At 44.7% G+C, this 72,089-nt stretch overlaps 3 non-coding genes across 3 annotated transcripts; all 3 read left to right on the forward strand.

Annotated features, from left to right (window-relative positions):
* Positions 1-35,966: 35,966 nt before the first annotated feature.
* On the forward strand, positions 35,967-36,048 carry trnas-uga (transfer RNA serine (anticodon UGA)). The gene has a single exon. It is a non-coding gene; the product is annotated as a tRNA-Ser (tRNA).
* Positions 36,049-45,716: 9,668 nt separating this feature from the next.
* Positions 45,717-45,798, forward strand: trnas-aga (transfer RNA serine (anticodon AGA)). Its single transcript has one exon. It is a non-coding gene; the product is annotated as a tRNA-Ser (tRNA).
* Positions 45,799-49,739: 3,941 nt separating this feature from the next.
* Positions 49,740-49,821, forward strand: trnas-aga (transfer RNA serine (anticodon AGA)). Its single transcript has one exon. It is a non-coding gene; the product is annotated as a tRNA-Ser (tRNA).
* The last annotated feature ends 22,268 nt before the right edge of the window (positions 49,822-72,089 follow it).

Below are 72,089 nucleotides of genomic sequence, written 5' to 3' on the forward strand. Positions count from 1 at the left end.
GTTTCTTCATTGTCTCCATCTACAAGAAACATCTTCAAACCATTTCAAAAAGTTTGTTAACAGTGATTATTCGGGGAGATCCAAGATAGCGGCGATCCGGTAGGTCTGCCCTGCTGAGCTCTGCACCAAAACCCAGACAAAGTGGTGCGTTCATCCTCTATTTCTTCCCTATTGTGGTAAACATCGGTCGCTTTTGATCCCCAGTATTACTCTATGCTATTTTAAGTGAGTAAGGAAAATGTCAAAGGGAAAATGACCACGAGGATCACAACCAGCAGGGCACTGCAGCAATGGATACACTGCAGCTGTGATGTCGGCCTCCGTGAGCACATCAGGGAACTTATTTGTGGAGCAGAGCCTGGTCTCGGAGTAAAGGAGCCTGCGAGAGAATATTGATTCAGCAATGGAGGAGACCTGAACCATGCTGGAACTGATCTCAGCCATGCTGCAGAAGCAATACCAAGAGATCCAGCTTCTCAGGCCACAAGTCGTGGAGGTGGAAGAACAGACCGTGGCTTCAGAAACCATGTCAGGATCCTCAGCGGGTCAGGTCCAAGCCCTGGAATGTTAGGTACAGGCCTTAGTAGAGCAGGTCGAGGATCTCGAAAACCAGAGTCATCAGAAGAACATCAGCTTGGTCGGGCTGCTGGAATGAGAACAAGACGGCCAGCTCGTCGGTTTCTTGGTACAATGGCTCATACAATTTTTGAAGCTGCATGTCAGGGCAGACTGGGTGCGGGTCGAGCGGGCCCACCGGGTTGCAGTGTACAGGCCAGGATAGGACCAACATCCCTGCCTGCTCCTAGTGTAACTCCAACACGATAGAGAAAAACAGGTCCTGGAAGCTTGTTGAGCTCTGCGGAAGGATACATAGTTTCTGATCTACAAAGGATCACAAATTATGTTTTTTTCCAAGACTTTTCTACGGCTGTGATCCTCAAGAGGCAAGCTTTTGATAAGGCAAAAAGGAGGCTGGGGGACATTAATATTCTGTACATTGTAAGATATCCAGCAATATTGCGTTTCAGCCATGGATCATCTGTGTTAAATTTTGCATCACTGGAAAACGCAAAGGAATTCCTGCACACATTAAAACAGACTGGCTGGTTCAAATAATATGGACAAATGTGCTCCCTTTGTTTTCTCTGGGGTTTGCCTGGTTTACCTCGTTTTAGGTTTTTTTTAGTATGTGGAGGTCCCATTTTTCCTTTTACTCTCGCCTCCTTTCTTCCTCCCCTCCCATTATCCTTTGTTTTTTTCTATCATTTGCTTTTCGTTTCTCTCTCTTAGTACGGAATGGGAAAGGGGGTTGGGGAGGTGGGGGTGGTTACATTTTGTTTCACCAGGACTGCCTCGGGTGAAGGTATGAATGGGACGGGGTTGAATGCCCACTTTTAATTTTCTTGTAGGACCCGAGTAACGTTTTTAAACTTTGTTTTGTCTGGGTTGGGAGCGGCTTCAGCTAGGAAGAGCCATGGGAGATTAGTATGAGCGTCCCCTGTGGGCAAGGGGGAAAGTCTCTTCTTACTTGTGTTCTATGTTGGTTCATGGTCGAAGTAGTTGTTAGAAGTTTTGATTTGGTTGTTATTGTAGTTATATTTTCAAGTTTATACAAACTGATTACAGCTTTCCCTCGGCGCGCTATAAATGGGCTTCTTCTATCAGTGGGTCATGGGCTGCTTCGGATGGTTACGGCTAACCGCTCGTTAAAATGGTGCACCTGGAATGTTAAAGGGAGCCACTCACTGATTAAGAGGAAAAGAAATATACGTTCAAGCCTTAAAAATGAAATGGTTGATGAAACACATCTGACAGATTAGAAGCATTTAAAGTTCCAGCAGGGAAGATTCAGCTTGGTGTTTTTTCATCCTTTAATTCAACAAGTAGAGGAGTAGCTATACTCATTCATAAGAACTTTCTACTTCAGTTGTTTGACCAAATTAAGAATGAATGTGAGTTGTCTTTGATCCTTAAATCTTTAAGACATGGAGAGGAATATGGGACCTTGATTAATATTGCTCCCAGCTCACCCCCTCAAATTTCAAATAGATCCGCTCTCCTAGTTGATGATCCTTGAGGCAAGTCATACAATTAAGGGGAGACTTTAACTGACGTATAGACTACGAGGTGGATAGGATGTCGAGGGGTTTTGCGGGCATTTCCCCGCCACTCACAGCTGGTGGACCTGAACAGGTAGCTGGGTTGGTGGATGTGTAAGATGTCTTCACCCTGAAGCAAATTCATTGAGTATTTTTGAGGGAATTTACATTTTTGTGACATTAACTTGAGTACAGTCAGTAATCCGACGGTGCTATGGGAGACTACCAAATCCTATACAAGGGATTTGATTATTTCTTACTCAGCGAGTCAGAAGCAGCAGAAGGGAGAGCAGCAGCGTATGCTTGACGCTGGGCTAAAGAGAGCTGAGACACCATATTATGTCAGACTGTTAGTAACTTCATCACAGGAGATTACACCCCTCCGGACTGCTCTGAATGCTGCACTCGGCCAGACAGCAAAGAGAGAGATTTCCTTTGCGAAGCAGAAGGTATTCGAGCATGGTGATAACCAGCTAGATATTAGGCGCACTTGGCCAGAAAGAAGATTGCTGCTATTGTCACCCACGATCCCAAAATTATTAATGCAGAGTTCAGGAAGTTCTACTCTGGGTTGTTTCAGTCAGCGGGCTGGGAGGACTGATTGGCGACGATGGAGTCCTTTATTAAGATCTTGGACCTTCCAGGTGTAAGTTCAGAGCAGGCGTCTCTTTAGAATGCCCCTCTGACAATCCGAGAGATACAGGAGACAGTGAGGCAGCTCCAGAGTATTAAAGCCCCCGGCCCAGATGGATTTTCAGAAAAAGATTTAGAAGGAGTTCAGAGACATGCTGGCTGGGCCAATGTTGGTTATGTACAATTATTTGTACAGTCAGGACTGCCTCCCATCCTCTCTGCGAGAAGGAAATATTTATCTTATCCTCAAGACAGGGAAAGTCCCAGAGGATTGCACTTTGTATATGCCTATATCATTATTAAACATGGACTTTAAAATTTTGTCGAAAATGCTGGTTTTGAAGGCCCATTGTGAAAGAGGATATTTTTATTAGGGGTCGTGGGTCCTCTGATAATATTAGAAGAGTGCTAAATATTGTTCCAGTCTGCCAGCAAGGTTCGATTCCAGGATCAGTAGCCTCCCTGGTTGCAGAGAAAGCATTTGATCGGATGGAGTAGATGTGCACCTTTTATGTCCTTGAATGGTTTGGACTTGGAGGGGTCTTCGCCAGGTGGTTGGCAGTGTTATATAGTGACCTGAAAGCAGCGGATTTCACTAATGGTATACGGTCTAATAATTATAGTATTGACAGTGGTAGCCAACAAATTTGCCCCCTTTCTCTGTTACCATTTACATTAATGACAGAGCCGTTGGCTGAAGCCATCCGGAGGGAGGCCAATATCACTGCCATGGAGGTAGGATCAGGAAGGCATAAGATCACCCTTTAAACAGATGGAGTTCCTCTCTTTCTAACTAACCCAATGATATCTGTGTCCTGTTTAATACGAATGATTAATTTATTTGGATCTTTCACAGGGTATAAAATCAATTTTATGTAATTGGAGGCCATCCCTGTTGGGGATCTTATTGGAGTACCCGACCTTGGGGTGGACTCTGATTCCCTTCCAGATGGTCACAAGGAGTTTTAGGTATTTTTATCATCCAAGCCTTCGATTAATTATATTAAGCTAACTTCGTGCAGTTGCGAGAGAAGATAAGACAGAATCTTCCAATATCCTGTTTGGGTTAGCTCTGGTTAAAATGAATGTCCTTCCTTGTTTATGATACCTCATGCCAATGTTCCCTTTGACGCTGCCCAGGCAGGCGCTACGGAGGCTTAACAGTTGGCTTTGATCTCTCATCTGGCCTCACAGATGGCCTCTTATTAAGTTGGGCAAATTGCAGCTTCCACAGTGAATTGGGGCGTGTCGATTTTCCAGACTTTAAGAAATACGAACTAAGTTCCTTGCTTTCTAATGTGGCTGATTGGGCTTGTCAGGACCCATGGTCAATTTGGCTCGACATCGAGGTCTTCCATGCAAATTGTCCCCTCATTCATCTGTTGTTCATGGACAAGATGAGGACGGTTATGGAGAATTGCAGAAACCGATTGTCCTTAACACAGTGAAAGCATGGAGAATGATGGGACAAGTTGAGGGCACTTTACAAAACAATAACTTCGGCTTTCATTCCCATTGTAGGATGGGTAGTATTCCAGGCGGGATTTATGGATTCTGGCTTTAGGTTCTGTGAGTCGAAAGGAGTTTCCTGTTTGGGAGAATTTTTTGACGGGGCGGTCATGATGACATTTGAGCAGCTGAGCAAGGAAAATGAGGTATCTGGGAGGGACCTCTTTTGTTACTTACAGCTTCAGGACTTTATACAGAAAAAAGACTGTATTAATGGTTCGTTTCTGTAAATCAGATATGTAGACGAGAGTGCTTCAGAGTACGGGCACTCTCTCGTTCTGTGCCTTCTGACAGTTATTAAAGGTAGTGTCTCGAAGGACATTGACCCTGTTACACCAGAACAGGAAGAGGCTATTCAGCCCCTGGAGCCTGATATACAGTTACGGGAGGAGGCCAGTCAGCTCCTCGAGTCGATAACACTGGGCCCAGAGTAGGTCATGCAGCACCAGTATCCTGTTATGCAGCAATAGGATCAGTCTATTCAGCCTCCTCAAGTCTGTAACATAGGAATTGGAACAGGTCACACAGGGACTGGAGATTGTTGCACTGAGATACCAGGAGGATATTCAGTCCCATCGACCCTGATGCACGGGAATTGGAGAACGATGCAAACTATGAGATTTCTTATGGGAAAGGAGGAAGAAGTTTACCTGTCGTCTCTGGTGTAGGGGAACAGAAAAAGGCCAATCATTCCCTCAGTCCTATATCAGTGATTCAGGAGAGACAGTTCAGTATCTCCAGCCTGTGATGGAGGATTATGAGAAGGTTTCTATCAGCCCCTCAAACTGTTATACAGCAACAGGAACATTGCATAAGCCCTCACGATTCTTACGCATCAACAGGAGGAGGACAGGCAGACCATCAAGACTGTGATGTGGAACACCAGAAAGACATCAGCCAATGGATTTTGTGCACAAGGAAGCGAATGAGTCCATTCAGCGACTCAGACCTCTTACAGAGCAATCAGAGCAGGTCATTTCACGCCATGTGCCAATTATACAGGATTAGGACGAACAAAAAGATTATAGAGAGGTAAGAATTTAGAATTATCACCTTCACGATGAAATATACAGTAGTGAGAATACTGTTCAAATTTAAGCAATATTGTTAAAGTCGATTATTCAGGAATTAATGACAATAAATTTGCAAAGTCAAACCACAACCATCAGAATCAACATGATTTGGATCATGGGGATCTTAGAGATGAAATATTTGGACTTTCAGGAGGCATTGAATAGCTGTGCACAAATGATTAATCTGCAGAATAAGATCGTTTACGATTAAAAGTAATTTTTCAGCTTGGATACGGGCTTAGTGAAGCAACAAAATGCAGTGAGATGGAAAAAATATCAGTCATTTTCTGTTTGGCAAAATTCAACTTTTAGGAAACCATATGTCTTGGTCTCCAGGCCCCAACTATTTACAATCTATAGTCTTACATACTTGAGAGGATAGAACATGTTATAACCAAATTAACATATGACTCTAACTCAGATGAGAAATTGCAATGAAGATGGAAGAAATTACAAAATATATATGGATAGGTTGGGGCAAAGTTTGACAGAAGAAACTCAGCAACAAAAAGTATGGGTGTATCCTTTTGGATCAGTGCAGCAGAAAGGCAAATTATTATCCAAATGGAGAGAGACTTCAGAATGATTAGGTCAGAGGGATGTGGCTGTCCGCGTCCATACTGCAGAATACTCCGATGTAGGTACAGCAGATAATAAGAAAGGCAAGTGCAACTTTGGCATTTATTTCTAAAAAAATGGATTATAAAGGGAGGGAGGTGTGAGATCGCAAACGAGTAATGTGTGCAGTCTTTGTGTCCTGACTGTAGGAGGGATGTATTTGCCATGGATGCAGTTCAGAAGTGGTTTACTCAGTTTACTCCAGAGATGAGGAGATTTTCCTCTGAAGAGAGATTGAGCAGTTCAGGCAAACACTGCCTGGAGTACAGAAAAATGAGAGGAGATGTTGGAGGTCTGGACGATGTTAAAGGTGATTGACAATGTAGATGTGAATTAATATTTCCTCATGTGGGACAATCTCGAACGTTTTAGGATGAGGTGGGGGAGAATTGAAATAGGGGTGAGGAGAACATACTTCTGTCACAGGGTTGGGAATCAGTGTAATTCACTGCTCCAGAGTGCATTAGGTGCTGGGATATTGAGTAAGTGAAGGAATTTGGAGAGCGGACAGGAACGTGGAACTGAAGCCGCAATGACATCAGCTATGATTGTATTCAATGTTGGAAGAGGCCTGAGGGGCTGGATTGCCGAACTGATGCTCCTCGTTCTTATTCAGCGCTTCGAATGTGTTACACGTAAATGGGGGAGGACTGGTTATCAGACTGGAAGCAGGCACTCTGGAAAAATTAACCTTAGTCAGTTTGACAGAACGTCACCAGTGGAGTCAGACAGTGACCAATGCTAGGTCCACAGCTCTTTCCAATCTGTATCAATGATCAGGAGGAGTGGAACAAATGTCCTGAAACTATGTATGCCGATTAAACTAAGATAAACAGGAAACTAAATTATCAAGGGAAGGTGGAGAGTCTGTAATTGGATATGTGGAGCATTTCAGGCAGCATCCAACGAGCAGCGAAATCAACGTTTCGGGCAAAAGCCCTTCATCAGGAATAAATGCTTTATTCCTGATGAAGGGCTTTTGCCCGAAACGTTGATTTCGCTGCTCGTTGGATGCTGCCTGAACTGCTGTGCTCTTCCAGCACCACTAATCCAGTATTTGATTTTCAGCATCTGCAGTTATTGTTTTTACCTTGTAATTGGATATGGACAGGTGAAGTCAATGGATAAAAGTTTAGCAAATGGGATGAAAGATAATATATAATCTGTCATTTTCTTCAGGAAGAATGATAGGTAGTATGTTACTGAAACGGAAAAATACAACAGGACTTAGTGATGCAGTGCGTACTGGAGGGTTCATTCTGACCCGATCAGACACGGAAAGTGTTTCTCCATCTTCCTGATGTTCCCAGGGACCCCACTGTTCTCAACCACCATATATGTATCCTCCGTCTCCAAATGGTGATGTTGATGTCGGCATACTGGGAGATGATGGATCTGTCACCCACTCCTGCCTGGAAAGATCGGGATCATAGAAGCTGAGTGAAACAATGACCCTAACAGCCACTGGCAGCACCATCCTTCCCCTGGTGTGATGCTGCAGGTCGTGGTGAAGGAGGTGACACCGCTCTGTGACCAGCTCCTTCTTCAGTCAGGGTCCTCTCACACTCTGGTCCTGGGTTAAATGTAACTTGGGAAGCTGTTCCTGGAAAACCCGGTGTGGATACAGCAGATCCCTTTCCCCAAGGGCACTCACTCCGTGGTTTCAGATCTTCCTCTCTGTGCAGGCTCTGCTCCATTTGTTGTTCATCTTACAGATGCAGGTGTTGTAACTACAGTCCGTATGGTCCATCCAGAGTTGGGTCACCAATTCCTCAGGTCTCCCTGAATGTCTGAGCACAACCTCTCGCAAACCATTCACTAACTTTTCAACAACACGAATCAGTCAGAAGCCCATCAGCTACAAGTCAGATGCCTGCTCTTTTACAATTATACTCGAGAGGTTTCCTCCTGTTACTGACGACAAAATCATCTGAGAGGGACAAGCACAGGTGTTCAGTGGACACGCACAGTCCAAGGTTCAAAGGCATGTCTAAAGCTGCCAGAACCCCTGTCCATGGATCACCACATGGGGCACACCGGGAAGTGAACAATAGACCAGCACATACACACACCTGTCCATGGATCACCACATGGGGCACACCAGGAAGTGAACAATAGCCCAGCACACACACACACCTGTCCGTGGATCACCACATGGGGCAAACCGGGTAGTGAACAATAACACAGGACACACACCTCCTTGTCCATGGATCACCACCTGGGACACACCAGGAAGTGAACAACAGCCCAGCACACACACGCCCCTGTCCATGGATCACCACATGGGACACACTGGGAAGTGAACAGCAGCCCAGCACACAAACACCCCTGTCCATGGATCACCACATGGGACACATCGGGAAGTGAACAATAACCCAACACACCAACACCCCTGTCCATGGATCACCACAAGGTTCACACCGGGAAGTGACCAATGGCCCAGCACACACGCCCCTATCCATAGATCACCACATGGGACACACCGGGAAGTGAACAATAGCCCAGGACACACATACCTCCCTGTCCATGGATCACCACATGAGTCACACCGGGAAGTGAACAATAGCTCAGCACACAACTTCCTGTCCATGGATCACCACATGGGGCACACTGGGAAGTGAACAGAAGTACACACACACCCCTGTCCATGGATCACCACATGAGCCAGATCGGGAAGTGAACAATAGCCCAGCATACACATACCTCCCTGTCCATGGTTCACCACATGGGGCACACCGGGAAGTGAACAATAGCCCAGCAGACACACGCCTCCCTGTCCATGGATTACCACATGGGGCACACCACGAAGTGAACAACAGCCCAGAACTCACCTCCCTGTCTATGGACTACCACATGGAACACACCTGGAAGTGAACAACAGCCTAGCACACACACCCCTGTCTATGGAGCACCACATGGAACACACTCGGAAGTGATCAGCAGTCTGACACATACCGTTTCATTGTTTCTGAGCTTCGCAATGCCAGCTGTCGATACACTAGGGATCCAAATGGGACCCACAGCCGGGACGTACAGGAGACCACGGGCCATACGTTTTGTGCATTGTTTCTGAGCTTCATAATGGTTTCCCAGGAATTCCAGGGGTATGAGCACCAACGGCCAGGTTAAGGTACAGAAGGACGATTATATTCATGTTATAATTGGATGATTACTTGATCGACAAGTTCAGTAAACGTGGCTCTTCTCAGACAAATGGGATTAACTGGATGAGTAGAACTTTCTCATGTCCAATAACAAAAATAAGAATATAAAGTAAATGTAGTGACAAATCAGCTGAAATACACGTCACAGAATCAGACACCATAATCCATATGATATATCTGTGCAGCATGTAGCAGTGTTCAGACCAGGCTAGTGTACTGCTCAATACAACCCAGCAATCTGTGCAGACCACACCAGTCCATGAACTGCCTCTCCAGCACTGGGAGCTATGCATTGAACAGCAGTGAATTGTTATGTAAACCAGGAGCATTTACCCTCCCAGCATGTAGTGCAGTGTGCGCCACCCCAGGGCATGGATCTGTAACCAGGAGCATTTACCCTCCCAGCATGTAGAGCTGTGTACACCGCCCCAGGGCATGGATCTGTAAATCAGGAGTAGTTAACCTCCCAGCATGTAGTGCAGTGTGCGCCACCCCAGGGCATGGATCTGTAAACCAGGAGCATTTACCCACCCAGCATGTCGAGCAGTGTGCGCCACCCCAGGGCATGAATCTGTAAATCAGGAGTAGTTAACCTCCCAGCATGTAGTGCAGTGTACGCCACCCCAGGGCATGGATCTGTAAACCGGGAGTAATTACCCTCCCAGCATGTAGAGCTGTGTACACCACCCCAGTGCATTGTTCAGTAACACTGTGTTAGATCACTGTCCAGCGTGGGGAAACCTGCAGCCCATGCTGGAAGTGACAGGATGTGCATCTCCAATCCATTTGCAGCTCCATATCTCCATTGTATCAATGGATGCAGAATATCTCAAGAGGAAGGAGGAAAATGACTTAGGGTTAAGTAGGCAAGGATCAGACAAGGCTCTAGAGGGTTACAAGGTAGTCAGGAAGGAAGTGAAGAATAATCTCAGGAGAGCGAGAAGCGGGCATGAAAAAGACTTGGTGAGTAGAATTAAGGTAAAACTTAAGATGTTCTATACATTTGTGAGGAACAAGATGATTGCTTTTGTGAGGGTATGGCTCATCAGGATAGTGGAGGGAACTTGTGCCAGGAGTCAGAGGAGATAGGGGAACATAGAACACTACGGCGCAGTACAGGCCCTTCGGCCCTCGATGTTGCGACAACCTGTCATACCAATCTGAAGCCTATCTAACTTACACTATTCCATGTACGTCCATATGCTTGTCCAATGACGACTTAAATGTGCTTAAAGTTGGCGAATCTACTACTGTTGCAGGCAAAGCATTCCAAAGCTCTATGTTTAGGTCTTTCCTGGATGCCTTGTAACCCTCAAGTGCCCCAACTGAGCCTTCACATCCCATCCGAACATAAGTCACCGTCTTCCTCTTGACCAGAGATTTCACTTCATTCGTAAACCACCGCTTCCGCACTCTACAGCTTCCTCCCTGCCTGACAGGTACATACATATCAAGGACACACAGTAGCTTTTCCTTGAATAAGCTCCACATTTCTAATGTGCCCATCCCCAGCAGTTTCCTTCCCCATCATATGCTTCCTAAATCTTGCCTAATGGCATCGTAATTGCCTTTCCCCCAGCTGTAACTCTTATTCAGTGGTATACACCTATCCCTTTCTATCACTAAAGTAAACTTAACAGAATTGTGATTGCTATCACCAAAGTGCTCATCGACTTCCAATTCTAAAACCTGACCAGGCTCATTACCCAGTATCAAAACTAATGTGGCTTCACCCCTTGTTGGCCTGTCTATATACTGTGTCAGGAAGACCTCCTGCACACACTGGACAAAATCTGACCACTCTATAGTACTCGTACTATAGTGTTCCCGTTCAATATTTCAAAAGTTGAAGTTCCCCATTACATCTACCCTGTCTCTGTCACTCCTATCGAGAATCATCTTTGCTATCCTTTCCACTACATCTCTGGAACTATTCGGAGGCCTATAGAAAACTCCTAACGGGGTGACCTCTCCTTTCCTGTTTCTAACTTCAGTCCATACCACCTCAGTTGACGAGTCCTCAAACATCCTTTCTGCAACTGCAATACTGTCCTTGACCAACAATGTAACACCTCCCCCTCTTTTACCATCTTCTCTGTTCTTACTGAAACATCTAAGTCATGGAACCTGCAACAACAGTTCCTGTCACTGCTCTAACAATGTCTCCAAAATGGCCACAACATTGAAGTCCTAGGTACCAACTCATGCTGCAAGTTCACCCACCTTATTCCGGATGCTCCTGGCATTGACGTAGACACACTTCAAACCAAGCTCTTGCTTGCCGGTGCCATCTTGCGTCCCTGAAACTTGAGTTTAGACCTCCCTATTCTCAACCCTTTCTATACTTGAACTACAATTTTGGTTCCCATCCCCCTGCTGGATTAATTTAAACCCACCCCAATAGCCTTAGTGAATTCCACTAACCCCCCCCCCCCAGGACATTGGTACCCCTCTAGTTCAGATGAAGCCCACCCTGCTTGTAGAGGTCCCACCTACCCCAGAAAGAGCCCCAATTATCCAAGATTCCAAAACCCTCCCTCCTGCACCATCCCTGCAGCCACGTGTTCACCTTCTCTCTCTCCCTATTCCTTGCCTCACTAGCACGTGGCACGGGCAAGAAACCACAGCCAACAACTCTGTTCATCCTAGCTCTAAGCTTCCATCCTAGCTCCCCGAATTTCTGCCTTTCGTCCCCATCTCCCTTCCTACCTATGTTGTTGGTGCCTATGTGGACCACGACTTGGGGCTGCTCCCTCTCCCCCTTAAGGATCCCCAAAACACGATCAGTGATTCACGGACTCTGGCACCAGGGAGGCAACACACTAACCGTGAGTCTCTCTCGTTCCCACAGACCCTCCTATCTGTCCCCCAAATTATGGAGTCCCCAATGACTACTGCTCTGCTCCTCTTCCCCTTTCCCTTCTGAGCAGCAGGCACAGACGCTGTGCCAGATCCCTCTACCACACTGCTTTCCCCTGTTAAATCCCCTCCCATAGTATCCAAAATGATATATTTATTGTTGAGGTGAATGTCCACAGGGAATCCCTGCACTACCTGCCGGTTCCCTTTCTGTCCCCTGATTGTAACACATTTACATTTTTCTACTACCTCCCTGTAACTCCTCTCAATAACCCCCTCTGCCTCCCGAATGATCCGAAGTTCTCGCAGCTCCAGCTTCAATTCCCTAACGTGGTTTTCAAGGAGCTGGATTCAGGTGCACTTACAGCAAATATAGGCAGCAGGGACACTGGTGGTGACCCTTACCTCCCACATCCTGCAGGAGGAACATTCAACTGCCCTAACCTCCATTTCCACTAGTCTAAATTCCCAAAGAGACTGTTGAAAAAAAAAGGAATAAAAAAACTTGTTAACTTTCCAATCTGTGGCACAGGTAATTTGTTTTTGCTTAGAGGAGGAGGGTGGGTGCTTTTACAGATTATAAGGCAAGGTAAGCTTTTCTGGGTGTTTGGTTTAATTCACAAAGGGGTTCATTGCTGTTTCGTAACAGCACACTTAGAACATTGTGTTCAGTTCTGGTCGCCTTGTTATAGGAAAGATGTAGAAGCTATAGTGAGGGTGCAGATGAATCCCAAGGGATCAACAGAAATTTTGGCACACACCACACGATCGAGTGAAATATTGAGGAAGACACCACGCGAAAAATAAATACTGGCAGATTCTGCATGTCTGTGTGTTTGGATGCGTCAATGTGTCAGTGTTTGTGGCTTGTCTCTACTGATGTCGGTATGTCTGCGTGTGCACGTGCATCAGTGTATTGGCATTTCTCTCTGTGTGCTTGAGTATTTGTGTGACTGCACCTATCTCTACGTGTGCCTGTGTAACTATTAGCATATCTTTGTGTATCTGCGTGTCTCTCTGCGTATCTATGTGCACAGCGGATCTGCCAGCCTCTGTGGTGTTTAAAGTTATGCAATGTCCGCCTCTGCTGGCCTTCACACTCTACTGCATTTATGGCAGTGGAGGGAGAAAACCATTAGGGATTCAGTCTCGGAAGTGGGGAGAGGGAGGGAGATCAAAGCACCATCCAAACTGACAGCACCATCTGCACACACACACACACACACACACACACACACACACACACACACACACACACACAGTTGGTTATAGGGAGAATCATAATTGTGCTGAGGACACTCAGAGTGACGAATGCTCCTGAGTAATATCTGTACTCTCTCTGCAATATGAAAGTGATTTGTCTTTGAAGATTATTTATTTACACAGAGTGTACACCTTAAAGAATATTTCCACTGCAAATGCATCCACGCAACTCTGACCAAGTCATCTGTAAGGTGATGCGATGAATTTATTACCTGTTCTTTAAATTGAAATATTTTATAATTGACCCCTACAAGGTGTAAGTGAGAAATGTTTGAAAAGTCCTGAAACTGGCCCAGTGGTGATGTTAATATATCTTGGTATCAGACAAAACTGTTCTGTGCATCCAAAGATATTTGCAAAACCAAACAGCCGTGCAATGTGAGAGATTCACAGTATTTGATGGACTTTGACAGAAAAAAAAACTGACACCTGTGCAGTGGCATGGGGAGACCAGCAGAGGGTGGCATTGTATGACTATAAACTTAACAGGGACAGACGTTGAGGTGGAAGAGGGGAGTAAGTGTTTATCTCAATTTCAATGGATTTACGCCCAAAATCACAGAGCCATCATTTCACAGAGATGTACACAAACATACGTAGGCACATTAAACACACAACACACATACATACCGATATGGACACTTACACACAAACACGTGCACACGCCCGCACACAGACACCATGTTTTCTTTAAGATAGAGATAAGTATGTTTTTCATGAATAAAGGAATCAATGGTTAGTTGGTGAAGGCAAGAGAATGTGGCTGAGAAACATTTTAACTGTGATCAAACGGCACAGCAGATCCAAGGGGCTAAATGGCTTCATTCTGTTCCAATTTCCTATTTTGTGAAGGGATTCATTTAGGAAGTCGAGTTTGAATGCAGATTACTGGGTCAAATGTAGGATTCGTAGCAGTGTGGAGGAACAAACGGATCTTGGAGTCCATGTTTGTAGGCGTCTCAGTTGCCACCTAAGTTGATAGGGTTGTTAAGAAGGCGTATGGTGTGTTGGTTTTCATGAGCAGGTGGACTGAGTTGAAGAGCCGCAAGGTTATGCTACAGTTCCATAAAGCTCTGGTGAGACCACATTTGAAATGTTCTGGTCGCCTCGGTAAAGAAAGGATATGGAAGCTTTAGAGCGGGTGCAGAGGAGATTTACCAGAATGCTGCCTGGACTAGAGGGCTTGTCTTATGAAGAAAGGTTGAGGGAGCTATGGCTTTTCTCATTGGAGTAAAGAGGGACGAGAGGTAACTGGATAGAGCTGAACAAGATAGTGAGAGTTACAGACAGAGTAAATAGCCAAAGACTTCCTCCCGCGAATGATTGTCACGAGGTGAGCCTAATTTTAAGGTGTTTGGAGAAAGGTTTTGGAAGATGACAAAGGCATTGAGACACCAGCCCCCCCTCCCTCTCCCCACAAACCGGGTCCCAGGTACAGTGAGACAGCTGTGCTAACCACTGATATATCATGTCCCTCTCTCCCTCCCCCCCAAACGGGGTCCCTGGTACTGTGAGACAGCCGTGCTAACCACTGAGACACCATGTCCTCCTCCCCCTACCCCAAAAACAGGTCCCTGGGAATGTGACACAGCAGTGCTAACCACTGAGACATCATGCCCCACCCCCCCTCCCCCAAAACGGGTCCTTGGTACTGTGAGACAGCCGTGCTAGACACGGAGACACCAAGCCACCCCTCCCTATCCCCCCCCAAACCGGGTCCCTGGTGCTGTGAGACAGCCATGATAACCACTGAGACAACATGCCCCCCTCCCCATCCCCCCCGATATCGGGTCCCTGGTACTGTGAGACAACCGTACTAACCAATGAGACACCATGCCCCTCTCCCCCTCCCCCCAAACCGGGTCTCTGGGACTGTGAGACAGCCGTACTAACCACTGACACACCATGCACCCCTCCCCCTCCCCCAAACCAGGTCCCTAGTACTGTGAGACAGCCGTGCTAAGCACTGAGACACCAAGGCCCCTTCCCCCTCCCCCCAAACGGGGTCCTTGGTACTGTGGAACAGCCGTACTAACCACTGAGACACCAGCTCCCCCCCTCCAAAACCAGGTCCCTGGTAATGTGAGACAGCCGTGCTCACCACTGAGACACCATGCCCCCCTCCCCTCCCCTCAAACCGGGTTCCTGGTACTGTGAGACAGTCGGGCTCACCACTGAGACACCATGCCCCCCTCCCCTCCCCCCAAACCGATTCCCTTGTACTTTGAGACAGCTGTGTTAACCACTGAGACACCATGTCCCAATTCCCCACCCCCATCCCTCCAACCGGGTCACTGGTACTGTGAGACAGCCGTGCTAGCCACTGAGACACTATGCCCCCTCCCCCTCCCCCCAAACCAGGTCCCTGGTACTATGTGACAGCCGTGCTAACCACTGAGACACCATGCCCCCCTCCCACTCCCCCACAAACCGGGTCCCTGGTACTGTGAGACAGCCGTGCTAACCACTGAGACACCATGCCCCCCCCTCTCCCTCCTCCCAAACCGGGTCCCTGGTATTGAGAGACTGCCGTGCTCACCACTGAGACACCATGCACCCTCCCCCTCCTCCTGTCCCTCAATCCGGGTCCCTGGTACTGTGAAACAACCATGCTAACCACTGAATCACAATTCCCCATGCCCGCCCCCTCCCCCAAAACGGAGTCACTGTGCTCGGTAATACTGGGGAAATGTAAATAAAAGTGATGAGCGTAGAGCTATGATGTTGTGGCCATAACAGAGACATGGGTTTCTCAGGGGCAGGAATGGTTGCTGGATGTTCCACGGTTTAGAACATTTAAAAAGAATAGGGCGGAGGTAAAAAGAGGAAGGGGTGTAGCACTGCTCTTCAGAGAGGGTATCACAGCTACAGAAGTTAACAATATCGAGGAAGATCTGCCTACTGAGTCAGTATGGGTGGAAATTAGGAACAGTAAGGTAGCAATCACCTCACTAGGGGTTAAATACAGGCCCCCCAATAGAAGCAGGGAGATTTAGGAAAGCATAGGTCGGCAGATTTTGGAAAAGTGTGAATGGAATAGGGTAGTTGTAATGGGTGACTAACTTTCCCAATATTGATTGGAACCTCCTGCCAGTAGATGATTTGGAAGGAGCTGTTTTTGTCAGGTGCGTTCAAAAAGATTTCCTAACTCAGTGCGTTGACAGGCCGACGAGGGGAGAGACCATTTTGGATTTGGTGCTCGGCAATGAGCTGGGGCAGGTGTCAGATCTTGCGGTGGGAGAGCATTTTGCTGATAGTGCCCACAACTGCCTCATCTTCTACATAGCCATGGAGAAGGAGAGAAGCAGGCACAATGGGAGGATAATTAGTTGGGGAAAAGGAAACTATGATACTATCATACTGTGTTGCGAAGCATGAACTGGGAGCAATTGTTCCATGGAAAGGGCACTATAGATATGTGGAGACTGTTTAAGGTACAGTTGTTGCGAGTGATGCATAAATGTGTTCCTTTGAGTCAGGCAAGAAAGGGTAAGATAAAGGAACATTGGATGACGAGAGCGGAGGAGCTTCTCGTCAAAAGAAAGAAGGCAATTTACGTAAGGTGGATGAAGCAAGGGTCTTGCTCAGCTCTAGAGGATTACAGGCAGGCGAGGAAGGAGCTCAAAAATGGTCTGAGGGGAGTCAGGAGGGAGCAGGAAAAAGGCTTGTCAGGAATGATTAGCGAGAATCTAAAGACATTTTGCACATATGTGAGGAATAAGAGAATGATCAAAGAAAGAGTATGGCCGATCAGGGATAGCTTAGGGAACTTGTGGATAGAGTCTGAGGAGGTAGGGGAAGGCCTAAATGAGATTTTTGCTTCTCTCTTTATGAAAAAAAAAGACTTTGTAGTGAATGAAACCATTGAGGAGCAGGTAATCCTGCTGCAACAGATAGATTGAGGAAGCTGATGTGTTCAAAATTTTGACAAACATTAATATTAACAAGTCGCCAGGGCCAGACCAGATTTGTCCATTGCTGCTTTGGGAAGCGAGAAATGTGATAGCTTCGCCGCTGGCGAAGTTCTTTGCATCCTCGCTCTCCACCGGATTCGTACCTGAGGACTGGAGAGAGGCAAATGTAATTCCTCTCTTCAAGAAAGGAAATAGGGAAATCCCCGGAAATTACTAACCAGTTAGTCTCACGTCTGTCATTTGCAAGGTGTGAGAAAGGATTCTGCGGGATAGGATTTATGATCATCTGGAAGAGCATGGCTTGATTAAATGCAGTCAGCATGGCTTTGTGAGGGGCAGGTCATGCCTCACGAATCTTATTGAGTTCTTTGAGGATGTTACTAGAAAAGTTAATGAGGGTCGAGCGGTGGATGTTGTGTATCTGGACTTCAGCAAGGTATTTGATAAGATTCTCCATGGTAGGCTCGTTCAGAATGTCAGGAGGAATGGGATACAGGGAAATTTAGCTGTCTGGATATAGAAGTGGCTGGTCGACAGAAGACAGCGAGTGGTTGTGGAAGGAAAATATTCTGCCTGGAAGTCAGTGGTGAATGGTGTTCCACGGGCTCTGTTCTTGCGCCTCTACACGTTGTAATTTTTATTAATGACTTGGATGAGGAGATTGAAGGATGGGTTTGCAAGTTTGCAGATGACACAAAGGTTGGAGGTATCATTGACAGTATACAGGACTGTTGCAGGCTGCAGCACGACATTGCCAGGATGCAGAGATGGGCTGAGAGGGGGTAGATGGAGTTCAAACTGGATAAATGCATTTTGGAAGATCGAACTTGAAAGTTGAGTACAGGACTAAAGGCAGCATTCTTGGCAGTGTGGAGGAACAGCGGGATCTTGGTGTGCAGGTATATAGATCCTTTAAAATTTCCACCCAGGTGGACAGGGTTTTTAAGAAAGCATATAGTGTTTTTGGCTTTCATTAACGGGGGATTGAGTTTAAGAGACGTGAGATCTTGTTGCAGCTCCATTTACTAATACCCCTATACTTATTCTCCCATTTCCTCATACTCCGACACTGAATTCTCCTGCTTTTTCCAATAACGATACTAATTCTGTCATTTCCTCATATCCCAGTATGATTCTCTCATTTTCCGATGCCCGAGTTCAAATTTCGCATGTAGGTGTGCCCTACTCTAATTCTACATTTTAATGGTGACTTGCACCAAATATCTAATTTATGTCCACTCCGCCCCACTTCTTCCATTAACTATGTAGCTGCAATGATTCTCCCATGTCGTGGTCCACTGCTGTAATTCTCCAATTTTGGCGTTTGCTGCATCAAATTCTCAAATTGCCAATTCTGCACTAATCCAACCTTTCGTCATGAACTGAAGAAACTCTCCCACTGAGTATTGCCTTGCCCCAACTCTCCTGTTTTGCTGTTTCCTGACAAACATCTTCCACATAATGGTTTACTGCTCAAAGTTTTTTCATTAATTTCGCCCTGCATCGAATGGCCACTTTCCTGCACTTTACAACATTTCTCCGACTTACTGATTCCTGCCCGTGTTCTCCCATTTAACTATGCTCTGTTCCAACTCTGCATGTTTTAAGCACCCCACACCAATTCTCGAATTCAGTATTGCCCTGTAACAATTCTCATGTTCGTTGATACCCAAACCAACTTCTCCCAGTGTTTGGAACGCGACTCTGACTCTCTGAGATAGTGGTGCCATACCCCAATTCGCTGTTAAAGTTCCACTGTTCAATTTTTCCATTTTGTGGTTCGTGCAACAATTGTCCCAAATACAGCTTCACTTCCGTGCACCATTCTCCCATTTTCGAGTCCTGCAAGAATCTTCTTTTCATCAGCCACTGCACCTACACCACATTTAATATTATTCAGCATCAGTTCTCCCACGTCTTCCACCAATTCTCTACTTTCGTGACATTGGCACCAACTCTCCCATTATTTATGCCCTGCGTCAATTGTCCCATTGCGTTGTTTCCTGATACACTTCCTCCACGTATTGGCTTCCCTGCTCCAAAGTTTTTTTTTCATTTCTTGGTGGGCGGACTCGAATCTCGACTTTACTGCTGCTTGCAAAATTGTTCATTCTCAATGATTCCCTGCCCCTATTCTTCCATTTAGAGGTGTTCTGCTCAGATTCTTTAATGAATAGGCAATTTGTACTAATTTTCCAATGTAATGGCACTGTGCAACAATTCTCCCATTTACTGAGACCCAACAACTCTCCCACTGCCTGACACCCTGACGCCTGTCGTGGAAATTTAATCGTCTCGAATCAACTGCTCGCAAGAGCAAAGGAAAGGCGTTATATTTCAACCTCTGCATGCAGAGCGGCCAATATACTGGGCAAAAGTGCCTTATGTAAGGGCTGTGAACAAAATTCACATATTCGTGTTCTACTATTCTTATCACATGCTCAAGGACAGGTGTTGGGAAACATTCGAGCTCATATTATCTCATTCCCATGCCTTGGACATAATTGTCTTTATGTTTTCCGAAGCTTTTTTCTGAACTCGGCTGCTCACGAGGCCAGGTGAAATGTTTGCGAAGTTCCACAAAGACAAGCTGACTCCTCGATGCAGAATTCAGCAAAGTATTTGCGTATTTCAGCGAAGTATTAAATTTTGAAAAACATTCTCTGACAGATTTCACAGTAAATGTTAATTTTGTTAATTTTCCATTGCATTTTTCAAATTTTTATCATTTTACAACAAGGACAACAACCAAATAAAAAGCCAGATAGCTATATATCAAAAATAATTTATGAACTCCAGGCATTTCCTCAGACACCACCTAACTCTAACAAAGCTTTGTGGTGGTTTTTCCATTTCCCTGGTTTGCCCGATACACAGTCCATCTTCACACGTCACATTCGTCAACGTCGCTGTAGGGTGTGGACAAGCAATCGGATCTTCCTTCTTTGGGGCACTGATAGCTTAACATTTCGTATCCTACTGCATTCATAAGCAAGTGGTGTAGGCAGATACACAACTAGGATCTTAATCAAAGCAGTATGAGTAAGACCAGTCCTATAACTAGTAGAACGATAAGGGTCCATTACCCCCATCCTCCATAAGGGACGTGAGCCATCGGGAGGAGAAGTCATCTGCTCGTGGAGGCGGTCATTTGGCTGCCTTCATACTATTTATTAAACCAGTAATATTTTGGGACTCATCAGGAACATTAATACAGCACGAGGTACCTAACGTTTTGCAGACGCCCCCTCTCTTGGCCGTCAGGATGTCTAGTACTAATCGATTTTGTGTCACTGCTTCCTAACCGCCATTAACTCAGTGTTAATGAGTGCCAGGCCTTCCTCCATCTCATTTGCGAATACACCATAGCGAGGATGTTCTGCGAGTGTGTACCCATTACAATGCAGAGGGATGCCCCTTCGAGTTCGGCAATTGCTGCCTTTTAGGGCAAACACTGTTGTGTTGGTGGACAGTATCGCAGTGTAGCAGCACCCCTTTCTCCCCGGGGGAGTGGTGGTACCCTTTCTCGCCACTTGCCCATATTATTCCTCCCATCCTGATTAGATTAGATTACTTACAGTGTGGAAACAGGCTTTTCCGCCCAACAAGTCCACACCCACCAGCCGAAGCGCAACCCACCCTTACATTTACTTAACAGCTAACACTACGGGCAATTTAGCATGGCCCATTCACCGGACCTGCACATCCTGGTAACTGTGGGAGGAAACTCACGCAGACACAGGGAGAATGTGCAAACTGCACACTGTCAGTCACCTGAGGCAGGAATTAAACCGGGGTTTCTGACGCTGTGACGCAGCAATGCTAACCACTGTGCCACCATGCCGCTCATGGTCTGACCATTGATAAAGGAACAAGCAATGTTTATGGTCGTATCATTTGTGTATGTTGGTGTACAAGAGTCATTGTTCAAGTACAGTATCAAGGTACACTGGGAGATACCCAAAAGGAGTCTCCCCCGATTGGTGCAAATATACGTTTCTCCCCTGCAATCCACTATGTGGAAGGCTGTGGTCTGGAGCGTGTCAGGCTTGGGGCTGTAGTTAGCCTGGAGTTCGGGTGGTGACACGAGATTTGCCCAAATTGCCCCCCACTATCATGGTCAGGCTAGTCGCCTCCCATGGAAGCAGACAGCTGGCATTTCTCGCCAGGGTCTCAGTAATTTGCTGGGCAGTCTATCTTTGGTCTGTGTGCAAACATATCCAACAAGTGTAGCCAACGTCTAATCTCTCGTTTTGTCTTAGGACCAAAGCACATGCTCTGTTCCCTTCACATCTAACAATGGCCCTTCGCAGTTCCCAACCTACTGGCGTCGCATTTACGCCATTTATATCCAGCAGGCAAATTCCCCTCCTGCTTTAAATTCGCTCTCTCGCCACGGCCGTCTCCCTTCGGGTTCGGATGTGTCATTAATGACCTTTGCCCAGCTTGGGGTTAGGTCCATGATCTGGTTTGATTGGTTGCCATGCCCCACTGCTCCTATCGTCTGTCGTACATTCTGCACTGCATTTCGGAGGGCGCGGGTGGAGCGATTGCACCACTATATTCACCTGTCTACAGATGTCAGAGAAGGAGCTATCTATTCTACACCACGAGACTTCCTCATTGCTGTTCTGAGTCTTAAATCTTAATTATCCAATTTATAGTCGACCTTGTTACTGAACGGCTATGGGTCGCATGTAAAGATCCACTTCGTCCGATCAGTTAAGATTACCGTCAGCTGTTGCATCCCAGAGGCCCCTGCCCTTATGAATTGTCCTACCAGGGCGCTTGCCAACACTGAGAATTGGGGAAGCCCCACATTTGCTTAAGTCTTCTACTTTAGGGTGGCACGGTGGCACAGTGGTTAGCACTGCTGCCTCACAGCGCCAGAGACCTGGGTTCATTTCCCGCCTCAGGCGACTGACTGTGTGGAGTTTGCACGTTCTCCCCGTGTCTGCGTGGGTTTCCTCCGGGTGCTCCGGTTTCCTCCCACAGTCCAAAGATGTGCAGGTCAGGTGAATTGGCCAGGGTAAATTGCCCGTAGTGTAGGTAAGGGGTAGATGTAGATGTATGGGTGGGTTACGCTTCGGCGGGGCGGTGTGGACTTGTTGGGCCGAAGGGCCTGTTTCCACACTGTAGGTAATCTAATCTAATCTAATCTAAATACTTGCTCTAAATTGGTTCTGGTGTTGTGCGATGTCTCCTCAGTCCCAGCTGCACGTTTGTAATGGCTGGCTTGTATCCACGTGGCTGTTCCGGCAACCTTAACAGATATCTGTGCTGTAAGACGTACTTGAAACGGTACCAGCCACCTCTTCGCATTTCTGTTTTCCCTCCTGAAGTCTTTCGCCACCATTCAGACTCCAGAGTATAGACCGTACATCTTGCCTTCTGCTGATTGGGGTAGTGCTGTCTTCAGTTGATTCTGTATTTGGGACAGAAGTGTAGAGAGTTTCATACAGTAACACAACATCTCATCCTCACATTCCCCTGTTATCTGGCTTCCCTTACGTCTCGGGACAATTCCTGTGTTTGTCGGCCTACCAAACAAAATTTCAAACGGGCTAAGATGAGCTCTCCCTCTCCTCCTCGATCTCATACACATTAGCACAATTGGAAGTGCCTTTGTCCATGTCGTCCCTAGTTCCTCACAGCATTTTCTCAATATATTTTTTAAGGTAGAATTTTCTCTTTCCGCTGCCCTACCGCTCGTTTGGTGGTAGGCACAGTGTTATCCCATGTTTATTCCCAAATACACACTATTCTGCTGTAGGGCATTATGGGCAAATGGTGTCCCACTGTCACTACTAAGCCTAGAGTGTAGGTTTGCTCGCTGAGCTGTAGGTTTGATATCTAGACGTTTCATTACCTGGCATATGGAGGTTAGTGGGCTAGTGTAGTTTAAGTGGGCTTGGATCGGCGCAACATCGAGGGCCAAAGGGCCTGTACTGCGCTTTATTTTTCTATGTTCTAGGTCACATCATCAGTGACGAACGCCAAATGAAGAGAAGCTGTTGTCTCCTGCTTTCTAGTTATATATTTGTCCTGGATGGGGTTCCTGGGGTTTGTGGTGATGCCATTTCCTGTTCGTTTTCTGACGCTATCTAGATATATGTCTTTTTTTATGACGTTGTGGTTGGAGTACTAGGCCTCAAGGAATTCTCTGGCATGTCTTTGCTTAGCCTGTCCCAGGATAGATGTGTTGTCCCAGTCGAAATGGTGTTTAAATTTCATCCGTGTGAAGGGCTACGAGGGAGAGAGGGTCATGTCTTTTTGTGGCTAGCTGGTGTTCTGTATCCTGGTGGCTAACTTTCTTCCTGTTTGTCCTACGTATTGTTTGTGGCAGTCCTCGCATGTAATTTTGTATATGACGTTGGTTTTGTCCATGGGTTGAACTGGGTCTTTTAAATTTGTTTGTTTTGTTTGAGACTTTTCGTGGGATTCCGAGAGGTCTTAATACTCTGGCTGCCACTTCTGAGACTTCATTGATGTATGAAAAGGTCGATAGGGTTTCTGGCTGTGTAAGGTCTACTTGTCGTGGTTTGTTCCTGAGGAATCTGTGGACTGTATTTTTTGAGTATCCATTCTTCTTGAATACGTTTTCTAGGTGGTTCTCCTCTGTTTTCCGAAGTTCGTCTGTGCTGAAATGTGTGGTGGTTCGTTGGAATAGTGTTCTGATACAGCTTCCTTTTTGCGTGTTGGGATGGTTGCTGGTGTAGTTAAGTATTTGGTCAGTGTTTGTCGGTTTGCTGTATATGCAGACACACCAGAGAATTCCGAGAGGCATCTTAGTCCAATCACAACGCCATAAACAAACACATAGATCGATTTACCATCTGCCAACCCCTCAGAAAACCAATAGGAAATGATATCACCCCAAACCCCAGGAACCCCATCTATAACAAACATATAAATAGAAAGCAGGAGACAACATCTTCCCTTCACTTGGAGAGCACCACTGCTGATATTTCCTAGCCAGGTAATGAAACGTCTGGATAACAAATGTACAGCTCAGCGAGCAAACCTACACCATAAACTTCAACCTGAGCTATAAACCTTCACAAACCTTGGTTCTACTAAGCCTCTCAGGGATGCTCCATCTCGGAATTATTTCAGTTAGGAAAGCTTTGGTTATGGCACTGGCATTTTGTTTTGCTTTGGGGAACGCTTGCACCCATTTGGAAATATATCACCTATTACCAGACAGTACCTTTTTCCTTCACAGGATGTTAGTTTGGTAAAATCCATTTGTAAATGTTCAAATTGTTTTTGGGGTTTCGGAAGTGATACATGACTCATGTGTATTCCCCTCCCTACATTATTGTTACAAATAACACATCGTTCACAATATTTCTGGAAGTAATGAGTAAATCCCTCAGTGTACCACTGTGCTGAAATGCTGTCATATCTCCCCTCTTTTGACACATGTTCCTTACCGTGTGTCAGTTTGGCATAGAATGGAAATAATGATTGTGGAAGAAAAAGTTTAACATTGGGGCCACACCATACCCCTTACCTCAAACTGCACTCTGCTTTTTCCCACTCAAACGTGTCTTCAAGCCTGGACTTCGACTGTGACTCCCGTACTTCTGCTGTTAGGGTAAGGATTTTTGTCATTCCCATGTCAAACTTATCATTTACCGGCTGCTGGGCTGCCGTCCTTGCCGCTGAGTCTGCCCTTGCATTTCCTTGAGAAACAGAATCGTTATTTTTCGTGTGGGCTTCATATTTATACACATCAATTGATTTAGGCAATAGGACCGCTTCCAAGAGGTCAGAAATCTGATCGCGGTATGTGATGGGCTTTCCGGTGAAGGTCAAGAAGTCCCTGTATTTCCACAGGGTTCTAACATCATGTGCAACTCCGAATGCGTATCTGCTATCGGTTAAACATTCACTGTCTTTCCCTTAGCCAATTTACATGCCTCAGTCAATGCCATCAGCTCCGCTGCTTGCACTGACAGTTGAGCAGGGAGTGATCCCGCTTTGAATACCTCATGGGTAGTTACTACAGCATCCCCAATACAATTCTGGTCTATCTCCTTGCTCCTCAATGCTGAACCATCCACAAAAAAACCCCGCCATATTTGGATTCTGAAGTGGCGAATTCTGCAAGTCTTGTCTAGGCAGCACATTTCATTAATTACAGCGATACAATCATGTGGGTCTCCGTCTCCTTCTCTAGTGAGAGAACTAGCAGCATTAAGGACGTTACATCGTTTTATTGCAATGTTAGGCTTCTCCAAGAACACAGTATTGTATCTGAGTCAACGTACTGCCGACTTATGTGCTGTGTTTTGCTCGGAAAGCAGTAAGGATACTGCTTGTGCAATCAGTTTGGTTAAGTCGCCATAGCCGATTATATAGCAACCACAGCTCGCAGGCATTTACGCAATCCTGCCGCTACGAGGTCTAGCTTAGCCGAAAAATAAGCTGCCAGCCTGAATGTTCCCCCATGATCCTGCAACAACACAGATGTCATGCAGTCATCTTTTTCATCTACCATTTGACAGAAGGCTTGTTGGGATTCGGAATCCCCAGTATAGATGTACTTTGAAACGTCTTTTTCAATTCAACTCGGCCGCTGGGATCCATTGCAACGGACCTTGGTTCTGCTACCCTTTTCCATGGGCCATGTCACTTCAGGGCGCCTCAAGATTTGTGTAATGTGGGATAAACGTTCTTCAGTAGGAGTGTATGCACAAAAAGGATAGCAATTGTTTCCTCATGTGAGGCCTTAGAATTTGCTGAATTACTTGCACTCTGGCTTGACCAATGGTCTTCCCTTGTTCAGATATTAAGTGACCGGAGAACTTCACCTGTTGTTGCATAAAATGAAGCTTTGCGAGACTGGCTTTGTGCCCATCCCTCGTGCAACGCAAGGGAATCCTTCTCAAATTGTTCCCCTGTCGGTGCTACTATTAAGCAATCGTCTACAGATTGCAGAAGTGCAGACCTAGGGGTTAAAACAAGAGTCTCCAGACTCCTGCATAGAGCCTCATTATATATGGTGGGTGACTCACAGTAACATTGACAAAGTCGTGTGAACTCATAAGATTTCCCTTTGAATGAAACAGTGAACCAGAAGTGACTATCTGGATGCACCATTCCACTAAAGAATGTATTTGCTAAATCCACAGCAGGGAACCATTTACTGTCCGGTGGAAATTGAACTAATACAGTATAGGGTTTGGGAACATTTGATGCGCGCGGGACAACACTGTTAGTGACTGCCTGCAGGTCTTGAACAAACCTGCATTCCTCCGGTTCACTTGGAATTTTTGCCTTTTTGATCAGAAAAATGGGAGTTCTCACCAGTGAGTTTGCACAGAGGATTATCTCTCTAGCCATTGGGAAGGACTGAAAGACTGGAGTAACTACATCCATTGCCTCGGGATTTTACGGATATTGTGCTCTGCAAGGACGATACTTCGTGGTTACTCGTATTGGTTCACAATCTCGTATATGCCCCACATCATGTTTGCCTTTTACCCATAATTCAGTAGGGACCGTTATTAATCTTGGATCTGAGAAGTTTATTTTAGGGAAACACCAGGCCAGTCTTCTCGGCTCTTCAGGGATAGAGGGGGTTACCTCGACTGTTCTATTGCCTGAGTTAGACAAATTAATTTCTTCCTATATGTCCGCACATCTGCATTGAACCACATACCCACATCGTCCCAGAACACCCAACATTTCGTTCTTTATGCCTTTAGTACCCATGGCCCCAAATCTTGCCACCAGTCACTGGACACCTTCGCCAGTGACACACGAGGAGCATAGCCTTCCACATCAAAAATATAGAGTTTACTTGCCGTCGCAGGTACTTTACATAAGTTCACACTGACTGCACATCTGTCATCCCTTCAATAAAATTCGCACAATAACAACTGACCTGGTTTAACCAATCTCCTGAACCAATACTTCTCTTATGGTTCCTCAGGGCTACCGTGGTGTATGTGTGCTGTGCAGTGCAGCACATTCCCGCAAAAAAACATCGGTGCTAATAGGATTAACATGGTTACTTGCTTCCAGGGCGAGTGAATTGTTCACTGAACTCATTGCTCTCTGGCTTAATCGCCACTCATAGCCATACACCAGGGGTCGTGGGTTGTATTTTACAGTTTACATTTGTGAATTCTCCCTTTGAATTACCTGCAAGCCCGTCGGAGTACTGAGCAAATACAACCCCAGTCTCACTATGAGATCCCAAGCCATGAAATGTAAAGGACAGAATTCCACTAACAAAATTGAGAATTAGAATGGATGCACATTACTGATTTAACACAATATGGGTGCGGTAAAACTCTCTCATATCACGACGCCTGATGCCTCCATTGAGTTCAGGAACATTCTACTCATCTTTATTGGTGTCAACTCTCTGAACTGTCTTGATTTGAGGAGTCAATATGCTGGCCATGTATCTACCAAAAAGTTAACTGGTGTACCTTCCACATATAACATAGAGGTAGGCATCGACAAATATGCATCATTGTTATATTGAACATATTGTCCACTCTTCGCAATCTCAATGTTCAATATAGAGTTGGGATACATCTCAGTGCCCGTTAGGTTAGTAGAAGTGATTAGCATTAGGGATTCTTCGTTGCCAAGTATAAAGGAAAGAGGTTAACCTGTACCTTGTGGCCTGCCCACCTCAACCTCAGTCGTCCCCTGTCAGTCACCATGCTGTCCAGCCTCCAGGACTAATTGAGGCTGTCTGTGTGGGCACTGTCTTAACCAGTGGTCCATTGCTCCGCAAACAAAGGACCAGCCAGATCTATCTCTGCAAGCGCACTTCCACGATCCTTTCCCCTTTTGCGAACTCCACCTGTGCCTCTCTCTTTTCCTGCAGTTCCTCCTTCCAATGGCTGAACGACCATTTGCATCATAATAAGCTGAGGTTCATGTGATTGCTGTTCCATCTTTAATTTCCGGTTATGGTTCTCTTGAGCCAGTAGTTTTTCAACATGTATCACGTATTGTTCTATGAAATTCAACTTTCCCATGTTCCAGGTAATACACGTATATTATTAACTATTTTGTTGTTTCGTACTTCATTCCATTGATGAGGCTGTTCCTCAGGTGTGCCTCATACGGTGTGATCTCTGCCGTCGTTACGTCCTTGGGTGGTATCAGTCCACAATAGACATTATCGACTTTAGTGAGGCGCTTAAGTTACTGGGACACTGTCTCGACTTCTTTAGGGATTCTTGCTTCAATTGATTGTGGGTACGATATGCTATTGGTGATTCAGCAGACCCTGAGGCGGCGACCGTTGACTTGGAATCTTCGTGAAGTGGATCTCATAAGGGGGCTGTAGCTCTTCGAGGGCAACCATTAAGGTCAGGATCTGATCCAGTCTTAAGACACTGTCCAGCTTCATGAGGTTGTTTTCTGTGTGTCTGTGCATGTGCGTTGGTGTTTGTACGTGTACTGGATCTATCTTTATTTCGAGATTTTCTTTCCCTGAAATCAGGCTCAGCCTTCAACATGTGATAAGCACTCCAATTCACAGGTTCTATTTTACCCTTCCGTTTCTCCTTCTCTCTCTCCTCCAACAGTGACCTCAGCATTTGCAACTGATTATTAGTGAAAATTTCCTTCCTCCAGAAAAACACATTCCTTGATTTACATTTTTAACTGCTTAACAGAAACTGGGCCATAATTATTTCGCATATATTGTATTTTTTCTTGACCATACCGAGTTGTCTGTCGACCCTCTTTTTGTTTGCTCTTGCTGGAGCCGATTTTCATGGATATTGGCAAAGTGTTCATCTCTCTCTGTCTGTTTCTCCGTCTGTCTATCTGTCTATCTTTCTCTCTCTCACGATACCATAATCTTCTCTTTGCCAATATAACTTGCTTTTACCTCCGGAGGTCCCCTCTCATTGGGCGCGACCACCTCATTGCCTTGATTTTCACAAACCAAGAACCCACGTAACCAGTACAACTTTGGCGACTCCAACGCTGCCCATGGTGGATCCAAGTCTCAAACCACCGTTAATCTTGCTGTCTCTTAAACTCTGTAGAGACGGCAATCCTTTTCCTTGAGTTTTACTCGAATACCGCACGAGAGTACACTGGTCCCTCTTCCTGGTTCGTCTATTCTCTTCGAACGAGTCTCTATATCGGATTACTGCAGCCACAACTCTTACCCTGACCCTATTCGATTCGGAACGCGACTCTGGGGCGATCCACTTATCCCCAGTCCTCTCACTCAAAGGGGCCAATTCAGCGCTTGAGATGAAGTGAAAGACCTTCAAGCCAGTGGCGCGTACACCTCCTGGGAATCTTCAAAATCTTACCCAGTCTCAGGGTCCCAGGCGAGCTCCCGAGTTTCCTGACGTGGAATTTCAATCGACTCGACGCAAATGCTACCAAGAGCAAAGAAAAAGTTTATTTTTGAAATTTGCAGAATGGACCCGACACATTTGCAAGACGCCTCATAAAATGGATGCCTGACGGTTTTCACATATTCCCTTTATACTATATATCGCCTTGCCTTATCACACCTCAAGCCAGGAACCTGGATCAGTCGAGTTCCTTTCCACACATGGAGTTGCTTTTTCTAATTCATTGACTGCTGATATAATAGATTATTGGCCTTGAGAGTCAGCTGAAAATTAGGTTGAACTTTACATTTTTTCTGTCTTTTTGCAAAGTTAGGTCCATACTTCTTTGATTCTACCATGCTTTCACAGATTTCACAAAAACTGATAATTTTCCATTACAGGGGATCAGGTTGACAGTGACTCAATAAGTGTGATGGAGTGAGGATGATAGTGACACAATGAGGGTGAGGTGTCAGCTTGGTAGTGACCCAGACTGTGTGAGTGGATCAGGTCGATAGTTATGCCGTGAGGGGGGTCAGAGTGATTGTGATGCAGTAAGTCTGAGGGATCAGAACAATAGTGACGCAGTAAGTGTGAGGTGGTCAAGGTGATCGTGAAGCACTTCGTGTGATGTGTCAGTGTTACAGTGACGCAGTAAGAGTGAGTGGTCAGGCTGATAGTGACGCAGTAATTGGAAGGACATCAGGCTGATAGTGATGGAGTAAGTGTTACTGTATCAGGCTGATCCTGACGCATAAAGTGGGAAGGGACAGGGTGATAGTGACGTAGTAAGTGTGATGGGGTCAGGCAGAGACTGACGCAGTGAGTGTGAGACAGTCAGGGTGATAGTGAGGGAGTAAGTGTGTGCATTCAGGCTGGTAGTGACACAGTAAGTTGAGAGCATCAGGCTGATAGTGGCCAATAAAAGTGAGGTGTTAGGGGAATAGTGACGCAGAAAGTGTGAGGTGTCAGGCGGTTAGTGATGCGGTAAGTGTGAGGGGTCAGTCTGATAGTGCAGCAGTAATTGTGAGGGGGTCAGGCTGATAGAGACGCAGCAAGTGTGGTGGGCTCAAGCTGGTAGTGTCACAGTATGTGTGAGGGGTCAGGCTGATAGTGATGCAGTAAGTGTCGGTGAGTCAGAGTGATCCTAATGCAGGAAGTGAGAGGGGACAGGGTGATAGTTACGCAGTAAGTGTGAGGGGGTCAGCGTGATGGTGACAGAGTAAGTGTGAGTGTTCAGGCTGATATTGATGCAGTATGTTGGGGGCGTCAGGCTACTACTGACCAGTAAGTGTTAAGTGACAGGGTGATAGTGATGCAGGAAATGTGAGGAGTCAGACTGATAGACACGGTGAAATTGCGAGGTGTCAGGCTGATAGTGATGGGAGAAGTGTGCGAGGGTCAGGCTGATAGTGACGCAGTAAGTGTGTTGGGAGCAGAGTGATAGGAATGCAATAAGTGTGAGCGGCTCTGGATGATAGTGACAGGTCAGTATGAGGGGGAGGATGGTAGTGATCCAGTGAGTGTGAGGTGTTAGGATGACAGTGAAGCAGACTGTGTGAATGTGTCATTGTGATGGTGACATGGCAGGTGTGATGGGGTCAGGGTGACAGTGAAGCAGATGAATTCAGGGGGTCAGGTTGTAGTGATGCAGTAATTGTGAGGGGTCAGGGTGATAGTGACGCCGTGAGTGTGAGATGTCAGTGTTATAGTGACGCAGAACATTTGAGGGGCCAGACTTATAGTGACGCTTTTTGGGCAAGGGGTCAGGGTGAAAGTGATGTAGATGCACTCACAGGGCCAGGTTGTAGTAAAGTTGTAAGTGTGAGTATCTCAGGCTGATAGTGATGAAGTAAATGCGAGGGGGTAAGGATGTTAGGGATGTAGTAAGTGCGCAGGGGTAGTGCTAAAAGTGACGCAGTAGATGTGAGTGTTGAAGCTGATAGTGACGCATTAAGTTTGAGGGGATCAGGCTGATCTTGACGCATTAACTGTGACGTTGTCAGGATGATAGTTACGCTGTAAGTGTATGGGGGCACAATGATCTTGACGCAGTAAGAGTGGGGAGTCAAGGTGATAGTGACGCAGTAAGCATGAGTGGGTAAGCCTGATCGTGGTGCAGTATATGTGAGGGAGTCAGCCTGGTGGTGGCGCAGTATGTGTGAAATGGTCAGGCTGATATTGATGCAGTTAGTGTGTTGGGGTCAAAGTGATAGTGACACAATAGGTGCAAGCGGCTCAGGATGATAGTGACACAGTGGATGTGAGATACCAGTGTGAAAGTGACGCAGTAAGTGTAAGGTGTAAGGATGACAGTGACACTAAGTGTACGGCCCACAGTGTGAAAGTGCCACAGCAAGTGTGGGGTGTCAGGGTGTAAATGATGTCGTGAGTGAGAGCGGAGAATTGCGATAGTGAAGCAGTAAATGTGAGGGTGTAAGGTTGATAGTGACACAGTCAATGTGACGGAGCAGTGTTTTAGTGACAAGATAAGTGTGAGGCGTCAGTCTGATACTGACACAATAAATGTGATGAAGTCAGGCTGATAGTGACACAGTAAGTGTGAGGGGTAAGCCTGATAGTGACAGTATAAGTGTAAGGATTCAGGGTGATAGTAACATGGGAAGTGTGAGGGCGTGACTGAAAGTGACGCAATAAGTGTGTGGTGGTTAGGCTGATGGGGATGCAATAAAAATAAGGCCGGCAAGGTGAAATTGGCAAAGACTGTGTGAGTGGGTCAGGGTGATAGTGACGCAGTAAATGTGAGGAGGTCAGGGTGAGAGTGACGCAGTCAATGAGAGAGGATCAGAGTGAAAGTGACACATAAGTCTGAGGGGTCAGACTGATATTGACGCAGTAAGTAGGAAGGGGTCAGGCTGAGAGTGACACAGTCAGTGTGAGGGGGAGAGTTTTAGTTACACAGAAGGTGCGAGGCGTCAGACTGAAACTGATACAAGAAGTGTGAGTGGGTCAGGGTGATAGTGACGCAGTACGTCTGTGGGGTCAGGCTGATAGTGACGCAGTCAGTGTGATGGGGCAGAGTTTACGTAACATAGTAAGCGTGAGGCGTCAGTCTGATACTGACACAAACAGTGTGACGGTGTCAGGCTGATAGTGATGCAGTAGGTTTTAGGAGTGAGGGTGATATTAACATAGGAAGTGCGAGGGCATCACTGATAGTGACACAATCTATGTGTGGCTGTCAGGCTGATAGTGACGCAGTAAAATTGAGGTTGTCAAGGTGAAACTGGTGCGGTAAGTGTGAGGATGGCAGATGGACAGTGATGCAGTAAGTGTGAGGGGTTCACGCTGATAATGAAGCATGCAAGTGTGAGGGGCCAGGTTGATAGTGATGCTGTGTGCTGGCGTGTCCGGCTGATAACGACGCAGAAAATGTGAGTGTCTCAGTGTGACAGTGACGCATTACGTGTGAGAGGGTCAGGGTGATAATGACAGAGAAAGTGTGAGGGGGTCAGGCTGATAGTGATGCTGTACTTGTGAGCTTGATGAGCGTGATAGTGAGGGGCTCAGACTAATAGCGACACAGCAATTGCGCGGGGGTCAGGTAAGTAGTGACGCAAAACATGTGAGCGGGTCAGGCTAATAGTGATGCAGTAAGTGTGAGCCGCTCAGGATGATAGTGAAGCAATAAGCGTGAAGTTTCAGGTAGACACCCATGCATTCAGTGTGACGTGTTCGGGGTGACAGTGACGCAGACACTTTGAGGGTGTCAGATTGAGAGTGACACAGGAAATGTGAGGAGAGAGGATGAGAGTGACACAGAAAGTGTAAGAGGTCAGTCTGATAATGATATACTAATTGTGATGGAGTCAGGATAATAGTTGTGCAGTGAGTATGAATTGTTAGGGTGATAGTGACACACACGGTGTGAGTGGGATAGAGTTATAGTGATGCAGCAAGTATGAGGAGGTCAGAGTGATAGTGTGCAGGGTCTGGCTGAAGGTGATGCAAGAAGAGTGAAAGGTTCAGTGTGATCTGGAATAACTAAGTATGGGGGGTCAAGGTGATAGTGATGCTGTAATTATGAGTGGGTCAGTCTGATAGTGATACAGTACATTTGAAGGGATCAGGCTGGTAGTGATGCAGTAAGCTTGAGGGGGTCAAGCTGATATTGATGCACTAAGTGAGAGAGTGTCAAGGTGATGGTGATGCGTTAAGTGTGAGCAGGTTAGAGATAGAGTGACGCCGTTAGTGAGTGGGGTTTGGCTGATAGGGATACAGTAGGTGCTTATGTGTCAGGGTGTGAGTGATGCAGGAAGTATGAGGGTGCCAGAGGGATAGTGACGCATTAAGTATGAGGGAGTCAGAGTGATTGTGGCGCAGTAATTCTGAGGGGATCAGAGAGATACCAACGCAGTGAGCATGAGGGGGTCAGGCTGTTGGTGACGCTGTCAGTGTGAGTGCCTCAGCCTAATAATGATTAAATAAATTTGAGAGAGTAATGCTGATTGTCAGGTGATAAGTGTGAGTGAGTCAGGATGGTCGTGACGCTGTAAGTGTGAGTGTTGAAGCTCATAGTGAAGCAGTAGGTGTGAGGTGGTCAGTGTGATTGTGGCGCAGTAAATGTGAGAGGGTCAAGGTGATAGTGACATCGTAAGGTTGAGAAAGCTGTGTTGTAGTGACATGGTAAGTGTGAGGCGTCAGTCTGGTACTTATATAATAAGTGTGATGGAGTGTGGCTGATAGTGACACAGTAAGTGTACAGAGACAGGATAATAGTAACATATGAAGTGTAAGGGCATGACTGATAGTGACAAAGTAAGTGTTTGGCAGTCAGGCTGACAGTGACGCAGTCAAAATGAGGGTCTCGAAGTGAAAGTGGCCCAGTAAATGTGAGGGCGCCAGATAGATAGTGATGCAGTAAGTTTGAGGGATTCACGCTGATATTAAGGCGGTAAGTGTGAGGGGTCAAGTCTATAGTGATGCAGTAAGTGTCAGCGGGTCAGGCTGAAAGTGATGCATTGAACGACCAAATATCCAAGGCTCACTGTAGTTCTGATTAGCGAGACTTCTTAAGGCTAAGACAAAAATCAATAGTTCTCATCCTGGTCAAAAATCACAATGCTTCATTTTAAAATTGTCCTCTCCTGCTTCTAGATTCACCAATGAGGGAACAAAATTTAATTGCACCACCCTGTTTATCTCTTCAAATATTTTGCAACTCAATGAGGTTACCTCTCTTGTGTTGAAACTGTTAAAAAAAGACGGGATTTGCCCAATTTCAATTCACAGGACTAACGTTCATCCATGACATCAAGGCTAATCACCATTCGTGGTATTCCCCATATGGCATTAATATCTTTCCTAAATTGAGGATTGTAATTCCTCATACTGTAGTCCAAGTGCGGTCGAACTGAGCCACAATACATTGGAAACAATGCTTCATTCTCGTGCCCTGAAATCCTTCTGCAGCTTTCACAACAGACTTCTACAACTGCTACTAGACTTCAATGACTTATTAAAAACTTCTCCAATATGCAATTCTAAAAATCTGTGCATCAACCTTTCTACGTCAAACCTTCGACAAATAATCTCCACATATTTCCCTCCTGACAAGTATGATAAAGTCAAATCGTTGCTATTTATTAAATCATGAGGGACATGGATAGGTTGACTCGTCCAGGTGTTTTCCTGCTGGTGAGGAAGTCAAAATTTAGAAAACATCGTTTTAAAATTAGTGGGTAAGGATTTAAAATGGACGTCAGGGGCAACTTTTTCAGTCGTGTCCAGAATGAGCTTGCAGAGAAATTATTGGAGACTGGTACAACTGTAACATTTAATGGCATCTGGATGGATATATGAGTAACAAGGTGTATAGGGATGTGGGCCAAATGTTGGCAAATGGGACCTATTAATTTCGGATAACTGTCCACCATGGTCAAGTTGGAAAGAAGGGCCACTTTCCGTGTTGTATTGATCAAGGACTTGATGACTGTAGAACAACCGCAAATAATTCTGTCAAGACGATTTCAAGTTCCAAATCTTCGGTCAATCTTCCTCTCATGTGCTCACAAGTTCATTACCTGATGTCAGAACTTACGGATGAGTTGCTGGATCCATTCCTGTAAATTATTCTGCATTCTTTCTAATTCCGATTTTTTTTTACGAATGTAACTAGCGTTTATGGACTTAGCATCAATATTTCTAATACCATATTTTGATGAATATTAAAAAACAACTTTGGCACCAGATGATGAGCAATTGAGTCAAAATCGATCGGACACAGTGAGACAATGATCGTCTCTTCATGTGGTGTACATCTGTGACTCTAAAATTCGACGAAGAATCATTCCCACAACTTCAGCTGTGTCAGGATCTAGTTTGCGGTGAAAGCCTGTCAATCTGCTAAGGTAACGTTCGTCTGGGTCTCTGCAAAGAATTTGGCGAAATCTTTGGGTCTTGACAATTTGTTCTTCAAACAAATGGCGTATTTCATGAATTCAGTTCTTTTACTATGGAAATTGGCAGCTTTTCTATAGCTGTGATGGCCGAGAGGTGAAGGTGTTGGATTTGAAATCCAATGGGGTCTCCCTGCACAGGTTCGAATCCTGTTCACAGCGCTGAATCGTTTAAAAGTCATTAATTTCTGAGCGGAATTTCGTGGAGCTTGAGCTTTGCATTCAATCGAAAGTGATTTTTCACATTTGAAAAAGGTCATTTCAAGACGTCGAATTGAATACATTATATGTCGAGACACAAAAAGCCACCAACTTCCAACACGAATCAGTTTCAAAACATTTGTCGAACTATCGTGAAATTTGGATGTTCGGGAGTTGGGGGTGTGATTAAGCAAAACAAGAAGCAATGCAATACATTTACCTGCAGGTGATGAATTTTTTTTTAGGATCAGTTGAAAGTCAAGCTGAGAAAGTTCAACCTAATTTACAACTGACTCTCAAGGCCAATAATCTATTACATCAGCAGTCAATGAATTCGAAAAAGCAACTCCATGTGTGGAAAGGAACTCGACTGATCCAGGTTGCTGGCTTGAGGTCTGATAAAGCAAGGCGATATCAGCGGAGTAGAATTTTCTGGAAATATTAGAAATGGAATGTTAACGGTCTTCTGCTGTCCACATTCGTAAGAAACTGTGTAATATGAACTGAATTTGAAAATTAACGATGAAAATCAGACTTAGCCCTCTGCTTGTGGTGTAGCATTATTCAAAACAATAGGTTGTTGTTGAGGCTAAAATTGACCAAAATAATCGATGGGGATCTTATCCACGGCCTTCGTTGGAGCAGTTGGTGTGGAGAGCTCAGCTTGAAGAAAAAAAATGCTGATTATTCATCTTGGCCGTCTGAATTGCTTAGTTAAACATACTCCCAGTTTAATGTAAAAAACTTTGCTATCAGAGCTAGATGTTTTCATGTCAGCATGTTCTGATATGAGAAGACACTCCAAAGAGTAGATGTGACTTAAATTTTGAATCTAACGTCAGAGATGTTGACACATTTCTGCACCAAAACAGCACTACCATTGGTAGTAGTATATAAACGGTAATTCATTTTGAACTTCTTAGCCATCAGCATGATAAGTGGTACATAATGCACAGGTTTGCTTCTCGAAAGAAAGAGCGAAATCTTATTCAATGCAGACGCAAATTCAAGTTGTCCCTGGTCGACCAGAAGACAGATATCGCGAAACAAAGTGAATACAGAAAACAATCAATGTTTTCTGGGAGTCAAAAAGATGTACTGGAAGAACGAAAACATATATTTAGAACTAAAGTCACACACCACTTCCAGAATAAATGTTCTTGAACCGTTATCTTAATTTGACCTTCATGTCCACCATTGCTGCAAAAATTATCTTAAGAACTCTGTAGTTTGTGTTCTTTGATATTGTCTCCTTCATGTTTCTCTTGATTTTGAAACTAAATCTGAGCAATAGTAATGCACCTTATTTCACTTGCAAAGATCAGAAGAAGATCAATTTATAAGAGAACAGAAATAAAGCTACGTCTGTCTTTCCAGAGAAAACACAGTTACCATTTCGACTCCAAAAAGTCTTCTTCAGAAGTCTGCACAATGAACTCGAAATAGTAGACCGAAAACGAAAAAAAGAAGCCATAATGCCGCGAATACACCACCCGCAAGCGCATCAAGTCCTACTCGAATATACTGTATTACTACTCTCAACATCAGTGGAGAACGGATCAAAGCTCATTCTGCAGTTGTCAACCTGTTATGACGTAGTTTGTAAAGTCAGAAATATGATTAGGTAAAAAGCGGGATGAAAGCGGAATATCAGAAGTCTGAAAAAAGCAAGTGCGTGCTTTGCTTTGAAGAAGGTTGGCAGTGAATAAAATGGAAATTAACTACAGTGAGGGGGGTTTAATTAATACTCAGAATCATTGCAACACACAGGGATGCAATTCTTTTTGCTGGGTTTCTGTTCTGCCATTTTATAATCACGACTGCTGTCGGGTTTGGTTTCCATTCCAGGTTTAGGTGACTGCCTGATGGAAGTTTGCACATTCGCCCAATTTCTGTGTGGTTGCTCTGGTTTGCTGCCACATTCTAAACATTTGCAGGTTATTTGGATTCGCCATTGAGTGCACACAGTTACAGAGACAATGATGAGGAGAGTGTCTGGATAGGACGTACTTCAGAGGATTTTTGTGAACTTAAATAGACAGAGTGGGGTTAGTCTGCTGTTTCCTGGGTGAGCTACATGGACAGAGAGGGGTCAGGGTATTCTTCCCTGAGGGAGAGACATTGACAGAGTTGGGTTAGTTGCTCTTACCTCTGTCAGTCACACAGATACAGAAGGGTCAGTCTGCCCTTGCTGGGCGAATTTCTTTCACAGAGTGGTGACAGTCTGCTCTTCCCTGCCTGAGTGAAACAGAAAGAGCGGAGTCAGTATTCTCTTCCCTCGATAATTTATGTTGACAGTCTGGCTACCGTCTGCTCTTCTCTGGCGAGTTACATTTGTAGAGTGGGGTTAGTGTTTATTCATTGGGTGAGTGCAATAGACAGAATGGGATCAGTCTGCTCTTCCCTGAGTGAATTACATTTATAGAGTGGGGTCAGACTGCTCTTCAGTAAATGACTTATATTGACCGTGTGGGATCAGTCTGCTGAGTTACACTGAGAGTGTGGGGCCAGTCTGCCCTTCCTTCGGTGACTAACACTGACTGAGTGGCGTCAGTTTGCTCTTCCATCAGTGAGTTACATTGACAGAGTGGCATCAGTCTACTCTTTCCTGTGCGAGTTACATAGACAGAGTGGCGTCAGTCTGCTTTTCACTGAGTGAGTTATTTGGACAGTGTGGGATCAGTCTGCTCTTCCCTGGGTGAGTTGCATTGACAGAGTAGCGTCAGTCTGCAATTTCCTAGTTGTGTTAAAGTGATCGCGTGAGGTCAGAGTGCTCTTCCCTGGTTGAGTCACATTGATACATTGCGCTTCATCTGCTTTTCCCTGGGAGAGTCATATTAACAGAATGGGGTCAATCTGCTCCTTTCTGAGTGAGTAATATCACAGAGTGCACTCAGTCTGTTCTTCCCTGGGTGAGCTAAGTTAAGAGAGTGGTGTCAGTCTGCTCCTCCACTGGCGTGTTAGTTTCTCAGAATCGTGAGAGTCTGCTCTTCTCTGTCCGAGTTTAACAGCAATGATGGTTTCATTACCGTCTTCGCTGGATGATTCACACAGACAGAATGGAATAAGTCTTCTCTTCTCTGAATGAGTTACTTTGACAGAGTGGGGTCAGGCTCGTCTCCCTGCTTGTGTTTCATTGACAGAATCAGATCAGCCTGCTCTTTCCTGGATGAGTGACAGAGACAGAATGGGTACAGCCTGCTCTTCTCTGAGTGGTGTCAGTCTGCCATTTGCTGGGTGAGTTACATATAAAGTGTTGGGTCAGTCTGCTCTTCCCTGGATGACTAACATTGATAGAGTGGCGTCAGTCTACTCTTCCCTGGGTGAGTTACATTAACAGAGTGCGGTCAGGCCATAATTTCATCGATGAGTTACATTGATCGTGTGATGTCAGACTTCTGTCCCCTGGTTGAGTTACGTTGACATAGTGGGGTCCATCTGCTCTTCCCTGGGTGAGTTACGTTAGCAGTTTGCGGTCGGTCTGCTTTCCACAATCCAGGAACCCCATCTCTAACGGTTTCTTGTCAGTACCTCCATACTAAGGATTTGAGGAGTTAACAAAAGCAACTCATCCCCTACATCTTTGGGATAAATAGGGATGGGCAGTGCATCTTATCTCATTGAAAGACAACTGTGTCCCAGAAATGCATTTATAATAATTGCATGTCCTAGTTCTACACTGCAAGTGGCCGGGAATAACTTGAGGAGAGGTGCAGGTTAGAATAATTAAAGTCAAATGCACTGATGCCGAGGAGACATGACACAAGATGTGAGTGTGGAGCTGATGGTGCAAGGCTCAGTGTCAGTGCTATTGGTTCAGCATTTATTGCTCACTGTTCGCAATGACTCACACAGCACTGCTGTCAATTCACAACAATGAGCCTGTTCATCTTGGTTTGAAAATCCCTGCGTGTGTATTAACGTGGTTAATGAGACGCGAGAGGAGATGAGCACATCCTCTTTATTCTGTCAGTTTAAATTGACGTAAATATCTGTTGGATGCCAATGCAAGAGGATACTGTCTTTTTCTGTGCCTTTTTAGTGGGGCATGCTCAGCATTGAAACGTCTGTTTTTGCACAAGCAGAGTTTGATTGCCATTCATACTGAGCAACATTAATACAGAAAACGCGTTTTCGAACTCCTGTGATCAAGTGGTTCAGGCATTTCACATATGGACGAGCAATCTGACTCTTAACGTGGCGACATGGCTTAGCTGGTGAAAGCAGCTCCCATCATACTGGTGCCTGCTCATTGTATTGAAAGCTCGTTATTTCTCGCAAGTATTGTGTTGCTGATCAAGAAACTCAGTGTCCTGTGTGAATTGCTGTACATTCTGATTTCGCGTTCCGGCTTCATTTTCCTGGTTTAAATCCAGTAGTGTAGGTTGCTCTTTTTAACTACTATTTTAACCTGGAGATTCTTCCTGCAGTCCCACAAGCACTTCTGCTTCTCATCCTCTAATTCTCATTCCTTCATTCCCAGTTTTGTGGAAATTAAGTGGTGAGGCAGGAGACACTGCAGCATTCCCGGGAAATGTTGTGGTAATGGCACTGACACCACGACATGATCACCCTCATTCTGCTGTCACCATTCATTCATTGTACACCAACAGTGAATGCATCGTTGTTCTTCTTCAGCTATCATGTAATTACTTTCTTTTTCTGTTGGATAAGGAATTCAACTTTAACTTCGAAAGAGACTTTTGAGGAAGTAATGTCTCCTTGCCTCAGGTAGAAGCGACAGACGCATTATCCAGAGAATGTGAGACTACTTTGATCGACTCCAGCCAGGCGTCAGAAAGCCTCGATCAGCGGTTCGAATCTCAAACTGTCTCTGAATGTCAGGCTTTTCAAGAGCAGAAATGGAAAATGAGGGTTATGGACAGCCAGAGAGTCGGAGAATGTGAACAAGGCCCAGGAGGATACAGAGACAAATATGGAAAAAACAAAGACACATATTGAGGCAGACACTGAAAGAAACAATTCTCCATTCGGCGTGACTGCTTAATAACGGAAACTAAAAGGAAATGTAGCCATTAAAACATAGCCTTCCACCAGCTCAGGAAAATGAAAGTAGCATGACAGCTGATGAAGTCCTGTTAAGATTGTAAATTCAATGTTTTGGTTTTTGATAACCTGGCACAAAACCAAGCATTAACACGTTCGGACCAGTGGTAAGAAATATTGGTACCAAGATATATTTGCACAATAAAACATGCATTCCCTGTCCGAGTATAAAACCAACACTATTGCGGTTAGAGTTCCAAATCCTAACAACGAGATTACACGGAATGAAGACAGACGCTCTTGCACTTATTCTCGATGAAATGGATTTTCCATTTAATTTCTGATCAGTTCCACTGCAGATTGGTTTCTACTCGTCTTCAAGTTTTGCAGAATGGAAAATCCCATTTTGCCCATGGTGCAGTCTGGTTTAAAGACATTCATCTGTTCTATTCCCAGTTTCCAGCCTTGGTCCATCACCTTATGTGTTCTGATGTTTCCAGTATAATGGCAGTGAGGTTCTCGCTTTGATCTTAGATGACACAACAATGGGATTGAAGTTTGACATAGTCACACTGTGTTATTACCCATGTCGTGTCTCCCACAGAAAGAGACACACATACACATTCCCCGAGAATCGCAATAACCACATATTCCAGGCACCAACCTAAGCCCTAAATTCATCTGTCTATACTCCATGCATTAAAGTCGATGCATTTCAGGCCACCAGTTCTTTTGCATTCATCTGCTCTCTGCCTACTTTTCCCATTATTAATGCTATCTTCCAGATTCTTAGCGTTTCCAGTTTCCACCTCACTGCCGACTTGTTTACTCTTGTGGTTCCCAGTCCCCTGCCACATTAGTATAAAACCTCCCCAACAGAAGTAGCAAAAATTCCCGAAATGACATACGTTTCCGTCTGGTTCAGATGTAGATCGTCAATTTTCTTATAGTCCCACATTCCCCAGAACTGGTCACAAAATCCAACAAATCTGAATCCCACCCTGCAGCACCATTCCTCAACTCACGTGTTCACCGTGCCGTTTTTTTTATTCATTTCTATGCTGGCAGTCACATGGCACCGGTAGTAATCCCGAGATTACTACCTTTGAGGTCCTCCTCTTTAATTTCTCTCCTAGCTCCCTGAATTCTCCCTGCCGGTCCTCATCTCGTATTTTTTTTCGTGGGTGCCTGTATGCACCAAGACAACAGGCTGTTCACGATCCCCTTTTCGAATGCTCTTCAGCCGATGGGTGACATCCCTGGCCTGAGCACCTGGGAGGCAACATAACTCTCCAGAATTGCTGATACTCCACAGTGAGTCCACCCGCAGCTCCAGAGTGGCCACATGGTCAAACAGGTGCTGCAGCTGGACACACTTCTTGCAAGTGTAAGTTTAGGAAACTTTTACAAGAATTTGCAAGGTTTGCACTGCTTGGACATGAGAACGAAACTGAATAGGCTTCGTCAGATTCCCAGGAGCTTCAGTGCTTAGATATGGCCTCACAGGAGTTTATAAAATCATGAGGAAGACAGACAGAGTAAATAGTCAGGGAGCACTTCTTCACAAGACACGCAAGTTCAAATCTACAAAGCAAACGTTTAATGTGAGAGAGGAAAAATGTAAAAGGGATGTGAGGGACACATGTTTTTTACACAGACCTTTTGTGTGTGTGGAATGAATTGCCACATTTAGTGGCAGAGTCTGGTGCACTCACAACATTTCAAAGGCATCTGAATGGGTGTATAGACAGGAAGACCTCGGAGAGATAAGGCACAAATATTGGCAGAAATGTATGGATTAATTTCGGTTATCTATTCAGCAAGGGCAAGTTGGATCGCGGGATTTGTTTCCATGCTCGATAAGTCTGAGATGCTCCAGCCACCGGCAATGGTTTGAATACACCATTTGCAAAAAAAACGCATGTTGTTTGTTACTCAGCCAGCGAGTTTGGCTATTTTGTTTGGAGGGTGGATGAGCCCAACCGATCCAGAGATGAAGGTTTTCTGGATTTTGCTGCCAATGACCATTCTTCTTGACACTTTCCCAAGTTCGCCATCAAAGATTTTGGCCGAAGAAAAATACCTCACATATCGCATTACTCACTTTGCTCTCCAGCGAATCCAAAAACTGACACCTGTTATCGTGGAAAAGAATCAAAACTGAAAAGGCAGTACCATGATCAGACACACCGAAGCTTAAATGCTTTCTGTGAGGCACTGTGAGTCGTCTCTGACATGAACTGCTCGCACAAATAACAGCGAGGCAATTCCAAACCTACTGGAGATTTAGTGTATTGTCAAGTCCCAGAAAGTGCTCAAGCATCATAAAAAAAAACACAACAACGAACCATTAAAAGTGAACATTTCCAATTATATCCGTGATTAAATTAGATCATCAATGCTCCGGTGCCCCCATCTGATTGAGAGAGCCAATCACCTTTCTCCCTCACCAGGACAGTAATGGAGGAAATGAAAGTATAGCAACGTTTCACATCGCCCACCTTTTTGCCACAGCATCAAAAAACGGCGAACACATTCAATGCAGGATCTTCTTTCAAAATAACGATGAAATAACTATGCCTATTCACTTTCAGAGTAAACGGGGAACATCGCAAGTTGTCTGGAATACGAATAATCAACGTAGACTACTTTGGTCCCAGGTTCGACTGATGCACAGACTTTCATATGAAAATGTACCTTGGGTGATTGCTCTACACCCAGAAATCTTCTGGCTGCCTTCTTTTTGCCCTGTTACATTAAACTTGTGCTGCCCTAATCGAATTTGTAGTTCTTGCCATTTGTCCGTATTGCTACTAGGGATAGCTGGTCGTGGCAACTCGTGACTGCCACACAAATCCTTTGCCAAAATTGGATAGTCCTGCAACGTGATTCGCAATGCACGAACTTTGCAACGAGTATATGCCACGCGGCAAGTTAAAAAGCATGCTTCCACTTATTAAAGTAAGTTTCTGGGGACTGACAGCCAGATTCCTCCTTACACTCGGAATTATGACAACACATAAACCAACAGCCTCTCTCAGAGACAAGTGACCAATGCCCATCTTGTGCCGGACAAACGTAGTTGACAAGATTGCACGCAGGGACTGCACAGAAAACTATAGAGGAGAAGCAGAGAGACGACCATCGAGCTGCATTCATGCAGTTCAGTTACCCTGTAAACCCCATGCACAGCTGTTCCTTGTAGGTACACACAGGGCACTGAGTGTCTCTGACTCCGGGACTTGGAACTCGGATTATATGACCGTCTGCAGCACTGGTTACTTCCTTGTGTGAGGTAATTCCCGATGGAACATATGTAAAACACGTTAGCTCATTGAGACAAACGTCCAAAATATTACCCAAGAGACGTATTTCTGTTGTGTTTCTGGTCCTGTTCCTGAAATGACATCCAGCATTGTACTTATTGTGTGCTTCCTGCCGGTTCGGTGCATGCTTCCGTGATCGCATTGTGTGCAGTAATCTGCGTTTTAGCTGCAATTACGTGTGTTTCAAACCCAGGACCACCGGCCTAAATTTGGTTTTCCTCTTCTCGTGCGCAACTGAAACACAGTAAATGATTAATTAATATTGGGAAATGACATACACAGGCGTGTGAAAAGACCAGTTTCCGTGGCAATTATGCAATGGTTAGAGATTACTTTGATTCAGGAGATAAGGATGGAAAGTGTGTTTGGGTAGAGATGAGGAACATTGAGGAAAGAGGAATCCAGCTGGTGTGGCTTACAAGAACACTAACAGTAACCACAGTGTAAAAAAAAACGTACAGGAAAAAATACCGCCTGTGAATGATAAAAGAAGGCAAGAATTATGGGAGACATTCATTTCCCTTCTTCCTCTCCCGTTTGAATTGCAAAGAAACTTTGAAGAAAAACAACCGAAAAGTCATATATGTGCCCCATCGCACAACGTGCGCCGTACCTTGGTCATTGATTACTGTACGTTAGAATACTTACAATGTGCAAACAGGTCCTTCGGCCCAGCAACTCCATACCGACCCGCCCGAGCCCAAATGCATTCCTCTCCTTTAACCCCGTCAATTTAGCGCGGCCATTTCAACAAACCGGTACATTTTTGGACTGTGGGAGAAAACCAGAGCAAGCGCACGCAGCCACATTCAGTTGCTTGAGGCGGGAATTGACCCTGACTCTGGAGCACTATGAAATACCAGCGTTCACGATGGTGTCAGCGTGAGATGGGACTTATTTGACGTCTTTAATTGGGAAAATTCTCTGTCATTGTGAGCATCTGGAAAGATCGGTTCCTTCGCAGGAAAAAGAAATGAATATGTCATTAAACTTTGTTTCATGTCCAAGAAAACACAGATCAATAGCTCCCTTGATTACCTATACTGGTCATGTTCGCAAAGAGATCTAGCAAATTGCCAAGTGTGGTTTTCCTTTCAATGAATAATTTTGACTCAATTTGGCTGCAAATGTCTTTTCCTAACTTTGTGCTTTTCTTCGTTTACATTGGTGTCTCGCACCTTACAAATGACAGCAAAGGGATGAAAGGCGATGGAAGCATTTAACTCATCAAGTCAGTGGCAGCTTTCCATGAGATCACGGCTGATTTGGTCAATGCTCAACGACAGCATGCTGGCTGTAGTCATGGCCGAGTGGTAAAGGCGATGGATTAGAAATCCATTGGGGTTTCCCCACGTAGGTTCGAATCCTGCTGTCTACGTTATGAATGGCTCCCTGCTGGGCCAATTCAAAGTTCAGAAAGCCTGCTTTTTGGCAAAGCAGGCCTGTAATTTGATTAGACTTGGGAAACTCGAGTTCTTCATCAGAAATGTTCCACATTTAAAACATTAAAACAGTGGTTAGAACTGCTGCCTCACAGCGACAGAGACCTGGGTTCAATTTCCGCCTCAGGCAACTGTCTGTGTGGAGTTTGCACATTCTCCCTGTGTCTGTGTGGGTCCCCTCCAGGTGCTCTGGTTTCCTCCCACAGTCCAAAGATGTGCAGGCCAGGTGAATTGGCCATACTAAATTGTCCCGTAGTGTTAGGTGAAGGGGGAAATGTTGGGGAATGTGTCTGGGTGGGTTGCTCTTCCGAGGATCGGTGTGGACTTGTTGGGCCGAAGGGCCCGTTTGAATACAGTAGGGAATCTAATCTATCTCTGTTTCTCTTTCCAGATACACTGCTCGACACATCGGGTTTCTGCACTTGTTATTGAACGCCCTGAGCAGAAGTGCTGCTTTTCATTAGATTCCTTTAATCCCTTGTCCTCTGTTATCTGACTCTGTCCATTGGCAACACTTCCTCCTGCTCGTCAGAATGCTCATTCCCCACCGCTAACTCTCCCATCATTACAAACAGCCGCAGGAAATTGCCACTTAACCATCTTTGTTCCAAAGTGAAACTCACCAGCCTAGGAATTCTCTCCACCAAATGGGACTTCTCATCACTGGACATGGTGCAAGCCAGAGGATTGTGAAGAGATACTGTGAAAATATTGTCAGTTGGCAGTTGGAAAAATGTTTAGGAAGCAAACCATATAATTTAGGCTCCAGCTTTGGAAATCTTGAGAAACTCTTTGGGAAATGGTATCATAGGAGATTGAAGAAGTGTAAATTGTCAGTCCGAGTAGAGGAAGGGACATTGACTCTGATGTTCTCGGCACAGGAACTGATCTGAGACATTGAAAGAATTCTCGCTCCCGTACGTGAGGAATACAAACTTCATCTGGACTGTGGGACAATGAAAAACTCTGGAACACTCAAGACAATATCCAAATATTGACTGAGATCACGACAGTACGAGTACAATAGATGGGCCAGTTTTTGTCCCGTGTGTGCGGGAGGGCTTCCTGACACAGTATGTAGACATGCCTTCAAGGGAAGAAGCCACGTTCGATTTAGAACTGGGTAACGAGCCTGGCCAGGTTTTTGATTTGGAAGTAGGTGAGCACTGTGGAGACAGCGATCACAATTCTCTCAGGTTTACTTTCGTGATGGAAAGGGATAGGTGTACTCCACGGAGCAAGAGTTTCAGCTGGTGGAAGGGAAATCACGATGCAATGAGGTAAGATTTAGGAAGCGCAGAGTGGGGTAGGAAACTGTAGGGGATGATCACATTAAAAATGTGGAGCTTATTCAAGGAAAAGCTCCTGTGTGTCCTAGATAAGTATGTACCTGTCAGGCAGGGAGGAAGTTATAGAACGTGTCCGTGGTTTACTAAGGAAGTGGAATCCCTGGTCAAGAAGAATAAGAAGTCTTATGTTAGGACACAACGTGAAAACTCAGTTAGAGCGCTCGAGGGTTCCAACGATATCAGGAAAGACCTAAAAAGAGAGCTGAGAAGAGCCAGGAGGAGACATGAGAAGTTGGTGGCAGATAGGATCAGGGTTAACGCTAAGGCTTTCCATAGGTATGTCAGCAATAAAAGAATGACGAGAGTTAAATTTGGGACAATCAAGGATAATAGTGGGAAGTCGTGTGTGGAGTCAGTGGAGATAGAGGAAGCACTAAATAAATATTTTTCGACAGAGTTCGCTATAGATAATGAAAATGTTGGCAAGGAAGATACAGAGATACTTGCGTCTAGACTAGAAGAGATTGAGGTTCACAAGGAAGAGATAGTAGAAATACTGCAGAGTGTGAAAATAGATAAGTCAGCTGGGCCGGATGGGATCTATCTGATGTTGTTTAGCAAATGCAGTGCAGGAAGGTACAAATCAAGCTGATGCTAACAACGGCTCGTTTTGAGCCGCTAATTTGCAGTGAAGTGGCGGCGCCAATAAAAGGTGTCACGCAGCTCGTCTAATTCCACATCCTGAGCTCGAAATGACCAGATGTCTTTCGCTGAGTTTCGGCAGGGTCTTGCTTAGATGACACCATGACACGTTTTCACTGGAGTGGATCATGAAATCGCGTCGTGACTGTGAATAAAACGATGGAAACTTCCAGCAGAGAAGGAGGCGACCCTGAAGCAGACAGCTGAGGACAAATATTTCTCCTTTTCCAGTGAAAGGCACTACTTCACAAATTGGAAACTTCGAAGTGAAGCAGTCTTGGTGATTATCTTCGTTGCTTGTTCACCTTTTTAATTCTGATTCCGTGAAAGTCCAGGGCATTACATATCGACATTCTGCCAGTGGTGAGCGTGTTTCTTGGGCCAGTGGCTTAATGGATAACGCGTCTGTACTTCAGATACAGAAGTTTGCACGTTCGTGTCGCACCTCGCTCGAGGGGAATGTCTCACTTTAACCGTGCCCCATGTTGACGCTCCCTTGCGAAGTCCTGCTGGGACACCGCTTCTGTGCTTCCGCATTTAAAACTTGCATTTGTCCTATTGTCCATTTCAAATTCCAGCTCACCATAACGTAGACCTATGTCGGTTTGGGGCTATCTTTCTGTGTGTCTCCCTTTGTGGGTGAAAATGAGCATGAATTCCTCAGAAGAGTTGCAAGTCGTTGTGGAGGTGTGATACTGCTGCCCCATTCTTGTGCTATTTATGAACACAGGATAAAGTCGTTGGCATTTGCCCTGGGAACATTAGAACACACGAGACTTTGGGCCAAAGTTGGAAACTGCGACTAGAATCGATGGCTTTCTGATTCGCTGCAATGCACACAGGCGGAATGGCCATTTCCCACTTTGTAAATCTACGAAGACAAGTTGAAAATAATCTACAATGAAAATGTTCAGAAAGGGAGTTTTATTTACACCAAATACGATAGTATCTATCGGCTTTTCTTGTTATTTACTTGTGAGGATTCGGTACTCTCAGCACCGTGGCCTGAATCATGTTCCCGCTCATGGAATGGTTGTATTGTTCAGCTAACATATCGGTGTACCAGTACTTCTGCCGATTTTCCGATGCCAGCAGGTCATTGGTTTTGTCCAAAACATTATGAATGTTAACACAATACAAATAGCTGCAGTTGGTGGAAATCTGAGTCAAAAACGAAAATTGTTTGCGGAACGCAGAAAGACTGGCAACAGAATCGTCGACTTTCCTGCTCCTCGGATGCTGCTGTGCTTTTCCAGCATTTTCTGATCTAAACTCAGGCTTCCAGCATCTGCAGTCCTCACTTTTGCCTAGTTCCTTCAGTGTCGCTGGTTCCCAATTCAAGAACTCCATCTCTAGCGGTTTCATGTCTGTACCTTCATGCTGTGGAGTTGAAGCGTGAAGAAAAGTAACTCACCCCCTCAATCTCTGGGGTAATGAGGGGCTGAAAATGAATCGTATCACATTGAAGTATATATACATGCGACGTAATCTCTGTCTTTTATTGGGAACCATCTCTTTCATTGTAACCATCAGGAAAGACCATTTCGTTCGCCAGAAAAAGAAATGAATATGTCACTAACCTTTGTTTGTTTCATGTCCAAGAATGCTCAGATCAATAGCTCCCTTGATTCCCTCTGCTGGTCATGTTCGCAAAGAGATCTAGCAAATTGCCAAGTGTGATTTTCCTTTCAATAAATAATTTTGACTCAATTTGGCTGCAAATATATTTTCCTAACTTTGTGCTTTTCTTCTTTTACATTGGTGTCTCGCACCTTACAAATGACAGCAAAGGTATGAATGGAGATGGAAACATTTAACTCAAGTCAGTGGCAGCTTTCAATGAGATCACGACTGATTTGGTCAGTGCTGAGGACGCGGTGCTGTCTGTAGTCATGGCTGAGTGGTTAAGGCGATGGATTAGAAATCCATTGGGGTTGTTCCACGTAGGTTCGAATCCTGTTGACGACGTTATGGAATCTTTCCTGCTGTGACAAGTCAAAGTTCAAAAACCCTGTTTTGCAAACCAGGCCTGTAATTTGATTGGACTTGGGAAACTTGAGTTCTTCATCAGAAATGCTCCACATTTAAAACATCTCTGTTTCTCTTTCCAGATACAATGCTCGACACATCGGGTTTCTGCAGTTGTTATTGAACGCCCTGAGCAGAAGTGCTGCTTTTCATTAGATTCCTTTAATCCCTTGTCCTCTGTTCTCTGACTCTGGTCATCGGCAACACTTCCTCCTGCTCGTCAGAGTGATCATTCCCCACCGCTCCCTCTCCCATCATTACAAACAACCGCAGGAAATTGCCACTTAACCATCTTTGTTCCAAAGTGAAACTCACCAGCCTAGGAACTCTCTCCACCAAACTGGACTTCTCATCCCTGGACATGGTGCAAGCCAGAGGATTGTGAAGGGATATTTTGAAAATATTGTCAGTTGGCAGTTGGAAAAATGTTTAGGAATCAAACTATATATCTTAGGCTTCAGCTTTGGAAATCTTGAGAAGCTCTTTGGGAAATGGAATCAGAGGAGAATGAAGAAGTGTGAACTGTCGGTCCGAGTAGTGGAAGGGACATTGACTCTGATGTTCTCGGGACAGAAACTGATCTGAGACATTGAAAAAATTCTCGCCTACGTACATGAGGAATGCAAACTTCATCTGCACTCTGGGACAATGAAAAACTCTGGAACACTCAAGCCAATATCCAAATATTGACTCGGATCACTACAGTACGAGTAATATAGATGGATCAGTTTTTGTTCAGTAAGTGCAGGAGGGCTTCCTGACACAGTATGTAGACATGCCTTCAAGGGAAGAAGCCGCTTTCGATTTAGTACTTGGTTACGAGCCTGGCCAGGTTTTAGATTTGGAAGTAGGTGAGCACTTTGGAGACAGCGATCACAATTCTCTCAGGTTTACTTTCGTGATGGAAAGGGATAGGTGTACTCCACGGAGCAAGAGTTTCAGCTGGTGGAAGGGAAATCACGATGCAATGAGTTAAGATTTAGGAAGCGTAGCATCGGGTAGGAAACTGTAGGGAGTGAGCACATAAAAAATGTGGAACTTATTCAAGGAAAAACTCCTGTGTGTCCTAGATAAGTGTGTACCTGTCAGGCAGGGAGGAAGATATTGAACGCATGAGCCGTGTTTTACTAAGGAAATGGAACCCCTGGTCAAAAAGAACAAGAAGTCTTATGTTAGAACAAAACATGAAAACTCAGTTCGAGCGCTCGAGGGTTCCAACGACATCAGGAAAGACCTAAAAAGAGAGCTGAGAAGAGCCAGGAGGAGACATGAGAAGTTGGTGGCAGATAGGATCAGGGTTAACCCTAAGGCTTTCCATAGGTATGTCAGCAATAAAAGAATGACGAGAGTTAAATTTGGGACAATGAATGATAATAGTGAGAAGTTTTGATTGGAGTAAGAAGAGATAGAGGAAGCACTAAATAAATATATTTCGACATTTTTCGCGATAGAAAATGTAAATGTTGGCGACGAAGATATATAGATACTTGCATCTAGTGTAGTAGATATTGAGGTTCACAATGATTAGGTGATAGATATACTGAAGAGTGTGAAAACAGACAAGTGCCCTGGGCCGGATGGGATCTGTCCTAGGATCCTCTGGGAAGCAAGGGAAGAGATTGATGAGCATTTGAAATTGATAGTCAAATCATCGTTGTCTACAGGAATAGTGCCTGTGAAATGCAGCATAGCATATGTTGTTCCCTTGTTCAAAAAGTTTCATCGAGACAACCCTGTTAATTGCAGACCAGTGAGTCTCACTGCAGTTGTTGGTAACGTGTTGGAAAAGGTTATTAAAGATAGGATTTATGACCATCTCGAAATGAATAATCTGATCAGGGACATTCAGCACGGTTTTTTGAAGGGTAGGCCTTGCCTAACGAATATTGTTGACTTTTTTGACAAAGTGACCAAACAGGTAGATGACAGTAACCCGGTTGATGTGGTGTATATGGGTTTCAGCAAGTTGTTCGATAAGTTTCCCCACAATAGGCTATTATACAAAATGCAGAGGAATGGAACTGTGGGAGAGATTGCAGCTTTGATCAGTAATTGGCTTGCCAAAAGAAAACGGTGTTGTAGTTGTTGGAACATGTTCTTCTTGGTGTCCATGTCTTGGCGGCGTACCACAAGGGTCGGTGTTACGTCCACTATTGTTACATGAGATCTAACCTTGCCAATCAGTCTCCCATGGGGAACATTATTGAACGCCTTACTGAAGTCCATATCGATCACATTTGCTGCTCTGCCCTCATCAATCTTCGTTGTTACTTCTTCAAAAAACTCAATCAAGTTTGTGAGACATGATTTCCCACGCACAAAGCCATGTTAACAATCCCGAATCAGTCCTCGCCTTTCCAAATACATGTACATTCTGTTCCTCAGGATTCCCTCCAACAATTGGAGTATTCTTGGCAGATGCAGTTTCATGGAGGGAATGCGAGGTCATATACTTTGTTGGGAAGAATCAAAAGACACACTAGTGTTAAAATCGATAGAAACGCAAAAGAAGTGTGGTGCAGAGGAGTCTCAGTGTTCTTATTCATGAAACCAACAAAGCTTAATCACATATTTATTTCTTGCTGGCAAAACAAAGCCTTTTCTGATGCTCACAATTGAAGAGATGGTTTCCAAGAAAATAGGAAAATTAAGTCACCAATAGAGTAATCAATTACCAAGATATCCCTCGTGATGTTTTATGGGACATGTGGGATTTTTCTTATTTTGGTTCTCCAAACGTTTTTACAATGGAACCGAGAGTTTTAGATGGCAAGTTAAGATCACGCATGACTATTGCCATTTTTGTCACTCACATGCATTTTTCCCCCTTGTACGATTTATTTCGCTTTGTGGTTACTGCGAGTGGGCTTGTAAACTACACATGCTTGTGAGTTCATTCCTCACTGTTCCTCCACTCCAGCCAAACAGACTTTACATCCTTATTTCCTGAATCAAGGTAATCTCTAACCATTGCATAAATGTCATTAAAACTTCGGTATTTCACACGCCTCTGTATATCATCTTTCAATATCAATTGATCCTTTACTGTATTGCAGTTGTGCATAAGAAGAGAAAAATAGAAGAGATAATGGTGGACCTCCGCTTCACACACCCGTTATTGAATCGAAAATACAGATTCCTGCCCATAATACGATCGTGGAAGCATGTGCCGAACCCTCAGGAAACACAGAATAAGTGCAGTGCCACAGGGCATGTCAGGGACAGCCCCAGAAGGACAACAGAAATGCTGCTCTAAGCTCCTATTTTGGATGTATTTCTCAATGAGCAATAGAGTGTGACATGCGTTCCATCAGGAGTTACCTCACATAAGGAAGTAACCAGTGTTGCAGACGGTCATATCATCCGAATTCCAAGCCCTGGAATCAGAGACATTCAATATTCTGTGCATAACTGCAAGGAACAGCTGTCCGAGGCGTTTTTACAGTCCAGATGAAATTATGAATGCAGCTCTCTAGTTGTCATCCTCTTTCTCCTATGTCGTGTTTCGTGCAGTCCATGCGTGGAATCTCGTCAACCACGTTTGAACTGCACATGATGGTGTATTGGGCCTTGCTATCTCGTGAGTTGTTATCTGAGTGAGGCCATCGGTTTCTGTGCTGTCATATGTCCGAGTGTTCGGAAGAATCTGGATATAGTTTTCCAGAATTTGTTTTTAACACAGGGAAGCATGATTTAAAAATTACCTCATAGCAAATCCACTTTGAGAACTTTGTGTGCCATGCATTTGCGAATGAAGGTGGGTGGATATTGGTATTTGGCAAAGAATTTGTGTGGGCATCAATCCAGCAGTCCCTAGTAGCAAGACGTACAAACGGCAGGGGCCACACATTCGACTAGAATAGCACAACATTAATAGGACAGGGCAAGCAGAAGACAGCCAGACAATTCATGGAAGCAGGGCACTCATCCACGGATTCCATACGTTGGACCCAATCTGCAATCCCAACAAACGGAAGCAGTGGGAATGAAACCAAATGAATTCGTACCAAAACATGAGAGCAGCGCTTCACAGGAACCTCTACAGCGCTGAGAATGTCACCCAGAAAGGGAGGAAAAGTCTGCAAACCATCTTCCTAGCGTCACCGAACCTTTCAACAAGAACTCCAGAAACATCCGAACAACACATCTTTCTGCTCCAAAACACTCCGCTTTTCAACAACAGAGAATTGCACACTCTACTACCGCGTGTAAGATGAGAATTGCAGTCCCTACACGACCAAGGGCGGCAGTAAGAGCGAGGAGAAACAGCTGCCACTGTCATTCCACAGCTCCAAACGCTCTCTTTGAAAGGTACATTGTCGTATCAATGTTGGGGCAGCAGTAGAATAGGGGAACTAAACAGCCTGCGCTGTGTATTCATATTCTGGACAATGTGAGTTGTTCACCGTTTTCCCTGAAAGTGAGTGGACGTCCTTATTTCACCGCTGTTGTGAAGCCTGATCCTGCACTGAATCTGCTCCCTCGTATTTTGTTGTTGTGGCTAAAATGTGAGCAATCGCAACGTGAAACTTTGTTATATTTCTCTCATTTCCTTCATTACTGTCCTGGTGAGGCAGGCTGGAGATTGGCTCACTCGATCAGATGGAGGCACCAGCGCATTGTTGACCTAATTTAATCGAGAATATAATTGGTAATATTCACTTTGCATGGTACATTTTTCTGTTTTGTTTAATGTTACTTGAGCACTTTCTGTTAATGGGAATGCACTAAATCTCCAGAATGTCGGGAAGCTCCGTTTGGAATTGCTTCGGTGTTATTTGTGTGAGCAGTTCTTGACATACACGTCTCGCACTGCCCCACAGACAGAAGTAATGAGTTTGTGTGTCTGATAATGAGTTTGGCACCTGGTCCACGTTAAGAGCTGTCAGTTTTTGGATTCACTGGAGAGTTGAGGGGATAACACGATTTGTGAGGTTCTTTTTTAGTCAACGAAATTATTTGATGGAGAACTTGAGAATGTATCAAGGAGAATGGCCATTGTCTGTAAATGTCTGGAAAACATTCCTCTCTGTGTCATTTCAAAACATTATGCCTCATGAAAACAATTAAATTTCAAACACGCTGACTTAGAAACAAACAGCATGCGTTTTTGCAAGTGGTCTATTCAAACTGTTGTCAGGTACTGGAGTGTCACAGAACTGCCGAGCAGGGAAACAAACCTTCCTATCCACCTTGCACCTGTTGAACAGATGACCGTAACAAATCTAAACATATTTGCCAATATTTGTCCCTTATCTCTCCGAACAATTCCTGTCTGCATACCCATTTAGATGCCTTTGAAGTGTAGTGAGTGCACCAAACTCTGCCACTAAATGTGGCAATTTATTCCACATGCACAAATATGTCTGTATTAAAAACAAGTGTCGCTCACATCCCTTTCAAATTGTACTGCTCTCACATTAAACCGAATCTATCTCACTTTAAACTCACGTCACTTCTGAAAAAGTGTAGATTGACTATGTTCTCTGCTCGTCTACCTCATGATTTTGTAAACTTTTCCAAGGACATCCCTCAGGCCTGAAGCTCCGGGGAAAACTGTCGAAGAATATTCAGCTTCTCAATAATGTCCACACCGTGCAAACCTTTCAAATCGTTGCAAATATTTTTTTAAATTATGCTAAGGTATTCATAGAAAGTGCCAGGGAAATCTTCTGAAGTGAAGTGATGCTGAAACATTAGTCTTGACAGGTTTAGCGCTTAGTTATCGTCAGGGAGCGTCGCCGAGTGGTTTAATGTAGGTGAAAACAATGAATGCAGATGCTGGAGACCAGATTCAGGATTAGTGGTGCTGAAGAGCGCAGCAGCACAGGCAGCATCCGAGCAGCAGTAAAATCGACGTTTCGGGCGAAACCTTGTATGAAGGGCTTCTGCCTGAAACGTCGATTTTTACTGCTCCCCGGATGCTGCCTGAACTGCTGTGCTCTTCCAGCACCACTAATCCAGAGAGGCTTAATATGATGGGTTTAGGATCCAGTCTCTATTGCGTCGTGGGTTTGAAACCCAACTTTGCAATAGAACAACTGCAGGCAGCTTTTTATGACTGAACTACACAGGTCCTGATATTGCTTTGTGGGTGTGTTTGTTACTCCTCGGGTCTCTCACCCTCTCTGCGATAAACACGGGAACATGAGCAACTGATTCTTAAAATAATGCGAACCACTGCTCTCCACATCCTCTCGATCACTGTGCGTTTGGATGTGTACACGCACAATTTTGCTGCCAGTTGTTGTGTCTCAAATGATCAGAGCATTTGGCTGAAATGTTGGTTGTCCAAGCCCAAAAAGAGCAGAGAGCCTCAAATATTTCACATCAAGTATTGAGATCGACCATGTACTGACAATACAACCACGAGAACTCATCCATGATTGACCCTGAGTCCGCAATGAGTGAGACAGTCACGTGCAGCAAAATGTGACCTCACTCTCTACAAGCGCCTGCTGCCAACAGAAAGGGGCCACTGCAGTTTCAATCAGCGGCTTCCTGCCCAGCCCTGGGACACAGCTCATGGAAACCCCTTCCTCAGGAACGGCTGTTACCGTGGGAAAGGGTAAAAAAATTCTAATTCACATTGGAAATGGCTTCAGAAGATTGTTCCTGTTTTCAAAACATTTTATAATCAGAATTCCTTTCTCGAATATTAGAAGTGGTAAACTTTGTAGGCAGGTAGAACAAAGAAAGTGTTGATTGTGAGGACTCTGTCTCTTCAGCAGGTGGTATTCCCTCCACTCTAATCAGAAATGATTTGGTTTCCTGAGGTATTTTCCCGATTGATTTGCAGTCTGCCAGAGTGTCTGGGAATCACTTCGGTGACCTAAGGATCAGGGTCAAAATATGAAAATATTAACAGAGAATCGAAAATCCCGGGTCAAGGCCTAAATGGATTGTCATGGTCTGAAGGAATAAATATGAGAATTGAACGACTTGGAAAATGTTATTTGCAATGGGGAGGAATGAACGAGATTTTTGAAAATTGCAGTGTCAGCTGAATTAAAGTCAGTATGAGATGATAAATTAAGCAACACCAATCCTGCCCTGGTACGCTCAGTCAGTAGAGCTTGAGACCTTTAATCTCAATGGTGTGGGGTCGAGACACACGCAGGGCGCTGTTGTTTGTGAATAGGTTTGCCGCTCTCCATTAATGTTGCAAAAGCGAATTCACTCGCTGAGGCAGGTTTTGTTGACACAATCTTTTCCTCCATTTTTGATCATCTCTTGGTTTCTGAGTGAAAACTGTCTCCACTGTACTGCAGGTGCAAGAGACAAGGTTATCAGTTCAGCTGAATATGCTATAAACGATGTCCCTTCCAAATCGTGAGGTTCCATTCCAAATGTGCCCCAACCAAAATGTCCTGAGACGTCGAATGCGAATGGCCACATGACAGTGACAGCTGCATGTCAAATGGTGCTGCAATAGAATTAACTGAATGAGAATGCTTTGATGGAAACCGAATGGAACTCTCCCTGAAATTTTCCTAATTCACTCGGTAAATGATGTTGTTGTGTCCCCATATGTGTTTACGTAATGAACAGCTTATTGTCAGTAACAGGGGTGGGGGTGGTGCAGGATAGTGAGGTTTCCGTGTGGGTCAGAAGTGATTTGTTCGAACAGGGAATTCAAACGTCCACAGAGCAGACATAGCTGATTGGTCCAGGATCAGACTTTTCCCTTCTGTTTCAGTACCAACAAAAGAAATTGCGGGAAAATCTCAGCAGGTCTGGTAGAATCTGGAATGGAAAACCGAGTTAAGTCTTCAAGACCAGTGACACTTATTACTCCATGTCCATCTCCGTCTACCTTTTTATTGAATATCTCCTGACTCTCAACATTATACTCAGTTTCTCTTTTATTACTCCATCTCCAAACATTCTCCCAGTCTCAAAATTTAATAGCAGAACTGTTCCATCTCTCACCTCGCCGAGTTATGAGAGGAGGACTTCGAAATGCACGATTAACTCTGATTCTATTTCTTTAGGTACTGGATGGTGAGAGACCAGAAGGCATCGGAGGACAGTTAGAGCTTTCAGCCCATATCGTATGCCCGCCATTCGGTCATGACTCATATCGTTCCCAAACCAATTTTCAGCCTTCTATCTGTGACACTTTTCTCCCCTGAATTTAGGATCCAGTTTTTTTTTCCCAGAGTGGGACTGAAACTGTCCCAACCGTCTCCACATCTGTTGGCAGCTGTTACACCATATCTGTGTGTGATCGAGCTATTTCAGTCCCACACAGCAAACACGACTGTTCTGAGCAATGCAATCCCCGCTGCATGACAGATCGATCGGGTCTCTGACCCCACGGTTTTTCTGCGAGGCAGTAGTTAGCTCCTTCCCCACCCACGGCAAGGACCGGTGCTTCAAAATGTGGGGACAAAGAACGATAGGCACAAGAGTTTGTACAGGTTAGGTCGAAAGGGTTATTGTCAACTTCAGTGGAGTCCCTGCTTCAGAGTCTGGGTTTGAATCGCCCAGGCCTGGATAAAATTCCAAGTCAGGAAATGAAGATTTATTTCTCTTCTTGTGGCTAATCTGAATGAAAACCATTTTCTGCTTCCACAGAGAGCACAGTCCCGGTTCTGCCAGAAGGAATCCAATGATTGATTGCATCCAACTGGAATCATAGAGTCATAGAGATGTACTGCAGGGAAACAGACCCTTCGTTCAAACCTGTCCATTCTGAACGGAAATCCCAACCCAATTTGGTCTCTCTTGCCAGCACAGAGCCCCTTTCCCTCCAAACCTTTTCTACTCATATACAAATTCAAATGCCTCTTAAATGTTGCAATTGTACGAGCTTCCACCAAATCCGCTGGCAGCCATGGCAGCACATACACGAATAAATTGTCACTGCAAATCCCCTCTAAGGATCTCGCCTTTTTGGGCTGAAAATATCTCGCTGTTCATTCAATGTCGCTATGTCTAATTCTTGGAACTCCCTACCTATCGACATCATGGCTGTATCACTGTGTTAAGCACTTCGAGGACGAAGTAAAGTAACTTACCATCTCAATCTCTTGAGTAATTCTGGTTGGGCAGTGAAGCCTATCCCAAAGAGTGACGTGCATTCTCCAGAATTTCGTTTGAAAAAACTGTAGTTTCCAAGTGGACATCCGAAAGTGGTCCGGAACAAAAGTAAAGTTTCGAAGTGAAAGTAGGATAAACTGATAGTCAATGATGACTGAGATGAATGAGGCAGAAAGTGAGTGAGGAGCTGTTGGTACAAGGATCAATGTCAGTGCTAATGCTTTAGCCCTTACTGCCCACTGTTAGCACCAACTCACACACCACTCCAGGTAAATTCACCACAATTACCCTGGTCTCTTGATATGAGTTTCCCTCTGTGCATATTCAGGCGGTAATTCGGCCCCCAGAGGATGAACGCATACTGTTTATCCGGTCAGGTTAAAGAGGTGAAGGCATCAGTTTGAAATCAAAGCAAGAAGAGATTGCCTCTTCCTGTACATTTTCAGTGGACAGTCACTGGTTGTGAACTTCTTTCCTGCACAAACGAAGTTGATATAAATTCTCATCGAGCAGCTTTATTACAGAAAGGTAGTCTGATTAACTGTGATCAAATACTTCATTAAATGCCCTTATTGATTTGAAGAACCGTGTCTGTGTTTTCGTCAGTTAAAGCATATGGTAGGAACCAGACGTTAATGGTGTCCCATGCTGTCAAATGTTCTGTACATTGAAAGTTCATTGTTTAAACTTCTTGTAAAAGCCGTATTGTTTATTCAACATCGCGAAAGTGACGGCTCAGCATGCTTCTTGTGTTTGAGCTCAGACCGTTATTATTTCGTGCTACCAAGCCCTACCACCTAATGTGGACCCATTAGTCTATGTTCTATCCTGCTAATTCAACGCAGAGTTCTTTTCACTCTGTTCGACAAGGATTTGTCTATCTCTTCTACTATTATTCTCTGTCCGTCTTTTCAAGTTTTTTGGGAATAATGAAGAGACGCAGGAGACACTGCAGACTTGCAGGACAATGTTGTAGTAATAACGCATCCAATACGATAATGGCTCTCATTGTCTGGGGTCACCATTCATTGATTTTCGGCAAACGGCAATGGCATCATAGAAATCCTATAATTGGAGTGAAACTGCTTTTTTTCTGGTCTATTATGAATACTATTTAGAATTGTAAAAGCTCATAACGTTTTGAGTGAACAAATGTCACCTGATCTCAGACCTAAGTAACACAGACATTACTTGGAGATGGTGAGCCCAGTTCTACACACTCTGGCCGAGGTTGGGGGGGGGCGGGGGGTGCGGAGAAAGCCACGGAACAGCCTCCGATTTTAACACTTTTCCAAGAGTAGAAATGAAAAATGAGGGATATTGACAGACAGAGAGTGGGAGAATGTAGAAGAGAGTGAGATGGTACAGAGAGACAAAGGGACACAAACAGAAATTCTCCATTCAACATGGCTGCTCATCGACATAAAGGAGAAGAAAAAGGTAATGAAGGACAGCCTTTCACCAACTCAGGGCAACAGCAACAGCATTACAGCCGATAAAGGAATTTTGCATTTTTCCAGATGACGTCTGTCAGCTAATGAGAGATTCTGGTAAGTATGCAGTTTCGCGAAGTGAAATTGACAATTACCCAGGCAATAAAACAATAAAAAGCATAAGTAGCCAGAATCTGAGATATGAAACAATAAATCTCTTTGTCTCCGCAGATGCTGTCAGGCCTGCAGAGTTTCTCTTTCAATTCCTGTTGTTGATTCAGATTTCCAGGATTCACACTTCTTTGTTTTATGCTAGTCAGAATCCTGTTTGTGACAATACTGGATTAATTGCCAGTTCCATTCAAATACCCTGCTTTGGGAAGGTTGTCAACAACATAAACGGTCAGAGGAAATCCCCCTTTGCTACAGCAGTGAGACCACTGAGTCCTTAACGGTACACTTACACGGAAAGTGAAATATGGCGCTGTATGTTTTCTCAATGAATCCACTTTTACTTTTTTCATTTGTGATCATTTTAGCTGCACATTCAGTTTATTTCTTTCTTCCATTTCTGTCAGCTTGGAAAAGGCCTTTCCGCCCATCTGCAGTGCAGGTCATTGGACATTCATCTTTTAGAGTCCAGGAGCTACTATTTCTTGGAGGACATTCTGCACTGCATCTCGGGTGGGGTGGATGCGAGGCTGTACCACTATATTCACCTGTCTATAGATATCGGAGAAGGGTCTATCTATTCCACACCACCAGGTTTCCTCATCGCTCTTCTGAATCTTGGTTATTATTACCCTTGCCATGGCACCTCCTTCTTTGATAACATGAAACCGATATTCCGTGTCAGGTGTAGCTGTAGCCGTGATGCATACTACTCAGTGCCAGTAACTGGGTACACAAGGATCTCTGTGTAAATATTTATTGCCTTATTTATAGTCGTCCTGGTTACCAAACGGGCATGGGTGGCATGTAAAGGTCAACTGAACATCCTTGGTTAAGATTACCGTCTGCTGTTGTATCCCAGACACCCCTGCCTTCATGACTCGTCCTGCCATGCAGCCCCATATTTCTATGAGTCTTCTAATCATTACTTACACTTATTTGGATCCGGTGTTGTCCAAAGTCTCCTCAAGGTCAGCTACACGTTTGCAACGGCTGGCGTGTTTCAACGTGGCTCTTTCGGCGATCTTAACAGCTGTCTGTGTTGTAGGGAGCCCTTGGAACGGTCCCAGCCAGCTCTTCGCCTTCATGCTTTTGCTCTTGAAGTCTTTCACCACTATCCTGTCTTCAGGTTCTAGATTGTGCATCTTCCCTTCTGCTGGTTGGGGTAGTGCTGCCCTTCTTTTGATTTTATATTTGAGACAGAATTGTGGAGAATTTTATATCGTAACATAATATCTCGTCCTCACAGTGGTCTGTTATCTGTTTTAAAATCGGTCTTGGCCAATTCCTGTATTGGGCCACTTTGCAAACAAAATCTCAAACGTCCTAATATTTACTCTTCCTCTCCTTCATATACATTAGCACAATTGGAAATGCCTTTGTCCATGTCACCTCGAGTTCCTCACAACATTTTGCCAATTTATTTTTAAGGATAGTTTTCTCTCTTTCCACTGCCCCACCGCTCGCTGGGTGGTAGGCACAATGCTGCCTCACCTTTATTCCCAAGTAATCACTGATCTGCTGTAGGGCAATATTTATAAATGGCTTTCCATTGTCGCTGCTTAGCCTTTCAGGGATGCCCCATCTCGGAATTATTTCAGTTAGCAATGCCTTGGCTACTGCACTGGCATCCTGTTTAGACGTGGGAGCACTTCCACCCCTTGGGAAAACATCAACTATCACCAGACAATGCTTTTTCTCTTCGCTGGGTGTTAGTTCAATAAAATCCATCTGTAAATGTTCAAAGTGTCTTTGGGATTGGGGGTGTTCTGCCTGATTCATTTGTATCAGCTCCCCACATTATTAGTGGCACAGATAACGCATTATTCACATTATTTTTATGAGTATTAAGTAAATCCCTTTCTGTACCAGCGTGCTGAAATATTGTAGTACCTCCCCTTTTTTGACACATGGTCCTTACCGTGTGTTACTTTGGTATAGAAAGGGAATAAAGGTCGTGGTAGACAGGGCTTCCTACTGGGGCCACACCACACCCATTCCCTCATTCTGCACCCTGCCCTTGTCCATTCACGCTTCTCCTTCGATATGGCCTGAGACAGTAACTCCCAAAAGTTTGCTTTGGATTACAAATACTTGACATACACATGTCAAACCCATCACTTGGCGGCTGATTGGCTGCCGTCCTTGCCGCTCAGTCTACATTTTCATTGCCTAGAGAAATTGAATCATAATTTTTTCCTGTGGGCTTCACATGTACATACAGTGATTGATTTAGGCAATCAGACTGCTTTCAGGGTGTCAGAGATCAGGCTATGGTATGTGATTGGCTTTCCAATGGAGGTCAAGAAGCCCTTGTTTTTCCACAGGGATCCAAAATTATGTACAACCCCTAATGCATATCTGCTGTCGATGTAGATATTCACTGTTCTTCCTTTGGCCAATTTACATGCCTCAATCAAGGCAATCAGCTCTGCTGCTTGCACTGACAGATGAGAAGGAAATTATCCCGCTTTGACTACCTCGTGGGTAGTTGCTTCAACATACCAGACACTGGCCTATCTCTTTGCTTCTGAATGCTGTCCTATCCACAATAAAACCCCGTATCCAGATTCTAAATTGGTGAATCCTACACGTCTGGTCTCGGGCTTCAAATGTCATCAATTACAGCGACACAGTCATGTGGGTCTCCGTCTCCTTCTGTGGGGAGAAGACAAGCAGCATGAAGGACGTTACATCACTTTACTGTCACGTTAGGCTTCTCCAATAGCACAGCATTGTATGTGAGCCAACGCGCAGCCGACATGTGTGCTGTGTTTTGCTCAGAAAGCAGTAAGGATACTGCATGTGGGACCAGTCGGTTTAATTCAACAAAGCCGACTATGTCCCTGGAAGCTACAACAGCCTTTTCAAATGCAGGCACGACACGGAGGCATTTTGCAATCCTGCCGTTACGGGATCTAAGTTGAGGTGAAAACTAAGCTACTGGCCTCAATTTTCCACTCATAATTCTGCATCAGCACAAATGTCATGCAGGCACGCTTCTCATCCACTGTTTGTACGAAAGGCTTGTTTGGATTTGGAATCCCAGTGTCGGTGTAGTTTGGAGTGCCATTTCAATTCAACAAAGGCACTCTAGGCCTCAGTGGTCACTGCAACGGACTCTAGCTCTGCAAACCTGAACCATGAACTATGTCACTTTTGGGCGCCTAAAGGGTTTCGTAATGCGGGTTAAACATTCTATGTAGGATCACATGACCAAAAAGGATAACAATTGTTTCTTCATGTGATGCTTTGAATTTTGCTGGTTTGCTTGAACTCTGTCTTGACCAATGGCCTTTCCTTGTTCAGATATTAAGTGACCTAAGAACTTCAACTGTTGTTCCACAAGTTGTAGTTGTGCGAGACTAGATGGCTGAGCTTCGCAAGCCTACCTTTCTCACATTGTTTCTCTGTTGATGCTGCGATTAAGCATTCGTTTACATACTGCAGAAGCGCTTCCCCCCCCCCCCCACCCCACCCCACCCCCGGTTAAAATAAGAGTCTCCAGACTCCTGTGCAAAGCCTCGTTAATTATGGTGGGGACTCACAGCAATGTTGACAATGTCAGGTGAAAGTATACCATTTGCCTTTGAATGGAAAAGTGAACCAGAATTGACTGTCGGCGTGTAACAGTAGACAAAACAAGGCATTTGCTCAATCCCCAATAGAGAGCCATTTACATCCGGTGGAATTTGAGCCAAATAAATTGGCAAAATGTTGGGAACATTTGGGGAGTGCGGAACAACAGCGTTCTTGATAACCTGCAGGTCATGAACAAACCTCCATTCCCCCGATTCACCTGGAATGTTTGCCTTTTTGAACGAAAAGAATGGGTGTTCTCACCAATGATTATTCACGGGGGTTATCACTGCAGCCTAGAAGAGAGATTCAAAGACTGGGAGTAATTCCTTGCACAGCCTCGGGTTTTAACGGCTCTTTTGCTTTGCAAGGACGATACTCAGACTTCGGGGTTATTCTTAAGGATTCGTATGAGGCCCACATCGTGTTTGCCTTTAGCGCTGAAATCAGTTGGGACCCTTCTTAATCTTGGGTCCGACACATCTACCATAGGTAAACGCCATTCGACACTCCTGTCGGGGATTACCTGGACTGCCTTGTCTGCCTGAGTTAGCCAATTTAGTTTCTTCCTATACGTCCTTATAACTGCATTGAAGCAGATACCCACACGGACCTGAAGATACAATGTTTCGTTTTTTGTGCCTGTCGTATCCATGGTCCCAAATTCTGACACCTGTCGCTGGATGCCTTCACCAATGATCCGTGAGGAGAAGAGTCTTCCACATCAAAAAAAGGGTCTATTTACCGTCACAGATACTTAAAAAAGTTTAAAGTGACAGCACATCTGTGATCATTCCAATAAAATTCGCACAATAACAACTGATCTGGTTTAACCAATCTCCTGAACCAATCCTTCTCTTATGATTTGTCAGGACCATCGCGGTGTATGTGTGCTGTGCAGTGCAGCATATCTCCAGCAAGAAAATCTGTGTTAATGGGATTAACATGGCGACTTGCTTCCTGGGTGAGTGAATCACTCACGGAACCTATCGCTTTCTGACATGCATCAGGGGTCGTGATTCGTATTTTCCAGCCTGCACTGTTAAATCTTCTTTTTGTATTACCTGCAAGCCCGTCGGGATACTGCGCAATTCGGACCCCAGTCTCACTATGAGATCCCGAGACATCAGATTTAAAGTACAGAATTCCGATAACAGAAATGAGAATTGGAATATTTCCCCAATACTGGTTTCACACAATAGGGGTGTGGTAAATGTCTCTCGTGTCACAGCTCCTGATGCGCCCATTAAGTTCAGGAAGCTTCCGCTCATCTTTATTTGCGTCCACTCTCTGAACTGCCTTGATTTATGAACTGAATATGTTGCCCTTGTATCTTCCAAAAAAGTAAGAGGTGCACCTTCCACATATAACATAGATGTAAGCATTGACTTATATGCATCATCGTTGTACTGAAAATATAGTTTACGCTTTGCAAACTCAGTGCTCAGTATAGAGGTGGGACATCTTTCAGTGCCCATAAGGTTAGTAGTAGAGATGAGCATAAGCGAGTATTCGTTGCCAAGCATAAAGCAAAGAGGCTTACCTGTAACTTTGGGGCTGCCCACCTCCACCTCAGCCTTCCTCCTTTAGTCACCCTGCTGCCCAGCCTCCAGGGCCGATTGAGGCTGTCTGGGCGTGCACTGCCTCACTCAGTGGTCCATTGCCTGCAAACAAAGCACCCACCAGATTTACCTCTGGCAGCCCTTCTTTTCACGCAGCACCTCCCTCCAATGGCTGGGCGACCATTTGCATCACAGTAAGCTGAGCTTTAAGTGTTTGCTTTTCCATCTTTAATTTCCATTTTTCCTTCTCTTGGGCCAGAAAGTTTTCAGCATGTAGCGCGTGGAGTTCCATCAAATTCAGGTTTCCCGTGTCCAGGTAATACATTGGCAAGACGCCTCATGTAATGGGCGCCTGATAGCTTTTACATATTCCCTTTAAAGTACAATTCGCTTCTTCTTATCAACACTTCAAGGTCAGTGGCCTGAAACATTCGAGTTCCTTTCCAGATATGGAGTTATTTTTTTCTAATTCCTTGGCTGTTGATATGGTAGTTTGCTGGCCTTGTAAGTCGGTTTAAATATACATAGATTTTCTTTCTGTCTGCAACACTTGCCCTCTGCAAAGTCAGGCCCTTACATTTTTTGTTTCCCTGTGCTTTTATTGGTTTCAAAAGAAATGCTAATTTTCCATTGCAATGGACAACACATTATTTTCACAGGTCGGTGCAATTTCGAGGGCCGAAGTGCCTGTACTCCACTGTAACGTTCTATGTTGTAAGATACATTTCCTGCTGGTTTCCGATGTCTCTCCTCACTGTGGAAACTTCCAGATACATCTTCCAGTGATTTGTCTGTACTTCATTCAATCCAGAAAACTGTCGTTCCTGCTGAGAATGTGATTCCTCTACAATGGAGAGAGGAAAATAGAGTCGATGACAAAGCTGAGATCACTTAGGTTCTGTCCAGAATCAACAAAAATTGCCCCAGTCTTCCAGTGTGCTGTCACTTTACATTGCATTTTGTACCCAAGCCATCATACCAGTCTCTGGTCTGCTGCAGTTCTTCTTCAAGGCACAGCGCAAGCTGAAAGATCGGGCAACTCATTTTCTACTGAAAGACCATGCAGATTTCAATCGAGTTCAATCATTTTGGATCCTGTACGCCCTCTTCCACATTTTTCACCCACCCATACATCCCATCAGTTCCGAACACGAGTCACTGGACTCGAAGCGTTCACTGTCCTTTCTCATCATAGATGGACAAGAGCTTCTGATTTAGTTCAGACATTTTGGCATTTCGTCAAAGTGCATTTCCTTTTCAGATGTAATCGCAAGACTGCAGGAACCGTCTGATTGCAGGAGGAGAAGTTCACAGGAGATGAAAATAATGCCAAGGGCTGGATTATTCCCACTGTGAAGGTAGATGAGCTACGCTGGGGCTGTGTAACTAAGCACAAAGAAGGCTGAGTGAGAAACTGATTAACATGCACATATTATGAAGAGGATAGATATGTATGACAGGAATAAGGCTTTTCAGGAAGGAATAATAACCAGTGACATAGATGAAAAGCAGGAGTAAAGTGGTTTAGAGGAGATTTAGGAAGAACGCTTTCACCCATAGAGTGTTGTTCATCTGGAATTTCTTATTTGAACGTGTGGTAATGCTAAGTGTTATGAGGATATTTCAGCGGTATGTAGCCGAACACTTAAAGATCCAGCGCACACGTGGATAAGGACCAGATACTGGAAAGTGTGACGCGGTCAGACAGACGTGAGATGGGTGTCCCGAACGAAATCGTTCTAAGGCAAACTATTGTGGTGAAAACTGGGTGAGGCCGCGACTCTGTGGTGCAACGGAAAGCGCGTTGAATTTCAACGCCTTTCTTAAGACTGCCATTCAAAAGTTGTGGATGCAAATCTCATCAGAGTCGAGTTTTAGTTTATGGTTTGAAAGGTGTTCAGACCAGTCTCGGCTGCTCATCTGCAAAACCTATAACATTCATGCAGAAACCCAACTGTCTCGAAATGCAACATTTTCCTCACAGCGATGAATAACTTTGATGTCTATTTATGGTAGAGATCGATAAATATGTGATCGCCACTTGGCAACACGATGATATGGATACGCTGGAAAAAGACATAAAAGTGCTGTGTGAGCTATGATGGTACAGAATGGTGTGGCCGGGCAGGAGCGGTGTTAAGAATGGCCTACCTCTGCTCCTTTCTGCTTGAGTCTTTTCTGGCCCAGGTTTTTAAACAACCACAATGAGAACAATGTGAATCTACACCAACTAATATTTTCTGTCTCACCTCCACCTCGCTACCCTCCAAGCTGGAATCGATAGCTCCTGTTTCAGCTTTAGGTCAGACAGTAGAGGATTCTCACAAGTTCTCTGTCAGGCTGAACATCCCTTCATATAGGTTTCCAAGTGGACACATGGAGTAAGCGATTACATGGATGCTGGGGATTGAGGGACAGATTTCCCTCTTGCTGGGCTAGAATTCTGGCCAAGGTAATGAACATAAATTTCTGACATTTTGAAACTTACTCTGGATTCTTGCGACTTTACTAATTAAACTAAAATTCAATTTGCCCTTGCATAACATGATTAATTTATCACTATTTATAAAAAAAAACCATGCCACATGCCCTTGGATGTAGTAATGCAGAAGATTGTTGACGTTGTGTACAGTGTGGGTCATTGTGCCGTACGAACATTCCAAAGGATGCTGGTGAAGTACCAGTGAATTGAATTCTCTGACGAACTGATACCGATAGAAGGAGAATCCCAGTACAGTAGCGACATAATATTGCCTGTGATCAACGCAGGAAGCCACAGTAAACGAACACAGAATTCCATTCTGCCTATTTTCACCACATTTTACTATTCATGTTCCTGAACCTGATGCTCCATAATCGATGATCAATCATCAGTATAACCTCCTCTGCGCTGGGTTTCATTTCAGATCTTCAGCAAAAAAGGAGTAATTGGTTTGAGGGGCCCAGTGGTAAGATCAGAAGCCATTGGTCATCAGTACACGGCAGCTCCAGTGGTGCAATTCGTCAGTTTGATGTAATTGCACGACAGACTGGAAGTGCGTAAGGTGCCCAAGTTGCACATTCGGTTCTCGCCAGGTGTTGGTTTTACTGATAGTGACCAGAGATGTTTGCAACTTCAAACTGAAGAACAGCTCAAACACCGAATATTACACTGCAATAAAGTTCATTTTGGCCCTAACGTTGCATCGACCTGTGATACCAATCTGACCAGTATTTTACCATCATAATCCCCAAGTTTATTCAATGACCATTTCATTGCCCTGAAAGTTGATGGGTCGACGAGTGTTGAAGGCAAGGCGTTCAGCACCGTTACTACTCACTGATAAAGGAACCTACCTCGGGATCTATCACCCTCAATTTACATCGATGTGCCCCTGTGCCAAAATTACCATTTGAAGAAAAATGCCTTCACTGTCCACCTTATGGCAACTTCTGATCATCTTCTATGTCTCTCTAAATTCACCCCTCAAACTTCTCGTTGCTATCAAAAACCGCCTCAAGTCCCTCAACCTTTCCTCGTAAGACCATCTCTCCATAGAAGGCAACATCCTGGAAAATGTGGTCTGCACCCTTTCCAATGCTTTCACATCCATCGTATAATGTGGCGACCAGAAATGCACGCAGGTCTACGAGTGCGGCCACACCAGTTAACTTCTGGAGCTGCAAAGTTATAATTTCACTCTGAAACTGAATCACTCGCCCAAGAAAAACTAACACAACGTACTCCTTGCAAACAAACCTGTCAGCGTGGGTGGTAACTTTCCGAATTTGAGATACATGGGCACCGAGATCGCTCTGCACATCTTCACTTCCAAGAATATAACAATTAGCCAGTAACTCTTTATTCTGACCGTCATGATGTCGATTCGAGCCGAGTTCGCTGCAATCACAACGCAGAATATGAACTACTAAACGGTTACAGCATTCCAGAGGCCACACATGTAAACTATAACCAGTATGGTAGCAGAGGAAATGTCAGGAAGAATGTACAATATCAGGACTTGGCGACAGGCATGTGGGAACGCAGAATGAACCAAATCTTTAACTTTGGCATCCCCAGAGACTGTGGAGGTTCCATGAATGAGAGTACAGGAGAATGGGATTAATGAAACGCTCCAAACTCTTGGGAGAGTGCAGAACATTGTTGAAACGTATGCTTCAAAAGTATTATAGTTGAACACCGGATACTTCATCGCTGTGCCCACACAAGGCAGGACCAACTGCTGCAGGCAATCACACATCATCCCAGTTCCCGACCCGAAATCAGAGAAACCGAAGTTCATATTCTGCGTTGTGATTGCAGCGACCTCGGCTCGAATCGACATCATGGCGGTCAGTTCATTCAAAGTTTTACTTTTGGTGAAACACGGTCAGAAATTAATAATTTTTACATGATAATATTTTCTGAGGTGAGGATCTGTTTTCCATCTAATTTTGTTCTCTGATGTTTCTGCGTTTCATGTATCAGGATTTAAACCCAAAAGTTCTCGAAGATGTCTCTCCCTCGCACTCTCCCTGACTCTCGTTTCCGTCCCTCGTCCCATTTGACTGAGCATTGCACTATCAAACATACACTTTCACTTTGAATCATTCACGGAGATCCAATTGTAAACTGGGATGAAATGACGGGAGAGAGGCGCGTGTATTTCCGAGGTTGGGACATCTCCTGGTCAAAAGCGGGGCGGAAGGGAATACTTGCCCCCATTTATAATATTATGACCATAAACAGTACATGTTGCTGAGACAGCCGATTGGCGCATCTTTGGGGTGGCAAGGTTCGAAATTTAATTTTCCTGTTTGGGTCAGTGTTTTTGATATTGGCATCTGCTTTTGTTCGCATCAACTCAGAATCAGCTTCTTGTTCCCAATAAATACTGCAACCTGGAGAAGGTGGTGTTGTGGTTATATAATAAACTACTCATCCTTGGGCACTCACACACGGAACTGGTAATGTTAAAGTTCGATGAATAAAACCTGGAATGAAAGCCTGACCTCAGGAACAGAGAACATGCCTTTAATTTCCTGCAATCCCAATCATGGATGTCCCTTCTGCAGGGGATGCTACCATCTTTACCCAATCCTGCCTACTTGTGACTCCAGGACCTGAACAACATAGCTGACCGTTAATCCGAGAATGACGACCGTGTGGGAAAGCAGGCCATTCGGCCCTTCCAGTCGACACCATCCCTACGACGCACATCCTTGCAGACCCACACTCCATCTCTATTCTGTTCCCCTTCATTTCCCATGGCTGATCCCAGTAACCCGCACACTTTCAGACTGTGGGAGGAAACTCACACAATCAAAGAGAGAATGTGCAAACTGCACACAGTCACACGAGACTGGGATCAAATCCATGTCTCTCGTGCAGCGAGTCAGCAGCGAATCAGAAAGAACAACATATGTTGTCCTGACCAGCGACATCCACAACCTATGGGTATATCAGGAAGCATAAAAACACGTTCACAACATGGACAACGGGACTTGCGTCTGCGTGGATTTTATTTGAACCAATCGTTCATCCTGGGAAGATACAAGGACACCGATATCACAGAGAAACCAGCGGAATGCGGGATTCAGTTACCTGCTGAAGTGGAATCTCATCTACTCAGTCAAACTGGGGACAGACTATTCAACAACCCCGTGTGTGGGACTGGCTCAATGAGCAGAAGAACCTCGAGATTTACCAGCAAGGTTACATATCCCAGAAGGAGATCAACTAAACTGTCAACGCTGCTGTTAATCCAAACCAGCTGCCAGTTTCATAGCGTCAAAGTCATAGACTCACACAGCATGAAAACAGGCCTTTCACACCTAACAGCTCATACTGAACATAATGACAAATTAAACGAGTCGCATCTGATGGCTCTTGTAACTGCTGATGGTTAATAATGCCCTTGTGATATTATTACTGCATTGTTAATATGAATGTCCAGATATAATTCTGTGAACATGGGTTCAAACCCTGGCATGGCAGATGCTGGAATTTTATTTAAATAAATCCCTAGAGTCTAATGATGATGTTGAATCAGTTGTTGTAGATCTGATTCACTAATGCCTGATATGGAAGTAACCTGCCATACCGATCTGGTCTGGCTGGTATGTGACTCCAGATCCATAATATCGTAGTTGATTCTGATCTTCCCTGTGGGCAATGAATTATGTACTAGTCATGAATGAATAGCTTTTATTAATCCCACTGATACTTTCCAACTCATTTATCGATCCAAATATCCTGTAATTATTGTAAATGTACTTTCATTCATCACTGCCTCAGGAAGTGAATTGCAAACATAAACCATCCTCTGTTTTAAAAAGCCTCTTTTTATTTTAAATCCCTCTTTTCACTTTAAACATTTGCCCTCTCGTCTTGAAGTGCCCCTCCTTGGAGAAAAAACAGTTACAGTTAACTCGAGCC

Source organism: Chiloscyllium punctatum, chromosome 18 (genome assembly GCF_047496795.1).
Source record: "Chiloscyllium punctatum isolate Juve2018m chromosome 18, sChiPun1.3, whole genome shotgun sequence".
Lineage (NCBI taxonomy): Eukaryota > Metazoa > Chordata > Chondrichthyes > Orectolobiformes > Hemiscylliidae > Chiloscyllium > Chiloscyllium punctatum.